This window comes from Budorcas taxicolor, chromosome 13, assembly GCF_023091745.1.
Source record: "Budorcas taxicolor isolate Tak-1 chromosome 13, Takin1.1, whole genome shotgun sequence".
NCBI classification, from domain to species: Eukaryota; Metazoa; Chordata; class Mammalia; order Artiodactyla; family Bovidae; genus Budorcas; species Budorcas taxicolor.
This window is the reverse complement of record NC_068922.1, coordinates 34,744,712-34,816,043: the sequence shown is the minus strand read 5'-3', so window position 1 is coordinate 34,816,043 and position 71,332 is coordinate 34,744,712. Positions and strand designations below refer to the sequence as shown.

The 71,332-nt window shown below is 48.3% G+C and overlaps 1 protein-coding gene across 5 annotated transcripts; it reads left to right on the top strand.

Moving 5' to 3' along the window:
- Positions 1–26,591: 26,591 nt before the first annotated feature.
- JCAD (junctional cadherin 5 associated) lies at positions 26,592–64,781 on the top strand. 5 transcript variants are annotated; one of them, XM_052650774.1, is made up of 4 exons: positions 26,592–26,664; positions 40,995–41,336; positions 53,551–57,146; positions 62,551–64,781. In XM_052650774.1, the coding sequence occupies exons 2-4, from the start codon at positions 41,053–41,055 to the stop codon at positions 62,583–62,585; spliced, it is 3,915 nt and encodes a 1,304-aa protein (XP_052506734.1). In that variant the 5' UTR covers positions 26,592–26,664; positions 40,995–41,052; the 3' UTR covers positions 62,586–64,781. The 5 variants fall into 5 exon arrangements, with proteins under 5 accessions (XP_052506734.1, XP_052506736.1, XP_052506733.1 ...); XM_052650776.1 differs by lacking the exon at positions 62,551–64,781 and adding an exon at positions 61,458–61,493; XM_052650773.1 differs by lacking the exon at positions 62,551–64,781 and adding an exon at positions 57,690–57,863.
- The last annotated feature ends 6,551 nt before the right edge of the window (positions 64,782–71,332 follow it).

Genomic DNA, 71,332 nt, shown 5'->3' with positions numbered 1-71,332 from the left:
AAGCTCTTTTCTGTCCCTGGGGTTCCCCTAGCTTCAGTGCTGCTGATTGGAGTTAAGGCCTCACTATCAGATGCTGCCCTGATAATATAAGAGTCTGGGGTTCAGGACATATTTGCAGCCATTCAGGGACATAAGGCACCGAGCCATGCTATAAGCAGATCCTCGTCATTGGCTCGGTAAATGCTCAGCCTCTTTTTGTTTGTTCTGCAATCTTGGGAGGAGAAGGCAATGGCAACCCACTCCAGTACTCTTGCCTGGAGAATCCATGGACGGAGGAGCCTGGAAGGCTACAGTCCGTGGGGTTGCTAAGAGTCAGACATGGCTGACTCGACTTAGCAGCAGCAGTCTTGGGAGGGGCAGCTTTAGGCCACTCTCTTATCCACTTCTCCAAGGCAGCTTGAATGCACCACCAATTTCACCAGTTCCCAATAATCCAACCTGTGTGGGTGCCCAGATGCAGGAAAACGGTGGACTTGTGACTGTAATACAGACACCAGAAACCGCTCCTAGAAAGAGCATGCCATTGGGATTCACCTGGGAAAACTAGAAAACCGGGTTTTATCAATGTTTAAATCATGCCCAGCTTGAGTGACACCAATATGTGGTTTGGCTGACAGTAGATTCCTTCCATGAGCTTGAGCAAGCTCCCGGAGATGAGGAACAGAGAAGCCTGGCATGCTGCAGTCCATGGGGTCGCAAAGAGTCGAGCATGACTGAGAGACTGAACAACAACATGTTCCTTTGATTACTTGGTTTCAGGATCTGCAGCTCCTTCACATCTCAAAATCAAAAAGTACACTGGAGTCAACATCCAGAGCCCTGGTGAAGCTGCAGATTTTGAAGTCTATCTATGGTATCTCCTTTCTGCTATTTTCTAATTTATCCAAAATGTCTATTCTCTGGCTAAAACCCACAGCTCCCTTGGAGCATTTTGTATCCTTTTCATTTTCAAAATTCGTGTACTTAATGGTCTCTCTTTATGAACACTTTCCCACAACAGAACATTTTCTGTTTCTAGCAACTCACAAGAGGTACTGAGCAGAGAAACAGCAAAACCTGATTGAAATGTGGACGCTAAGCCATAAGCAAAGCTCATTCACCAGCTACATGGCTCGCTCTCACCCCATACTCTGCTCTCCTGCTAATTCCACTCTGGGACGCTGCAGAAACAAGTGATCATATGACAGGCTCTGGAGGCTGTTCACAAATAGACCAGGACGGTCCAAGCTTCAAATACCCGGCAGCCAACGTCCTGGCTCAGGTGCTGCTGCTGACACCGCCAGCAGACGGAAAAATGCTTCCTTCTCGAAGCTTCTAAGCTGTTTCAAGGACCCTGAGCTGCGTGCTCGGCAGGCAAGTTTCTGACTGGGGTGTTGTCCCTGAGATCATCAAGGGGCCCCTTCCCCCTAGCTTGGTGAGCTAGGACCTGCCGGCCTGCTGGCTCCTGTTTAAATGGATAGTGGAGGTGGGTTGGCTGGGATGACTTTTGTTTTTTTTTAATTGGAGGATAATCGCTTTACAATGTTGTGTTAGTTTCTGCTGTACAACAATGTAAATCAACTATAGGAATACATATACCCCCTCCCACCAACCCTTCTCCACATCCCACCCCTCTGTGTCATCACAGAGCACCCAGCTGAGCGCCGTGTGCTATACAGCAACTTCCCACTAGCTATTTATTTTACACATGGTAGTATCTGTCGGAGAAGGCAATGGCATCCCACTCCAGTATTCTTGCCTGGAAAATCCCATGGACGAAGGAGCCTGCTGGGCTGCAGTCCATGGGGTCGCTAAGAGTCGGAAATGACTGAGCGACTTCCCTTTCACTTTTGACTTTCATGCATTGGAGAAGGAAATGGCAACCCACTCCAGTGTTCTTGCCAGCAGAGTCCCAGGGATGGGGGAGCCTGGTGGGCTGCCGCCTATGGGGTCGCACAGAGTTGGCCACAACTGAAGCGACTTAGCAACAGCAGTGTCTGTATGCCAAAGCTACTCTCTCAATTTGGCTGGGATGGTTTTGACAACTGTAAACCCTAGTATTCTGCATGGCCTGTGTCCATATGCCAGGGGCTACCATGCAATACGTGTCTCCCTGCTGCTGCAGTTCTATTTGCATCCCCCCAGACACCACCCCGGGGCTCAATCCTCTGGCCCACCCCATCCCTCATTCCCTACTCTTCTTTCTTTCTCTAGAGGATCCCTGTTATGTCATAGAAAACATATTTTTGGTTTTATGCCTAAAGTAGATTGACATTAAAGAATTTGAATAGAGTTTAAAATATAGTTATTGCCACCCCGAGGAAACTCAAACAGCTGATAAAGTCATCTTCTCCCATCTCCCCCTTTTCTAACTCCCACGTCCCTCCGAGAAAATCTGACGTCAGTCACCATGTGTTCCTGCTGCCAACTTTAACCACCCTCTCCACCCTGCTTCTGACAGGAACTTCTTTTACAGATAAATTTAAACCGAGAGTCCATTATGCCATTAGAATCTCATCCAGAATCACATCTATTTTTGAGGAGTTTTTTCTTAGCTCTGTTTAGCGATTTTTTAATTATGCCAAACGACTTGTCAGAAATCATGTTGCAGACAGAGCTTCTCAGCAACGGACCCGTCAGTTGCCGTTAACTTGTCCTGTTGTTCATCCTCCAGGGTCTGAACGGGTTTATTTAGCCATGAGGACAAGGACAGATGCCTGGGCGCCAGTGGGCGGAGGGTCAGGCCTGGAAGGAGAAGTCAGACCCAGGAGATTCGTGCGTGCGCGGCAGGGAGAAGGGGTGAGGGGGTTGGCTATGAGACCAGTGCTCACCGCTTCCGAGGCTGGGTCTGCATCTGGCTGTCGTTTCTAATCTTGCCATGGGGTCGGTTCCTGTCCGCTCCCTCGACCCGATAAATCAATAGCCTGTGAATTAGAGCAGAAGTCACCAAACAGTGAGCTGACAGGGCCCAGGCCTCCGCCGTGTGAGGACGGCCCTGCCCAGAGGCCGAAATGTTCCACCATTCCTGAGGTGCCTCCACCTTGACTTTCAGTTTCTGGGTTCCTGCTGCTCATGGTTTCCATACTGAGGAGCTTCGGCTGAGTATGGAAAGGGGTTTAGGAATAGGCAATGGAAAGATCTAGAAGGTTCACATTTTCCTCCTCTTAATCACCTCTTTTACTCATCCCCCACCCCAAATCCCCTCCGCTGTGACTACTTATCACCTGTGCAAATTTTTCTCCTAAACAGAGCCTCAAGACATCAGAAGGAAGTAGGTGGTATCTACGGTGAGTCTGGGACCTTGATATACTCAGAGAATCTTTAGTCAAATTAGCTCTGGATACAAAGGACTGTGTAGAACACCATTATCCCATAGCTGGGCTCTGCGGCTTTCTGGGTGATACCCCTGCATCAGGGTTCCCAACTTTTTTGGCACCAGCGACTGGTTTTATGGAAGATAATTTTTCCAGGAGTGGTTTCAGGATGATTCAAGTGCATTATATTTATTGTGCATTTTATGTCTATTATTATTATATCAGCTTGACCTCAGATCACCAGGCACTAGATCCTGGAGTTTGGGGACCCCTGTCCTACATGAAAGATGGTAACAGATCAGCACCATTAGGTTGAGAAGGTGAGAGTAACCAGGTCATCGAAGTTCACTAGTGGGACACACAGACAATTTTGGACTATTTTCACCACCATAATTGGGAACAAAACACATTTTGAACTCATTTTGGCACAATCACATTTTCATGAATTGCAAATAGCTTTTATACTTACGGGCTTCCCTGGTGGCTCAGATGGTAAACAATCTGCCTGCAATGCAGGAGACCTGGGTTGGATTTTTCCTGGATGGGGAAGATCCTCTGGAGAAGGGAATGGCTACACACTCCAGTATTTTTGCCTGGAGAATTCCATGGACAGAGCAGCCTGGCAGGCTACAGCCCATGCGGTGGTAAGAATCGGACGTGACCGAGCGACTAACACTTTATACATACAGCAGAGTTGATGGGCGTGTGTGTGTGTGTGTGTGTGTGTGTGTGTGTGTGTGTACTTTAAAAGCCTCAAAATACAGTAAAGCCTTGCTGTTCGCTAGACAGCTGGCATCAGCTGTTCTCTTCTGAGTGATTAACTCACCTATGTGATTCCTCACCACCCTGGATAAATCAGCATCACTGGCTACAAACATGGCGGTGGCCATCCCATATCCTAGAAAACAACTGTCCACTGAGCACTAGGTCCAAAAGGGTCCCCCAACACTTCTGTCCCTAGAAAGACATTAGCGACAAGTGAAAATCTGGAAGGCGCATCCGCGTTTCACAGCCCACATCCCTGATGTTCCTCAGAGATTCCCCAGATGGAGGCACAGCAGTCGTTTTGCGAGTGACTGCCAAATGGGGCAGGCAGACAGGCAGGGGAGCAAGAGATTCTGGGAGACAGATGCTGGTCTCTGAGCCCTGCTCACTCTCAGGTAGCCATGTTCCCATCGACACCTCTGCAGTTCAGTTCCTCTGCCAGGCAGAGGCAGCTGGAGGCAGAAGTCCCACCCTCACCAGCAATGGCTTCTCAAAATTTACCCCAAAGATGGACAATAAAAATCTCCGTTTGATTCATGAGCATTACTGTTTGTACATCATCATCCTTCTTGGGATCGAGATCAATGGTCCGTGTCATGTCTTTTCTTCCCACATCAAGGCTTGGAAACCAAATGGACTTCGTCCAGCTCCTGCTTTGGGGTCACTGTGTTCCTGACCCTTATTATTTTTAAAAGAAAAAGAAACTGAAATGCAATCAGGCCCTTCATCTTGCTATCTCCTCAACTCTTTGATTTAAAACCTGAACCCTGAGCTGGCAAACATCTCCCTTTGTTCTAAGTCAACACATAAATCTTGGAGTTGGGGCGGGGGACTTCTTTGAGTTCCTCCAGCGTTGGCTGAGACCCCAGACTCAGAAAGGTCGTGTGCTTCTAGAAGTCCTAAGGGTGACCTTTCTCTCCTGAACTTCCCACAAGGAGAAAGACTGCTGTTTGCTCTTAGAATGCTAATGATCTATCTTTGGGAGTTGGAAGTCACATCAACTACTTCCAACTGCCTGTGTATAATCTTCACACTCAACCTGCTTGGTTTTTTTCCTACTAGATCCACTCTCTCTACTTTCATTCATTTTAAGCCAAAACTGACAATTCCAGCAGGGTTGCAGGGTCCATGTTAGGTCTTTTTGACTAGAGATAGAGAAACAATCTCTCCTACTAACCTTCCCCTCCCACACTGGGAACTGGTTAAGCCAGGCAATTGTATTACTGTCAAAATGATGTTGGACAATGTTCCTCCCCAACTTGACAATCAGATACTAAGTTGGCTTCCTGCCTGGGGTAGAGAACGTGCAGTTATGAGAGGCTGATTGGGGGAACAGGTCTGCCTCCACCACACAGCTATTCCTAACTCAGAAGAACCGGGACTCCCACCCTTGGCTCCAACCCCTAATCTGGAGTTCATCCTCTGTGTCTATCCTGCTGTTCTGTTTTTTTTTTTTTTTTTTTTTTTTTTGCTGCCCTTGCTGCGAGCAGGCTTCCTCTAGTTGTGGTGAGCAGGGGCTACTCTCTAGTTACAGTACTCTGGCGTCTCATTGCGGTGAGCAAGGGCTCTAGGGTGAGCAGTCTCAGCAGTTGTGGTGTGCAGGCTTAGTTGCCTCATGGCTTGTGGCATCTTCCCAGACCATGTATCGAACCCTCGTCCTCTCCATTGACAGGTGGATTCTTAACCACTGGTCCACCAGGGAAGTCCTATCCTGCTGCTCTGACAGGTAACATTGGAACTTCTTTAGCAAGAGATAAAAATCTCCCAAAACTAAGACATGCATTTCACACTTTCCAAATATGAGAGACATTTATTTATCAGTGTACCTTTTAGAAATACTATTTCTGACTTATCAGGAAGACCTAGCTTCTTTGTATATAAGAAGTAGGTGAACACATTCAGATCATATGCCTCAGATTGGCAAGAATTCAGATCTGCTGGCTGGAAAAAGCTAGATAGACATGGCCCATCTCTTGATCCAGAGTATAAGCTGAGAGAAGGCCCAGGGTGACAAAAGTGAGGAGACCTTTTGTCTGTTGGAAGAAAGCACTGAATGCCTTTTTCCAATAGTGGAATTGGATTTCCACCCAACCTAGATAGTAATTAATGATCTAGATTTACAACATGGCTCTTAGTGTGAAGAATTCACTGTTGAAAGTTCAGCACTAAGACAGTTGCTAAGGTTGAAATACAGACAGAACGTTCTACCTTGGGCCTACTGACACCATCCTGCAGGCAAATAAAAACAAGTAAGCTCTTCATTGCGTTGTTGAAGGCAGCTCATTTCAAACTGGGTAGCAGACTCTATTTTCTGCCCTGTCAGTAAAAAGCACAACAGACTTGTCTGCCAAAGGGACAAACCAGGCCTTTGTGGAGGGAAAAAGTTTAATATCCAAAGAAAGGCAGACAATAAGTAAGCTTTGTTTTCCTGGGCAGTTAATCTTTACTGTGCTTCGTACATGTTCATTTTTCCATGAGAAAAATCCCTTTTTATAAAATTTCATGTATAGTTTTATTTTTTGGTGACAGTTTAATGCTAAAAATAATTCTAAATTGCCCATTTTTCAAGAGTTAGTAGAGATACAGAGTTTTGTCATTTTTGTCTATAAAATTTGTCATGTAATTTCAATTTTGAACATTTTACTGGAGTTCATTTAAACAAGTAGACTTTCCAGAGGAAGGACTAGATTGATGTTAGAATCTGGTTAAACAAAATTCTCCCTGATGCCATAGATTTCTGCTGTGCTGATGAGAAGGGCAGGCAGGTAGAACCCCATGGATTGGACAACATCACCCTGAGTCCATGGGCACTCTTAAACAGAACAAGTAAACTGAGGCATGGATGACGCTAGACATGAGTTCTCAGCACAGCTGCAAAGCAACCGAAGAGCGTCTTGGGGGTCAGCCCATCATTCCTCACGCACACACACTTTCCAGCACACCCACCCCTGTGGTTCTTGAAACTGCTCTGATCTTTGGCTCATAACTCCTATTGTCCATTACTTGGGAGTCCTTCCTTCTTCCTAGCCTGTAAGTTATCTCATTGCCTTCAAGTACCCTTCTGTGAATGCATAGCTTTGACTGGCCCGTCTTCTCAGATTTTCCACAAAATCTGTGTTCCACATTGTAGTCCAGCACAGCTCTTTCTTTTTTAATCATTAAACTTTTTATCTTGTATTGGAGTACAGCCAACTATCAACGTTGTGATAGTTTCAGGTGGACAGTGAAGGGACTCAGCCGTAAGTATACATGTATGTATTCTCCCCCAAACTCCTTTCCTATGCAGGCTGCCATATAACATTGAGCAGAGTTCCCCGTGCTATATGGTAGGTCCTTATTGGTTATCCATTTTAAATGCAGCAGTATACACATGTCAGTCTCAAACTCCCTAACTATCCCTTCTCATCTTTGGTCTAACTTGACATTAAATTTATTGAAAGCAAAATTATGACTTTGATTCATTACAGAATTCTTGAGCTACAGGGAATCTCACAGACTAAAGGACAAATCTGGAGATATTGAAAGTGAAAGTGAAAGCAAAGTCCGACTCTTTGTGACCCCATGGACTATAGCCTATGAGGTTCCTCCATCCATGGAATTTTCCAGGCAAGAGTACTGGAGTGGGTTGCCATTTCCTTCTCCAGGGGATCTTCCCAACCCAGGGATTGAACCTGGGTCTCCGGCATTGCGAGCAGGCAATTTTACCATCTGAGCCACCAGGGAAGCTCTGGAAAGTAAAGACCAATGCAAGGTCACATAAAAAGAGTGGCAAATGAGCACTATTCACAATAGCCAAGACATGGAAACTACCTAAATGTCCACAACAGATGAATGCATAAAGAATATGTGGTACACGTATACAATGGAGTATTAGTCGGTTATTAGAATGAAATAATGCCATTTGAAGCAACATGGATGGACCTAGAGATCATACAAAGTGAAGTCAGAGAACTCATGCATATTTGAAAACTCTGGAAATGTGCACTTTTAGTCTGGAATCAATGGCATCACTTTGATTTAGGTTTCACATCAGTTGATCAAAGAAACTTTTTTTTTCTTCCAGTTTGTGACCTTCATTAACAGTGAGCTGTCATAGTCTTCCCACGGCAATTTTTTTTACAAAAGAATTCACATCCTAAGGTATTAGAAAAAGTGAAAGCTTTTCTTAGCACTATCTGAGAACTGACTCTATTTTTCTTCCCACGGGAAGCTGAATTTGACAGCTAATGGGTCTGTTTTGTACTAAAACTACTATCTGTTCCAAGGCACTTTAAAAGGTTCCATCATCACCATTATGTGCGAGATATATAAATATATATTCAAAATTATTCATTTATAAGAAAGAGGTAAAAACAGTTACACTTAGGCTTCAGAGTATATAACATTTATACAAATGCCACTAAGTTTACACTCAGCAGCAAATAAAAGAAATTGATATACCTGTAGACCTCCTACTTATATACACATTTGATTGATAGCCCTAAAAACTAACAGAAAATCTTTTTGCACCAGAATTTCAGGCAGTGCTGGAGGTAATAATATTATGGTGGTGGTGGTGGTGGTTTAGTCACTAAGTCTTATCTGACTCTTTTGCAACCCCATGGACTATAGCCTGCCAGGATCCTCTGTCCATGGGATTTCCCAGGCAAGAATACGGTAGTGGGTTGCCGTTTCCTTCTCAGGGGATCTTCCAGATCCAGGGATCAAACCTGCATCTCCTGCTTTGACAGGCAGATTCTTTAGCACTGAGCCACCAGGGAAGCCCGTGTAGAAATTAGAACCATGATTCATTGTTAGTGAGATGTGAAATGGCACAGTTAGTGTAGGAAATTGTTTGAAAGTTCCTAAAAAAGTTAAACACAGAGGTACTGTATGAGCTGTAATTTCACTCCCAGGTACATACTCGAAAGAACTGAAAGCAGAGACTTCAACAGACATTTCTGCACCAAAGTTCCCAAAAGTATTATTCACAATTGCCGAAAGGTATAAACAACACAAGCATCTATTGATTTATAGACGAATGGATAAAAAGACGTGACATATACAAACAATGGGATATTATTCAGCCCTTAAAAGGAAGGACATTCCAACTGATGCTAAAACATGGATAAACCTTGAGGACACAAACCAGACAGAAAATGAGAAAACATAGAATAGGTAAATTTATAGGCAGAAAATAAAATTGAGGTTACTAGGGGCTGAAGGGAGGAAGAATGAGGACTTACTATTTAAGGGGGAGAACTTCTATCATGGATGATGAAAAATTTCTGGAAATGGATATAGTGATGGCGGTTGTATGACATCATTAATGTACTTAGTGTCACTGAACTGTACACTTAGAAATGGTTTAAAAAAAAAAGGTACGGAAAAGTAATTTTTTTTTTTCAATTCCTTGCAATGGTGTAGACACCTCAGTTCCAGGTACCACCTTCTGCCCATACCTGTGTGTCACCTCGCCACAGAGAATGCTGGGAGCTCTCTCTCTGGTGTAGATGGCACTAGACTGTTCCTGGTGCCTTGCAACAACATCGTTAATATTTTCTGTGATTCCAAATGTTTTTCCCATCTTCCCCAGTTCAGTCACCTACATGTCCATTTTTTCTGCCTGCCATTCTGGCCAAGTGAATTCTGCTGGGGAATGTCCCTTCTCCTCTCTCTCAAGCAAATCTTCTCTGAATAAAACATGGACCCAGGCAATTCAGCCTTTGCAGCTGGTTCTTGCAGGCGTATAGTGTGGCCTTCCATCCTCAACAAGTATGATGGCTCATGCTGATTTCGATTTCTGGGAAGTTGAAGCTGGCAGGCGTCTTTCAGTCCCATCACACCAGAGTCCAATTAAATTGCTTATTTTCCAAAAGACTTACGCATTTATTTTTTTTATTTTTGGCTGTGCTGGGTCTTTGTTGCTGCACTCTGGTGTTCTCTGGTTGCAGCGAGTGGGGGCCACTCTTTGTTACGACACGCAAGCTTCTCATCGCAATGGCTTCTCTTGTTGAGGAGCAGAAGCACAGGGGCTTCAGTAGGTGTGCCTTGAGTTGTGGCGGCTCAGTAGTTGTGGTCCATGGGCTTAGCTGCCACACAGCAAGTGGGATCTTCCCGGAGCAGGGATTGAACTTGTATCCCCTGCATTGGCAGGGGGATTCTTAACCACTGGACCACCAGGGAAGCCTGAAAGTCCAATTTAGATGGACTAGCAAGGCCATGCTCCCCAGGACTACACGTGTGGATTACTGTCCTCCCCCCCAGAGATGGCCATTCACAATCCAAGCCCACAACTAGGCATAACCCGGACACTGGGATGTGGCCCCTTGGTGAATGGGGCAGCCCCACCTCTCTATCTGGTGGAGTGAGCCCCACAGTCTTGGAGCATCCCACTTTGAAATCCAGCCCCAGCTGTGGTTCTTGCCTTCCAGGACCACCTGGGCAGTATAACTATTTTGATAAAACACTGGTGTGCAAACTCAAGAAAGGAATCCCTCTGTCAGATTTCTGAGTGGGTACCAAATGCTCAAAAAGTCCCTGCATGAACCATATTTCTAAATGAGAAGTGAAAACACGCCTGCCCCAGGAAACATCATGCTAACTCCATTTGTCATCTCAATGGAGAAGATAGATCAAATGACAGAGCTGGGAAGCGCATGTTATCATGAAATGAGGGTACGGGAGTGGCAGGCTGGGCAAGCAGAGGTGTGACAGCTCTTTGCTTTTTTACTCCAAGTCTTCAAAGACGCTTTTTCCCCCTTTAGCAGATATTACTGAAACAAAGACAAACTGCCCTCATTTCGAGTGCATTCTCCCCTCCCCACTTGCCCTGGGTTTTTCCACCGTGCTGCTCCATAATCTGATGGCATGGTTCTGACAGGCTGGCATCTGCCAGTGTTTGGTGTTTGGCATTTCTGATGTGGCAGTGGCTTCACTGGATGCAAGGCATTTTTCTCTGGAATCAATGTAAGTTTCTAGAATGGGTTAAGGGGAAAGCTTTGTCTCAAAATCCACCCAAGTTGGAACCAACCTTGGGCACCCTTTCTGCTTAGCTCACTTGTTATATAACAATTACCCAGTGTCATTGCTGCTGACAGGAAGATTAGATCAATGATGCCATTCCCTGGAGTTGGGATAAAGCTGTGTGAAAGTCACTAGGCTAATGGGTTTAACGAGGAGAGGACTTTATTCCTAAGGACTCCTACTGAAAGCAGATTGAAAGCGGCATGTCACAGAGTCTGTGTCGTGGGCTTTTTCTTGGACTCAGAGGGAACTGTGATTGTGTTGGACCCTCCATCCTTAAAGCCTGTCCATTCCCTTCAGAGAGGAGGACTACCCTGGCCCACTGCCCTCTGGATTCCAGAGGCTTTTGCCCCAGGGGAAAAGATGTCTATAGAGATCTCCCGCTTGTGTAATCTAGACTGAAATAAAATGATTGAAGCTTCTCAAAACTAGCTGGATGTAGGAAATGAAAAAAAAAAAGGGGGGGGGCGGTTCCTGCCTTCCAGGACTCAGCAGGTATTGAAAGCATCATGTGATGAGATGGGTGGATACAGGACAGGCGCTGGGGGGTGTGACACGGCCGACATCTGCCCCGTCACTTTCCACCACACCCCTGCTCGCTTTGTGGGTTCCTGCTCCCTGTGGCCGTCATGGCAGCTTCAGATCCCTGGAAATCACGGCTGACGTGTGTCCAGATGGATGCAGAGCTGTGGCCGTGAGCCCTACACCTGCCGTGACACACTCACACATGAGGAACTGAGACATGATCCACCTGGGGACATTTAGAAGCCAGGCCAGACAGCCAGGCTGACTCTTCAGAACGTCTAGGTCAGAGAATCTGGCTCAGGACACAAAACAACACTTGAGCTTGAAATCACTCAAACTTTCAGTGATTTTTTTTTTTTTTTGGTGGTGGGCACGCCATGTGGCTTGTGGGATCTTAGTTCCCCAGCTGGGGATTGAACTCGGGTCCTCGGCAGTGAGAGCATGGAGTCCTAACCACTGGACTGCCAGAGAACTTCCTCAGCGGGTTTATAACATGGTCACACTCTGTTCCTTTGGCCAGTTGCCTGTTTGGCGTCCTCCCATTAAATCTGGAAGAAAAGGGTGCAAGTCAGTGCAGTAGTGTCCTGGCGGCAGGTACACTGTGTGTAACATCCAGAGGAAGTCCCTCTGATTTACCCACTCAGGGACGCTTCAGGGCACACCTGAGTTAGGGTCAGGTGGTTACTTGGTCCGCAGTGTTTTTGTCAAGATTCCTAACACATATCTCCATCCTCTCATCATTGGGCTAAAACTACTCTTCTAAATCCTGAAAGCTAGCCCTTTTACTGCCCTCTTGTCACACACACACACACACACACACACACACACACAGACACACACCACATACACACCCCACAGACACACACACACACACACATACACAAAGCCACGCGCTCGGATTAAGCTCTGAGCCGTCACATCTCACATTAACTGAGTCCTCTCATTAAATGTTCTCTTGGGATCTTGTGATACCTGGGATTCCTGGAGGAATGTAGGGAGCTCTTAGCATCCTGTCTTACACGGTCTCTTATCTGAATGCATTATGACGTTTAAGTAGCTTTCAGAAGCTTTGACCCTTTGTTATAACTTGAAAATGCACATGCTCTTTGTGATACCATTCTCTCATCTGCAGAGAAGGAAGGAAGGAAGGAAACCAGCCTTGGTTTTCAATTAAGAGGCTAAGTGGAACAGTCCTTCTTACAATCTGTTAATCACCTAATATCTCTGTAACGTTTTTCCTGCAAAAAGTGAATGAATCCAAGCAGGCCTCACAGATATTATGGGTTCAGCTCCAGACCACCACGATAAAGTGAAGACAGACACAAAGCAAGTCACATAAATGTTTTTGTTTCCTGATGTGTATGAAAGTCATGCCCATACTATGCTGTAGTCTCTGATGTGTGTAATAGCCTTATGTCTAAAAAACATTTTATTGGTAAAAATACTAACCACCACCTGAGGCTTTTTAGTGAGTTGTAGTAACAATGATCAAAGATCACCATAATAAATATAATCATGAAAACATTTGCAATACTGTGAGGATTATCCAAATGTGATACAGAGACACACAGCAAGCAAATATTGTTGGAAAAATGACACCCATAGACCTACTCAGCACAGGGTTGCCATGAACCTTCCATTCATCAAAAACACACTATCTGGGAGGCACATTAAAGCAAAATACACTAAAACAAGGTCTGCCTGGAGAGAAATAATTTTCCCTCTCGGTTCTCAAATGAGGAGATGGCGCTCAGAAGTGACATGTTGTCTCCAGAACATGAAGACACTGGGAGCTCTTACTGGGAGAACATGTGATGGCCAGGAGTTCACATCACTCTCACTCATTCTCATGTGAACCCCTGGAAAGGCACAACCTTTAACATTTGTAACAGCTAACATTTATGGAATGCCAACTCTATTCTGAATGCTTTCATAAAAGGTCTCATTTGATCCTCGTAGCCACAGTGTGGTTTGTTATCCTATAAGGACACTGAGGTTCAGAGAACAAAGTGATTTCCCTAAAGACACACGGTCAATGAATGACACCCTGGACACCCGACCCAGACCTATCTGACTGCAGACTCTCAGTGCTTCTTCAGGTTATGTCACTGCCTGACAAGGAGGGGGATGGGGAGGTAGGCCACTCGTGAATGTTTCATTCCCCACCCTGGGCAGCCGATGGCTTTGTAGTTAACAAGGTCTACAAGGCAAATGAAGAAGCCTCGCAAGGAGGACCCGCCAGTAGCAAGTTAAGACCACGATCTGTCACAAACCATGGCCCTTGAACTTTGCTGCTCATTTGAACCAGGGAACTTGTTTAAAATGCAGATTTGCGAGCCCTGTCTCTGGGTTCCTAGCCACTGACAGCTACCCATATATTTTTTTCTCAAATGGCCCCCAAATTTAATAAAATCAGCTGACATTTCCAGCCTTAATGGTTTCCGTTGTGAATGATAGCTTGTCATTGGGTGTCTTGTCTTTAAGAAGCTTACAATCTGTGAGATGAAAGAGGACTTTGTGCGTGTAGGTCCTGCAGGAAAATACACTCTTATTTTGAAATATTAGTAAAAATAGTGGCTTCCCTGGTGGCTCAGAGAGTAAAGAATCTGCCTGCAATGCAGGAGACCTTGATTCTATCCCTGGATCAGAAAGATACCCTGGAGAAGGGATTGGCTACCCATTCCACTATTCTTACCTAGAGAATTCCATGGACAGAGGAGCCTGGAGGGCCACAGTCCATGGAGTTGCAAAGAGTCGGACACAGCTGAGTGACTGACACTTTCACATAGCGTGGGACATGAGACAGCACATAATCCAGAGAACGGGAGTGTTCAATAAATATACTTTGCTGAGTAGCAATGGCAGTTAACGGCGCTAAAGATGTTTCATGGACTTTAATTTAGATGCCAGGTATGTTTATGTGACACTAACCTCTGGTCACCCTCTTTTATGAAAAAATGGAGAGGATTTTCTTTTCCCAAAGCAATGATGTATTGGCATCTGTAGGGTTCCTTCTTATTGTCCTTATATGAGTATTTCAAACCTGCAGCTAAGAAAACCTACCTATCTTTTAATTTTTAAATATATTCCCTTAAACATCGGAATTAAGCCTCTAAAATCATGAGATGACCATACTAAGTGAAGTAAGTCAGACAAATACCATATGCTGTTACTTATATGTGGATTCTAAAAGCAAACAACACAAACAAACTTATTTACAAAACAGAAATAGACACACAGACATACAAATCAAAATTATAGTTCCCAATGGGGAAGTGGTGAAGGGATAAATTAGGAGTCTGGGGTTAAAATATATACAGCACTATACACGAAATCAACAAACAACAAGGACTTACTGTATAGCACAGGGAACTGTATTCAATATCTTACAATAGCATATAATGGAAAAGAATCTAAAAAAGAATATTTATTTGAATATATATATATACAGCCAACGCAGGAGACGCAGGAGACGCGGGTTTGATCCCTGGGTCAGGAAGATCCCCCGGAGTGGGAAATAGCAACCCAGTATTCTTGCCTGGAAAAGTCCATGGACAGAGGAGCCTTGCGGTCTACAACTCATGGGGTTGCAAAGAGTAGAACATGACTGAGCAACTGAACACACACATACATATATATATATCTGAATCACTGCTGTACATCTGAAAGTAACACAACATTGTAAATCAATTATACTTCGATAAAAAAGACCTTGTCATTTTATATCAGACGACTGAAAGTCAGTTTTACCATCCTGCAATTGCTTCAATATAAGAATATTTTATCCTCATATCCTCCATCTCTGCTCCCATATGGTGTCCTGTTCACACTGCAGTTCATTAGCAAAGGTGGGGAAAGTAAAAATAAAAAATAAATAATAACAATGAAACAATTTGTTATGAGTTAGCAGCAGAGAATTAGTAACTAGGAAATTTTAAGTTACCCCTTCAACATATAAAATCTATCATAACCTCATATACAGAGTTGCTTACTGATAAGCAGGTGGGCCCTGACCACAAATCAGGCCATGTTCTCTGGAAAAGATATTAGTTTTGTTTATGAATAGCATCTGTTCAAGGATGTATGATATTATGGCTCCAGTGTATACCATGTAGAGAGGGAAAAAAATAGGGATGAACTTAATACGACATCTGTGACTAGTTAGTTATGGTAACCTCCAGGTATTTGGTGGTTTCAGCAGAAGTTCTAATATACATTCCAGGCATGAAGAACTACAGGGAAGGCTGTACAAATACGGAGACAAAGATGAATACATTCACTAGTTTGAGAACACTAGGAAATACACACGGCTGCCTGCTGACTTGAGAGCTGCACTCAGTTTCTCCTCTCCCATGGGAGGTGTGTGCAGGTTCCCACATGGGGACAGAGGCTCTGGCCACCCCAGATGTGAGATGGGGAGTCACTGGACCTTATTAGTGGTGACCCCCCCCCCCCAAATAGACTAAGTTTCCACGTATCCAGGGGACAGTGGCTGACAAAAGGAACATGGCAGGAGTCAAGGAGTTGCCCAGGCGCTCCCTAACCAAGTGTTCCAGCCAAGTGAGACACTGGGATTGGACTTGCACTGTTATTTTGTAGCCACTGCTGATGAAAAGCTGACGTTCCCTAATGATTTCTTTTCTTTTCTCAGACTTACATTTCATGTCTGTTAGTTAGCTTCTGACAAACCGTTAATTCTTCTCCTTGGCTCTCTTGCTTGCGTGTTTCATATTATTTGCTTTTAGAAAATGTAATTTTGTTGGATTTAACCAAAAGGCAAGCAATCTGACACATAGGTATATATCAGATTGACCATATATATCTATATCTATATCTATATCTAGATATATATGGGGCTTCCCTCATAGCTCAGTTGGTAAAGTATCTGCCTGCAGTGAAGGAGACCCGGGTTCAATTCTTGGGTCGGGAAGGTCCCCTGGAGAAGGAAATGGCAACCTGCTCCAGTATTCCCACCTGGAGAATCCCATGGGTGTGGGATGTCTGTGGGGTCACAAGAGTCAGACACGACACCACCATATATATATATATATATTCCATATATATATGGTCAACCAATCACCAGGAACTTAAGAGACTAATAAAGTTTGAGAATACTAAGCTGGGTTTATGATAGAATACAGAAAAAGCAGAAGTAAACCTCAAAACAAATAGACCAAAAATTCAAGAAAACTCAGGCATTTTCTAAACTTGTTGGTCATTTTTCCTTTGGTGACCCTCAGCCCTCTGCTTACTGTTTTTACTGTGTGCATATTGTGAGGATTTATAACTCAGGATTTGCACAATGTCAGTTTAGATGGCCATTTTTCACTTCAGATACATTCAATAATTCAGTGGAACAAGCAGTTGCTTCATCTACCTGTTGAGAGGTGTGGTTTGAGGTTGCAGTGAACAGAGGGGTTGATTTGGGTCTTAATTTATAGAGGTGGGTGACAATTGGGCTTCCCAGGTGGTGCTAGTGGTAAAGAACCTGCCTGCCAATGCAGGAGACATGAGATGTGGATTCAATGCCTGAGTCGGGAAGATCCCCTGGAGAAGGAAATGGCAACCCACTCCAGTATTCTTGCCTGGAGAACCCCATAATCAGAGGAGCCTGGCGGGCTGCAGTCCATAGGGTCGCAAAGAGCTGGACATGACTGCATCGACTAAGCACACGTGCACGAGTGACAATTCAGAGAGGCCAGTGGTTTTGATGGAAAGGTTTAGTGTGGCTCCCAATTCCCCTAGAAAGGAGAGGCACGCAGGGCCGCGGGGGGAGCACCAGTGTCCACCAGGGGCCAGAGAAGAACAAGTGGTCTGCACAGGCCGCAGCCTCTACTGTGGTGCCTGTGGAAAAGGGCAAGGCAGGGCTAGGGAACCAGCTTGGAACTGGCTGGTTGGAGTGGCTCTGGGGAGTTTCCAACTCCTTCGGAAGAAATACGAATATGTAGGGAGCAACTTCTTAAAAGAGAAGAAGAAATTGCAGAGCTGAAAGCAGAAAGAAACAACACCAGGATGCTGCTGGAGCCCCTGGAGTGCCTGGTTTCCCGGTACGTGCCGTCCCTCCGGATGACGGTGGGCAAGCGGCAGGCACAGTCCCCAGCCGGCATGACCAGCGAGGTGGAGGTGCTCAGGGCGCTGAAATTGCTGTTTGAGCACCACAAGGCCCTGGACGAGAAGGTGCAGACCCTGAAGGAGCAGGACTGGGAGCACGAGCAGCAAGCCAGCGTGCTGGCCAACGTGGCCCAAGCGTTCAAGAATGACGAGGGTGTGTCTCACGGCGAGGGCGACAGGGTCACCCTCTTCAGCTCGGCCACTCAGCTGTCACCCAGCGGGCAGGGCAATGCCGAGACTCTGACTGTGATGCTGCAGGAGCAGCTGGACGCCATCAACGAAAGATCCGGTTGATCAAAGAAGAGAAGGAGAACACGGAGCAGCGGGCCGAGGAGACTGAGAGCAGGGAGGGCAGGGGGAGCTTAGGCAGCCTCTGTCGTTTTAAATCAGTGAGCTCCCTCAACCTGCATCCCGCTTCCTCAGGTGCCGGCTCCTGCCCACCCCTGCCCAAGCCCAGAAGGAGGCAGCACCGCCCGGCACGGGAGGGAGACTGGCTGGGCATCATGACTCTGTTACAGGAGAAGGCAATGGCAACCCACTCCAGTAATTTTGCCTGGAAAATCCCATGGATGGAGGAACCTGGGTGGCTGTAGTCCATGGGGTCGCACAGAGTCAGACATGACTGAAGTGACTTAGCAGTAGCAGGGGGGCTCTGGGGCATCAGGGCTTTCCCTGGTTGCCTGGGGGCGGGGTGGGGGGTTTAGGGAAGGGACAATACAGGCTTGGGGTGTGAGGGTTAGATAAGGAGGTAGTTTCCAGCCTGGGCCCCCGATCACAGAAGACTTGTAAACAACCAGGCCACTGCTCTGGCTTTGTGATTAGTGGACGCCAAAGAGATAAACATGGAGCCTAAGAAAACACAGGACAGAGACGAACAATCCAGAACTCAAAATCCAGCAGCTTAACTAAACACGCAGGCTGATAACAGCAAATCCAAGATATATCATGATAAACTCAATCCTAGCAGCTTAAACCAATTGCTGTGGGTGTTTTATGAATGCAAACAATCAGAGATGTAGAAAACTCTCTTTATATGGGGGATTCATAGCCTCTCCAGCACTCAACTCAAATCATCCAGCCTTGGGCTTCCCTGGTGGTTCAGACAGTAAAGAATCTGTTTGCAGTGCTGGAGACCCGGGTTCGATCCCTGGGTTGGGAAGATCCCCTGGAGAAGGGTATGGCAACCCACTCCAGTATTCCTGTTGGGAAGATCCCCTGGAGAAGGGTATGGCAACCCACTCCAGTATTCCTGCCTGGAGAATCCCATGGACAGAGGAGCCTGGTGCGCTGCGACTGAATGAGTAACCCTGGTAACAAAACTGTGGGAAAATTTAAGTCAAGGCCTAGCCATATGCCTGGAACACAGCAAACATGAAAGGAAGTTCTTGCCTCTCCCCCTGGCCTTGGTGTCATCTTTGTATCACTTGCTATCACAGACCCAGTAAAAGCCTGATAATGTTATTCTCTCCCCCAGTGGAAGGTTTCCCTCGTGGCTCAGATGGTAAAGAATGCACCTCCAATACAGGAGACCAGGCTCATTTTTTTTTTTTTTCCAATTAATGTTGATAACCAACTTGTTTCATAGTTGTTCACATATCTCCCATTAAAAAAAAAAGTCACACAGGGGTAAAGAAAATACTCAATGTTTAGGACTTCACTGGTAGTCCAGTGTTTCAGGTTACATACTCCTAACGCAGGGGGCCCAAGTTCAATCCTTGGCAAGGGAACTAGATCCCACATGCCACAACTAAGACCCGGCCCAGCCAATAAATATTTTTTTAAAAAATGAAAGAAAAAAGAAAATACTCAGCTTAATTCTGATGGATTCTCAATCAGCTGATGTGAGATGGCAGGAGAGGAGGCCGAAAGTGCCTGTGTGTGGACACGCCAGCGCTGGTCCACTGTCCTCCGGAAGCCACATCTGTATCTCCTTTGTCCCAGGCAATTCTAGCCAGCCACTGTCATTCCCAGGAAAAGAGGAGAATTGGGTTTTCCTTATGAATCTGGCAAAGCACCACAGTCTGCAGGCAGGGGGATGCTTGGAATGAACCATAATTCTGCTCCAGTGGGTGGTGATGGTGCTCGGTGGTGGTGGCGGGAGGAGGCCTTGAAGGTGTAGCCTGATGGAGGAGAAAGTGGAGAAAGAGACAGCAAACGATGAAAAATGATTTTTCTCATGCAATAACCATGCAGATCCGTCTCGTTAGAGTGAAAGTATAGTCCTGAAATGAATTTGTCATCCTTTTTCTTAATCCCCATGGTTGTAAATTTTCTGTTTGGGTTGGTGCCAAATCTCTAAGGCAACAGTTAACACACCCCTAACGCACTTTATTTCCCAGGGGCATCTTCCAGCCTCACGGAGTGACGTTGATGGCTACTGTTCTGGGAATGTTTATAATGTGCCAATCATTCTTTTAGGCCCTCCACACACGAGTTCTTCCTCTTGTACTCTTTCTCTGCTTCTCAAACTTGCCCGTGTGTACGAATTGTCTGGGCATGTACTTAAAATAGAGATTTCAGGCTCTTGACTGTAGGAATTAGAAATTCTGATGGTGTCCAATGAGGTCCAGGAATCTGGCTTTTAGTCAGACCCCCCCGAGTTGATCCTGAAGCGAGTGATCCATGGAGCACACTTGGGAAAACATGCCTAGTTCCTAGTTCATGGTCAAAAGTGATTATGCAGCATAGCCTCTGAATTAATAGAAATATCGATATCTAAAAACAGGTTTTCTTAGCACCTATGAACATAAAACCCTTTCTAGTTTTTGTATAAGTACTATTGTCTGACTTTCCAGAACAAGCCAACAAGAGGGACTTTGAGATCTTATCAAGAACATTAATCTTTTCAGAGAATAAGAACTGGTAGTGTTTTTACAGACTGAGAAAAACATCAAAGAATATTGCAGTTAAAGGAAACCTTGTGGTAGGTCATCCCTGAGGCCCTAAAGCAAGGAGAGGGTTGTTTTTTTTCCACTGGGTCCTTGGAAAAAAGGCAGCAAATCAAAGAAACAAGGGTTTGGTCGTTTTTATTTTTATTTTTATTTTTTTTTTCCTGAAGAAGACCGTTAAGCATTCTTGCTCTGGTCATCGCACATCTGTCCTGATGACTCAGTAATCCAGTTCCTTCCTGAGTCTGTGAAATCCCTTCTCCAGAACCCGCAGGGAGGCGGGGTCGTGCAGGCAGCCAGGAAGGCATCCTGACTCAGGGTCCCGGGCAGCATCATGCTCAGAGTTGCTTTAAACCACATTTTCTGTTTCCTCACAATTACATAAGCAGGCGATAGATATTTTTCCTGTGTTGAAGTCTCCCAAAATCAAGTAGGTGAGAGAGAGAGGGGTGAAGTTACCTTATAACTGGGAGATTTGGAGGCGAAGTGGTGAAGGAGTGGGATTCCTCTTATGGGCAAAATAAAACCTATGCAGGTGCTTTCTGAGTTACAGAGACCTGCCTGATGAAGAAATGCCCTTTTTTCCTAAAAATATAATAACAAAGGTATGTATACATGTGTGCTCAGTTGTGTAAAACTTTTTGCAAGCCCAAGGACTATAGCCCACCAGGCTCCTCTGTCTGTGGAGTTTTCCAGGCAGGAATACTGGAGTGGGTTGCTATTTCCTCCTCCAGGGGATTTTCCTTATACAAGGATCAAACCTGTGTCTCTTGTGTCTCCTGCATTGGCAGGTGGGTTCTTTACCACTGAGCCATCTTGGAAGCCCCATATACCCATGTTTGTATGTGTACAAAAGGCAGAAGACCACAGGCATATACATGTATACACAGTTGGTTCTCATCTCTCATGCCCACCACCCCAGGTCCAAGTACTGTAAACCAGTGTGCAATGGGTTTTTTCCTCCTCAGCTTCCACCTTCATTTGGGGAAACACCACACCCCCTCTTTGGGCTCTTTAGACAGTCACCCTCTCATACTCATTGCGTTTTTTCTCTTGCCCTTCTTCTTCTTCTTCACAATTGTAGCCCCAAATCTGCAGAAAAGGCTCCCATCTTTTTCCTTGCTTCCCACCCCCTGCCCCCACTCTGCCCCATCCTCATATTTTTCATTCTCCTGTTCATCTGAAATGATCTGAGTCATGGCTGGAAGGCATGAGAGCTGGGCCAGGGATATATCTGTGCTGGAGAAAGCAGAAAGGTAAACATTTTGGAATGAGGTTATCATGTTAGAGAGCTGGTGTCAGGAAACCACAACAATCTAGGAAATCATGAAGTCATCTTCTCCAGAATCTGTGATAGTGCAATCTTGTCACCTTCCTCTAAAGAAAGCTGCCTTCACCCACCTTTCTGCCCCAACAGTTTCTTATTACAGAGGCTTTATGTGGGTTGGTTTAGCTTCTTTCTCCCTCTGCTTCAGCGTTGTCTTCTGCTGCAAATACACAGCAGTTCAGCTGCATTAGGAAACTTCTGCAGGGTTGACCCAGAAACCCAACAATATAACTTTGTTCTGTGGGAAACCGTGTCCTGATCTCAACGTGCTGGTTGATAAATGATCTCGTGGGAACATTTGTCTCCATGTGTGTGCATACTGCTGGGCACATAGATGCTCCACAGCAAAAAAAAAAAAAAAAAATTATTTCATTGAGTTGACAAATTGAGTACAGATGGGAATGGTGTGTCACTGAAGCAGTCTATCCCTGAGACATGCTTTCATAACAAGAAGTCATGTCACTGCTGTATATAACTGTGATTTCCCAGGAAAACTTCTGCATATCATTTTCTTTGCTTTTTTCTTATCTTATTTTTCCAGGCTTCCTTTGCTTAAGTGCAGCCTACCAGGCCTTTGAGGCATTTCCCATGAAGCCTTCCTACCAACAGAGCACCATTAGAACAGGTGTTAGTGGTAGGAGCTGATATTTCTGCCTTCTTACCTTGTGCCAGCACTATGCTTGTTGCTAAAGAGGCCTCATCTCACTTAATGCTCAGGGCTTCCATACAAGGTGAGCACTATTGTTGTCCTTATCATATTAGGCAAGAAACTGAGGCTCACAGAAGTCACACATCTAGAAAGTAGCATGTGCTCAGTTGTATCTGACTCTTTGTGATCCCATGGACTGTAGCCCACCAGGCTTCTCTGTCCATGGAATTATCCAGGCAAGAATACTGGAGTGGGTGGCCATTTCCTCCTCCAAGGTATTTTCCAGACCCAGGGATCAAACCTGCATCTCTTGCATCTTCTGCACTAGCAGGTGGATTCTTTACTACTGCGACATCTGGGAAGCCCCTAGAAAGTGGCAGGAATACCCAAGATCAAGTACACAAGCCATCTGCCCCTTGAGCTTCAGAGCAAGCTGTCTGCTCCCATCTTCCCCGCCTGGTTTCCTGGGATACAAGAAAGATGATTTCACCACATGACCCTTGACCATATCACCTTTCTTTCCCAGCACAAGTGTGTTTGGCTTTATATGCTCTCTTAGACTGCACACGCCTTGTGGTTAGGGTTCAGAATGAGAGTCTTGGGCCAGATTCTGCAATTGCCTACCTGCAGGGCCTCTCAGAGCCCCAGTTCCCAGTGGCACCATCTCATAGGACAATGGTGAGGACTGAAAATAATGCACTTGAAGGGCTCATCCTGGGACTCCCTGCAGTGACAGTGCAATGACTTCAGAGATTATCAGTGTGATGGCAAAGAGCACAGCCAGAAATCAGTAATGTGACTGAACAGTTTTCTTTCTTCTTCTTTTTTAAAATATTTATTTGGCTGCATCAGGTCTTAGCTATGGCTCCCCAGATCTTCGCTGCAGCACATGGACTCTCTAGTTGGGGCATGCAGGCTCCGTACTGATAGCTTACAGTGAATGATGTCAGATTTGTGATCTCCAAAGAAGATTTTGCTTCAGGACCAGAGACTGGGCTTCAGATACTCAGAATTTCATGTGGCAGAAGTTCTATTACAGCGAAAAAGGACAGAGAAAGCTTCTGACATAGACATCAGAAGGGGGACAGAGACTGCCCCACTCACTAGTCTAATCAAGGCCTTATATACTTTACCAGATCCACTGCCAGAACATACATCTTAAATTAACAAGATTAGAACTAGCAATAGAAAGGTCTTACCAGACCCACTCCCAAAACATAGGTCTTAATATAACAAGATTAGTCAGAAGTTTCTTGTTAAGAAAGAGAAACATGTCCTCGAGCAAGATACATTGTTGTTATATAATCACTCAGTTCAGTTCAGTTCATTCCCTCTTTGCCACTTCATGGACTGCAGCAGGCCAGGCTTCCCTGTCTATTACCAACTCCCAGAGCTTGCTCAAACTCATGTCCATCGAGTCAGCGATGCCATACAACCATCTCATCCTCTGTCGTTCCCTTCTCCTCCTGCCTTCAATCTTTCCCAGTTCTTCATATCAGGTAGCCAAAGTATTGGAGTTTCAGCTTCAGCATCAATCCTTCCAGTGAATATTCAGGGCTGATTCCCGTTAGGACTGACTGGTTGGACCTCCTTGCAGTCCAAGGGACTCTCAAGAGTCTTCTCCAGCACCACAGTTCAAAAGCATCAATTCTTCGGCACTCAGCTTTCTTCACAGTCCAACTCTCACATTCACACATGACTACTGGGAAAACAATAGCTTTGACTAGATGGACCTTTTTTGGCAAAGTAATGTCTCTGCTTTTTAATATGCTGTCTAGGTTAGTCGTAGCTTTTCTTCTAAGGAGCAAGCATCTTTTAATTTCATAGCTGCAGTCACCATCTACAGTGATTTTGGGGCCCCCCAAAATAAAGTGTCACTGTTTCCATTGTTTCCCCATCTATTTGCCATGAAGTGATGGGACCAGATGCCATGATCTTCGTTTTCTGAATGCTGAGCTTTAAGCCAACTTTTTCACTCTCCTCTTTCACTTTCATCAAGAGGCTTTTTAGTTCTTCTTCACTTTCTGCCATAAGGGTGGTGTCATCTGCATATCTGAGGTTATTGATATTTCTCCCGGCAATCTTGATTCCAGCTTGTGTTCATCCAGCCCAGCATTTTGCATGGTGGACTCTGCATATAAGTTAAATAAGCAGGGTGACAATATACAGCCTTGACGCACTCCTTTCCCAATTTGGAACCAGTCCATTGTTCCATGTCCAGTTCTAACTGTTGCTTCTTGACCTGCATACAGATTTCTCAGGAGGCAGGTAAGTGGTCTGGTATTCCCATCTCTTGAATTTTCCACAGTTTGTTGTGATCCACACAAAGGCTTTGGCGTAGTCAGTCAAGCAGAAGTAGATGTTTTTCTGGAACTCTCTTTGCTTTTTCTATGATCCAACAGATGTTGGCAATTTGATCTCTGGTTCCCTGGCCTTTTCTAAATCCAGCTTGAACATCTGAAAGTTCTTTGTTCATGTACTATTATAGCCTGGCTTGGAGAATTTTGAGCATTACTTTGCTAGTGTGTGAGATGAGTACAATTATGTGGTAGTTTAAACATTCTTTGGCATTGCCTTTCTTTGGATTGGAATGAAAACTGACCTTTTCCAGTCCTGTGGCCACTGCTGAGTTTTCCAAATTTGCTGGTCTATTGAGTGCAGCACTTTAACAGCATCATCTTTTAGGATTTGAATTAGCTCAACTGGAATTCCATCACTTCCAGTAGCTTTGTTCATAGTGATGGGCCAAGGTCCTAAGGCCCACTTTACTTCACATTCTGGGATGTCTGGCTCTAGGTGAGAGATCACACCATCGTGGTTATCTGGATATATAATCATTAGTATAGAGCTTAAGGAAAAACATACCCTTGACCAAGATGAGTTGTTTTGTTGTGTAATCATTAGCTCTGGGCTTAAAGAAAGTTATTCTTTAAAATTGTTGTCACAATAACTCAGAGTTTAAGAAAAAACGTCTTATGTGACTAAGACAAAGTGATGCAGAAAAAAACGTTTGTCCCTTTCTCCCCCTCGAGAGCCCCAGACCCCTTTCTCCTCCTTGGGAACTCCAGGTGTCTTATCAACCTACCTGAGAATTCACTCCCTCAGTAGCTCCGAGGCATGTAGGGTCTTAGTTCCCCAAGGAGAGCTCAAACCCAAATCCTCTGCCTTGCAAGGCAGATTTTTAATCGCTGGGCCGCCAGGGAAGTCCAGTTGAAAGGTTATCCTTCTGCACCGGGGGCTGCTCCATACCATCGCCCCCTCCATGACTCACCAGCAGTTGAACGTTTTGTCTTTTCTCTGCCCTCCAAAGTACAAGGACTTTTGCCTGTGAGCAGACCTGGCAGCAGTCTGATTGTGGCTATGAGGGAGGTGGAGAGGCGGGAGCAGTATGTGTTCACTCTGCCTGACCTCTACTATCTCCTGGCTTCCCATTTCCTCATCCACCAAAAGACAGGACTGAGCAACTGACCTGTAAAGGTTCCCCAAGCCTCTAGCTAAGATACTCAGCCGTCTGCTTTAGGAGATTCCAAGCACTAAGCTGTTGTCACTGTCTTCTGCTCTTCACATCTTCCCTGCGTGTATGTTTTTGTGAAAGTGTGTGTCTGTGTGTCTGTGTGTGTGTGTGGCTGTGTGCATCTCTGTGTGGCAGTGTACGTATGCCTACGTGTGTAGGGACATTCATACAGCGTTGAAGCTGCCCAAACCCAAGTGACCGGAAAGAGGGAAAGGTGACCAATTCACCTGTGCCGTAGGCGGGGCCGGAGCAGGCCTGTGCCTTTGGCTACCCGTCCGCCCCTGCCCGGGTGCTGCCCTCCCGCCAGAGAGCAGAGCCTGGAGACCGCACGTCGGACAGGGCCGGGCGGAGCGCGCGGGGTGGAGCGATGGGCGGGGCGGGGATCGCGAGGCCGCGGGGGCGGGGCTATGGGCGGGGTGCTGGGTCGCGGAGGGCGGGGTGATGGGCGGGGCCGCGGAGAGCGGGGCGGCGGCGGCGGCGGCTCCGGGCATGCTCGGCCGCAGAGGCTGCGAGCGGGGCGGGTCGCGCTGTTCCCCGGCCGGCCGGAGCGGCGGCGACAGCGCAGGGCAGCATGAGGGAGCCGCTCGGTAAGTCCCGGCGTCTGTCGCCCCTCCTGACTCCCTTCGTCCATCTAGTCCGCTCCCTCGGCACCCCATGGGCCTCGCCCCCGCCTCCCGCGCTCGCCCCCCAACTTCTCCAGCCCGGACGTGGGTCGGGTAGGCGCCCTCCCCAGAGCGGGGCGGGGGGGGGATGTCCGCCCCCAGTCCGGAGCCCCCGGCGTGGCGCCCAGCCCTGCAGCCTCGGGCGGGGGGCGCCCCTCTGCTGGGTCGCGGGGGACGCCCCTCTGCTGGGTCGCGGGGGACGAGTCCCCGCCCTCAGGTGCCCGGCCCCGGGCTCGCGCTAACCTGTAGGCGCCGAGGGCCGCGGCGGGCGTTGGCGCTCCCCTCGCCCCTCCATGCTGGGTCGGGGCGGCGGGGGGTCGGGAGGCGGGGGTCGCTGCCCAGCTCCCGGCGTCCGGGCCACCGCCCGGGTCCAGCCCACCCGCTTCTCCGCCTGCGCCCTCCGACTTCCCGGGCATCTCCACCGCGGGGAACTGACAGCCGCTGCGTGGGGTCCCCGGGGCCCCCAGTTCCCACTGGCGCCCCCACCCGCGGCTGCTGGGACCTGCCCGCGGGACGTAGGGAGCCGGCGGCCGCGCCCCCGCCCCGCCCCGTCTCCGCCCGGCCCGCGCGCCCACCGCCGGGGGGTCAGGGCCGGGATTAGGGTGCTAATCGCCGCTGCCTCTCAGCCGTGCGCGCGGCGGCCCGGCCCTCCCCCAGGCGGCTGGCGCTGAAGCCAAAGAGAGAAAAAGGAAAACAGGGTGGGAGAAAGGAAAGAGCCCCGCCTAAGAGCGCTGTAAATCCGTTAAGCCCACTTCTGCGATCCGGAGCCCGCCCGCCGGTCCTGGGTCTCCGTGCGCACCCTGCGTGTCCACACCCCCAGTCTCCATCAGTTCACCCCGAAAACCGGGGATTTCCTAGAAGACCCGACCGCAATGACCTCAGCACTTACAGCTGAGAGCGCCGCTTTGGCCCCCTGTCACTGGCGCCCCGGATTCTTCTAGGGGTTTGAAAAAGAAGCTGTGATTCCACTACTGAAGAAAAAAAAAAAACAAAAACCCGGGAACTTTCTGCCAGCGCCACCTGGTTACACCCTAGCCCTTGCCCATCCGCACTCTCTAGGAGCGAGGACTTTGGGGAATTAGCTTAGGCAGGTCCCCACCCCCAGCCGCCCACACCCACACCCTGCCACCCAGTCTCCCATCCCCTGCGTCCCCGTCCCACCCCCATCAGCATCTCCCTCCCCAGATCTGGTCGCCTGGCCTGTCTTGGGGAGAGGGTGGAGCGGTGAGGACCACACAACTAGGAGGTTTTCTCCCTTCCCTGGCTTTTTTGTCTTTTCAGATTTGCAAATAGAGACAGGGGTGGGGGGGGTGGGAAGGGTGGGGATTTGAGTGGAGGGTTTAAAGATGGGAGGGGGAGTGGAACGGGATTCAGGCAGCCAGAAATGCGTGGACAAAAATTGCAGACTCAGTAGTTTGAGTGGGCAAAACTTCAGGAAGTGTCGTCCTAGGTCAGGTAGTTTTAGAATTTAAGATAACTGGACTAAGACCGTCCAGCAAGGCAGAGGCAAGTGAAAAGTTTTTTTGGAAGTTTCACGCAGACTCTATTTCCAGGAACTTGTGTTGGCTTTGATGTGACCTGGGAAGTGTGGTAAATTCGTTTGGTTTTCCATAATGTTCTGTGGGTTTGGACTTTATGTTTACCTTGATATTAGGTGTCTAATTCTAGGCCACCAGCTGAACAAGCCTCCTGAAGGGCTCCAAGTGTTACTCAAGGCAGGCAGCTTATAGAAAATGGTTTCCCTCCCACTGGAGGGGTGAGCAAATATTTGTTGAACAGAGGGCCTTCATCTACTGGGCCTTCCTCCCGCCAAACTTCACCCTCTGCTGCAGAGATCGGAAGGTCAGGCCCTTGGCAGGCCCAAGAGATTTAGGGGGATTGGGTGGGTGGAGGAAGCCTGTGCCAGAAAGAAAAAAAATTCTGTCTTCCTACCTCCTTAGAACATAACTTAAGATGCCGGGGTGTCCACATGCTCTGGAGGTCTTGACAGCTAATCACCGTTATCTAATAAGGGATCTGAGTAAGTCACAGATTCCAGAAACATTTGGCTGTAAAATTTTAGCTATAAAAGGTAACTGGAGATTGGAGGTACACAGGAGAATAAATAAGGACCAGTTTTTCAATAAAAAAAAAATCTTTGAAAAGATGCTTGGAGTCTAATTTTTTTTTAATGCAGTTTAAAAAAAAATCCTAGAAATGGCTATCAGCAAAGGAAACCCAAGGAGTCTGCGCCCCCATCAAGTCATCATTGTCCTTGCTGCAGAGCCCTCTAGTTTGGAGGACAGTTTAGCACCATGGGGCTGTAGGAGCCCAGAGTTTCTCTAATAATGAGCTTGGCAGGACTTCATGCTAATTGATCTAAAGAGAGTTTAGAACTCAGAGAGCGTGGGATTGAGACAATTGTTCTGTTGTGTTTTTTCTTTCCAGAGGCAAAGACCATGTCTCTGAAATCCTCCAGGCCGATTGCTGAACCCGTCACTGCAGTTCATTTGGTTTTTCAGCAGATGTTGTTTTTCACCTTTTGGATGGCAAGGGTTATCTCATTCACTGAAACTTTGCTATTGGTCTTTGTTATGAGGGCTGGCCAACTTCAGGAATGATGAGGGGCACTCAGTTGCTAAAGCCAGCAGGCTGAGAACAGTCTCCAGTGCTTTGATACAGCCCTTAAACCTTTCATGTCATTGAATATGGGAACCACCCAGATGCTAAAACCTCAATTACCTTGATTTGAATTTGTGGTATTTTGTTTAAAATTTGACTTTCTACCTTAACTTTCTTTGACCAAATATATTTCCTAGAAACTGTCTATAGATAATATAGTTGAGAACAGCCTGGCCGAAATGACAAAACCTTGTATCAGACCACTAAATAGCCTCGTGGTTTGTTGCTTTCTGGTTCTCTCTCTGGAGTTGCCTATTCAGCTTGCTTTTTTTCTGTATGGAAATATAAGAATTTAGATACTATTATGAAGACACCAAGATAAATATTTCAAAGAGGAAAGGGGGGGAAAAGGGAGTGATCGAAAGCAACTATACATAGGAAGACTAGTTGGAGAAATAGAAACCAGATGGTTATCTCTTGACACAGTGGAGTTTGAGGCAACTTTTACTTTCTAGTTAAACACTGAATTTTTCAGTGTTTACTTCTAGAATAATATTATATGACTTTCATAATTAGAAAATGAATAATGTAAGAATTACACAAGTTCATTTAAACTTTGACATTTTTATAAAACCTTGGCTGTTTCATTCTAAAGATATTTAAAAGCAAAACTAGTGTGTTGTAAGTTTAAGAGATTATTTTAGAAATCTTTATGTGTGGAATTTTGACATCTGTGATGATAGTGGAATTTAATTTTAACCTATTATAAGTTTTACAGTTGTTTTTGCAGATAGTCAACAATTCCAGAAGATTTAGAAAATGTTATCCAATTGCAGTCCTCTTTTCTTAATGACTGCTAATCTTTCAGAAACGTTAATGAGATACTTAGTCTCTTAAAAGTGGTTGAGGTCTCCAAAGCAGTAATTGTGTGATAGAATTTAGAGGTGAAAGAAGATAGCAGAAAAAAAAAAGAAATAAATTTAAAAAAAAGAAGACAGCAGAGCGTGAGTGTGTGTGAATGTGTATGTGTGAAATGTGTATGTGTGTGTGTTCATACAGGTGGTAGGGGAAGAGACAAAGTTTAAAAAGGTAATATTTACCAAAAAAAAAAAAAAGAACTCCATAATGTTTGGCACTGTACTTTCTTCTCTTTTTGAATCAGTGCCTTAATACCAACCCAGCCCAGCAAGGTTAGCTTCCAGGAAACTCTTGATCTTAGATCCAAGATTTCCATCTCTTTTTTTGTTTTGTTTGTTTGTTTTGTTTTTGCCACCTTAAAGAAACTTAACTCCGAGATGGCTGCCCCACTAAAACCACAACTTCACAGTCAATATGCTTTTTATATCTTAGGAGATTGTGACCACTTGAGGGCCCTGGCAGAGGTGGTCATCCCTCTGTGGTGTGGTGACGACAGTGTCTTTATTTAATTATTAAGACTGGAAAGGGAAATGGCAATCCTATTGCTCATAATAAAATCCATGACTCTGCCATCCAAGAAAAGAAAAAAAGCTGTAGAGAGTATTAAAAATCTGTGCATCAATTAGCAGCCTGCCTCAGTCTGGTTTGTTTTGTATCTTGGCTATTTACCTCTTGTTTAAAGAAAGTACTTTGTTGTATGTTAATCACAACATTAGACCGAAAAATTGTCGGTTGAAGAAATATTTATAGTCAACTGCCAACAATTTGAAGGACTAATTACATCTTAAGGGTGGAATGTCAATGAATACAAGAGAGAAGCCTTAGGTTTTGTAGTACCAACGTCTCATTAGGACCTTTAGAATGCTACTTGGGATCTTGTATTCAATTTTATCAGCAGATTGGGATTTTAAGCCTGCTAGATTCAGGTTAAGTATCTCTTGGTAGCAGATAAGACATAAATACCATATTCTAAACTCTTCAAACCTTATGTAATTTACTTTTCATTTATTCTTCTCTTCTGTGTCTCTCTTATTCTCATTGAGTCTTGAAATATGCAGTATGTTTTTGAAGATATTTTCTCTTTATCTTTCCTATATGTAGCTTTTTGTTAAGTTCTTTTTTCCCCGATGATGAAATAGTAAGTATAAGAAAATGCCGCTATTTGACCATTTTTTACCTGTAAAATGGCAGCTTCATGTGGTTCGATCTAATATATTTCATGACTGAATATCATAAACACAGGAAAGTATAAATAAGGGCATTTTTAAAAAACTTAGACTCCAGTACCACTGTTGCTGTTTTGGTGTGTTTCCTCTCGGTGTTTCTCCCCAGGCTGTATTTGTATATATTTAGATGGAATTGGTATTATATACACTGAATCTAGGCTTTTGTGTCCTGTCTTTATTATTTAACATGGTGCCATGAGCATTTTCTCCCTGTACCATTCAATATCTAAAAACATCATTTTATACATATGTGTGCATATTATAATCTTCCACATGGAGGTACCAGAATTTTTTAGCTGTCCCTTAAATGACTGTTTAATCTAGCTTTTTAAAAAATTATCATAATTAAAACTTGGGTAAGTATCCTTATATAAAACTTTGTATGTATCTCTGATTATTTCATTAGGATGGATCCCAAGAAGTGAGATTATTAGTCTATAGGGTTTCAGATTTTTAAAGATTTTATAGCATTAATCATTTTTAAGAAAGGAAATAGCCGTTTCCATACAGACCTATCCCCCACACACACACCCCCACCAACCCCACTCATACACTCACAAATGGGAGAACCCTGACAGCTCATTCACCATGCCCTTAACAAAAGCTATTGCTTTCTAGAAACTTCAGTAATGTGAGAAGGGAATAGTGGCTTTTGGGTTTAATTTGCATATCTTTTATCTCAGGTGAGGGTGAACATTTGTTTGATATTTTTAATTGAGTATTTGTCTCTTTCTTAGTTTGCAGTTCTAGGCAGATGTTTAAAAGGAAGAAAGGTGCTGGTTGATTTCGTGAGTTTACTAATATTCTGTTTCATTTCACTGTTTTGAGCCTGAGAACTGCCAATATGAGGAGAACACATATTTTTACAGATGGGACGGGGGTGGGCAGTGGAGCCTGTGTAGATGACATTCATTTTCGAGACTCGACCTCTAGTGACGAGGGCGCCTGTGACTTCAGTAATGCTTCCCAGCTTAGAAGCTTCACAGCGGAGGGTGTTGATGGGGGCTTCTTCTGTATCTCCATGTCTTCAGAGCCCAGGGCCTGCACACTTGGTGCAAAGCAAGTTGCAGTCAGTGGGCGTGGCTGCGCTCCAGGTCTCTTGGGGTGGGCGATCCTGGGTGGTGGACTCCCCTAGCCCTCCCCACTACCCTCTTCTCTCACTGTGTGGCCGCTTAGCTCTGCTCTCTGGGCTGGCCTCTGTATGGGTGCTGCTAACCAGGCCAAGGTCAGAGGGTCTATCTTCCTGTGACCCAGTTAGCTTTGTTCTGTATCATGGTCACAAGCTGTATTCTCTCCACCGAGCTAACTGACTGAAAAATGCATGCTGCTCATCACAGGGAAGAGGCCAGAGAGGGGGGCCATCTCTAGAGCTGGAAGGACCCAGAAGATCCTCTAGCTCAGCCTTCCTAACGCACTTTTTGGGAAGAAGACTGAAACCCATAGGTTCTCCTAGGCACTGTTTTAGGCTCAGTTCCCACAGCAGTTGTGTATTAAGCCACCGAGGGAAATTCATCCCTCCAGTGAGGGGGTGGACAATTCCAGTCCATGCCCAAATGCTATGAGCTGTTATCAGCATCCCTTCAGCCTGAATAGAAAGGATACGGCTGATAAGGACAGAACTTAGAAGCCCACCACACAGGAAGATGGCTTACTGTGGTCTCATTCGGGTTCTCTGTAAAGGACAAGAATTCTGATGAAAAGCCACTGAAGAATGATCTGGGCACAAGAAAATTTTGCAGGAATAAGTTGGTTAAATCAAAATCAAATGACCCGTCATCATCTGCAGCTGAACGTTGTTTCCGATTTCTGTGTTTCTCATAACAAGAGGACGATTACTTTAGTCACCAAGACCAAAATTCACTGTACTTCTTCCCTGGGAAGTTACACTCATTACTTTCCTTTTTTCTTATCTCCCGCCCTCCCATCCACCCATGCACATTACAGTAGAAGGGACTTGTGACTATGTGTCCACACATCTGTCCTGTTCTGCCCACGTTATTCCTTCGCTCTCCTGCCAGAGTCACTGTCAAGCGCCTTTCCTTTATCTGCCCAGACCCTGCGGTGGTTTCCCACAGTCCACTCATTCAAGTCCGGATTGTATTAACACTGCAGAGAACAGTGGATATTACTATGTAGATATTTTTTTTCTCTTAGAACTTCGTTTTTCACAAAAGTTACAAGCTCCCCTCCCATTTCTCATAGATGTAGTTTGTCTGCTTTTCAGCTTCACACAGCAGGTTTCATGAGAACTCCAGGTCCCTGGTGGAGAGCCTAGAACCCCAAATAATTGAAGAGGTCTGCTGAAGGTCACAGAACATCATGTGGTGTATTTGTGAATGAATCATGTTATTTGCATGTTTAGAAGTCAGTGTTAGTATTGCCATCAAGACATTGTAATGAAGTGAAGCGTCAAGCTTGTGTGTGTGCATGTACGTGTGTGTGCGCTTGGTGTGTACAAGGCAAGGGTCACCTCAAACAGCCATCCTAGCCCAAGAGAATAAAGGAGTTTTCTCGTTTTTATTATTGTATTTCATCTTTATTCCACCATGCCTTCTATCCTTTCTTATTTATATTTTATGCATTATTTGGTAAACTGGGAAACTTCTGTTGCTATTAAGGAAGGAAATTTAGAGCCTAAAATAGTAGCATGAGCTTTGAAGCTAGACAGACCTTGGTTTGACCCTTGGATCTGCGCCTGCAAACTGTAACCTTGGACTCTCAGCCTCGGTTTTCTTGTCTGTAAAATGGAGACGTTCATATCTACAGCAGGACGGTTCCTGGGAGTGGAAAATAAAGAGTGCGAGGCAGCCAGCAGAGTGGCTGGCACATCACAGATGCTCGGGGGATGGGTGATGTTGTTATCTCTCGTGTGCTGCTATTCTGAGCTTAGAGAACAGGCTCTTCCTTCTCTGTTTAATGAGGGTAGTGGCCGGGTGGGGGGGTATAAATTAACCACAAATTGGAAGATGTTCCTTACGCATCTCCTGGAGGGCATTTGAGCATCTTACCACTTATCCCAAGCGTCCTCAAGGGGGAAAAAAATGATCGACTATAAATCTAGTGATGTAATGAATCAATAGAAAAAAACCCAGCCTGGGAAGCTCGGCTGTTCAGCATTCGTGATTCCTCTCCCTGGGTTCCCCTTTAAACCACCTAACTTAGAGTCTGCATGCCATAAGCATTTCTCTTTGGGTCTCCTCTCGTGACTTTAATTTAAACCACTCCTGTCGAGGTGAACAAGAGAACTGTAGGCTGAACGCAGACTTCTCACCCAGCTCCATGTTCCTCGTGCTTTGTTTCCTTCACCGTTTCTCCCATTGTGTTAGTTTTGACGCTTGTAAGTATGCATTTTCATAACAGAACAGAGGGGGAAAAGCTGAAGTTTGCCTTTCGCCTAACTGGTTTTTGGAGTGTTGTTATACACTGAGCACAAAAGTTTTCTCCTATAGAAAGAGACTTGTTGTAAATCCAGTTTGCCTTCTTTCTGTACACTGTCTACAGAGTTTGCTTCCATCGAATGACTGTGTCGCTCAACTTAAGTTGTATAAGCAGGGGAGACGTTCTCTGAGCCGGGGGTCCGGATCTGTTGTTGTGTTTAGTCACTAAGTTGTGTCCAACTCTTTGCGACCCCATGGACTGTATCCCACCAGACTCCTCTGTCCAAGGGATTTCCCAGGCAAGAATACTGGAGTGGGTTGCCACTTCCTTCTCTGGGATCTTCCCAACCCAGAGCTTGAACCCACGTCTCTTGTGTCTCCTGCATTGGCAGGCAGGTTCTTTATCACTGAGCCACCTGGGAAGCCCTGCTGCTGGGTCGAGCCAGGTTTCTCTTTGGCATCATCGAACAGTGCCACCAAGTCCAGTAGGAATTACCAGCCTGACATCCTTATAGCTACTAGATACCACGTACTTGTCTTTGGAGTAAGTGACGATCCATTTAGAAAACTGAGGCTTGGAAGTTAAGTCCTATGGTAACAGCCATCTACCAAGCAGAAGCTTGATAGAAGGAAGCCTTTCTATCGAGAAAGCACACTGATCTGCTCCGTTTTCACTCAGATCAGGTGGGAGGAAGTCTGCAGGCAGGTTCCACCTAAGATGAGAAGAAACAGCTGAACACACGCCACCCCGGGAAGGAGACCCACCAGGACACATGTCCCTTCTGCCAGACTGTCAGGTTTCTTATTAGGGTGGTAGGGTTTTTAAACTGCTTTCTCCGTTTTGTCTTTGAAATGATGGGCTTACTCCAGGAATATATGGGGCAGAAAATAGTATAGGAAAAGATGAAAAGAGCCGTAGTGGACTCAAAAGAGACAAAAGTCTGCTTCCTGGCTCTTTCAAACCAGAAAGAGAATAAAAGCGGCAGCACTGTAGGTGCAGTTCACCCTGAGGGTTCCTTGGCACCTTCCATGATGCTGGCTTTATCCGTCAACCAGTGATGCTGTGTTCCGAGGCCTCGGGTCTCAAGCCCCAGGTGGATCACAGGTAGAAGAAGGAAGCAGGAGCCAGGACTTTCCCTTCAGAAGATTTCTTTCTTTTCATCTTACGCTCTTAAGAGTGGGAAAGCAGTTTCACTTAGTTGCTGTGACTTTTCTTGGAAAGGAAATTTTTGATCAGATAGAACAGCTGTATTTTGCTGTTGAGAACAAAGCAAGGAACTTGTGAAGGAATTTCTCATCGATTGATGGGATCGTTGAACTGGACAGAATTTCAGGGGTCATCTAGTCCAGCGTCCTGACCAGCACAGGATTGATTTCTCCATTAGTGCTTTCCAAATGCTGGGTTCTGATCAATTACTGTGACATCAAATTTAGTGTGTAGTGACCAGCATTTTTCAAAAGTGAAATAGAATAGAAAATATTACAGTGCCCCTCAGAATGTGAGGGTAAATATGTGTGCACACCTTTAGTGGGTGGCTGTAAAAACAATAGAATTTGCAAATTCATTGCCTTGACCTCCACTTAAGACCCTCCCAGCCAGGAACTCCTCACTACAGGCCTTGATGGACTGTTCTGTTAACATGAGTATTTTTTTTAAATAATTTTATTTATTTTTGGCTGTGCTGGTCTTCATTGCCCTGGGGGCCTTTCTGCAGTTACGGCAAGCAAGGCTACTCTTGGTTGTGGTGTGCAGGCTTCTCCCAGCGGTGGCTTCTCTCGTTGCAGAGCACAGGCCCCAGGGTGTGCGGGCTTCAGCGGTCACGGCTCCCAACCTCTAGAGCACAGGCTCAGCAGATGTGGCGCACGGGCTTGGTTGTTCCAAGGCACCTGGGATCTTCCTGGACCAGGGATCGAACACGTGTCTCCTGCGTTGGCAGGCAGATTCTTTACCGCCAAGCCACCAGGAAAGCCCAACATGTGTACCCTTATCTTAATTGTCTGCCCTGCATTTAGTCACAGAATGAATGAGTTACTGGAAGTGGGCTCCTTAGTCTCTGGTCGTTGTGTTCTCAGGAGTCTGTCCCTGAGAACTTATCTGGGCACCAGCACTGCCTGGGCCGCTCTTCTTAGATGTTCCACTCTGAGTATTTGATGCAAGGTGACAAAGTAGCAAAGGAAGACATTTCTTATGTGAACTGGCTGGAGAAGCATCCTTTCAGGGTGACCTCGCAGCACAGCTTCTCCCTGAAGGGTTTGTTTGGCTTTGACACGCTCTTCCAGAGGCCGTCCTGACTCCCTGAGACTGGGTGAGGGTCCCGTGTTCTCCTCCTGTCCTTGTCCCCATCGCAGTGCTGACACTGTGGGGAGCAGGCAAGCTCCTGTCACTAACCCACGCGTGTGCCATGTTTCCTTGGCCTGTTCTCCTGCTGTCGCTGCAGTAAACTTCTCAAGAGCAAAGAATGGGTCTTGTTCATCATTACAGTGTAAGTGCCCGGCGTATCCCAAGCCCTCGGAATGTGCGTATGCAGGTTCTGGACTCTGTGAAATAACATTTGCTGTCCTGGGTGACTCGGATGGTGACAGAAGTACCCCTTCCTAGAAGACAGATGTCTGGGAGATAGAAAGTGGGCTTGACTTTGGGAATCAAGTCACAGTCCAAGTGATACACGAGGAATCAGGGAATGGTCCAGTGGTCACAGCGAATAACTATGGTGAAAGCTTTCCATGAGGACAGGTAGCCGTTCAGAGATGGACGTGCCATTGCTACATGATAAATGCTATCTCAGATTGTGTGTGATTTACACTTTTACATGTACTTACATAGCCCTTGGGAAGCCTGGCGTGCTTCAGTTCCTGGGGTGCAAAGAGTCGGACACCACTTGGCAACTGAACAACAACGTGTGGCCCTTGAAACAGTCTGGGAAGACAGATGTGAGTGGCCCTGCCATTTTGCAGATTGGAAAACTGAGGTTTTGTGCAGCTAATGACTTGCTTCTGGGACCACAGCCGGGGCTGGTGTAGCACCACTTGGGGATGAAAGGGCTAATTCCAAGCCCGTGCTGTTTTAACTCGAGTGGCCCTTGAACAACTCGGGTTTGACCTGCGTGGGGCCAGATTCTTTTCAGTAAGCGCCTGCTTACAGGGTATAAGCCGGCCTGGCCGAGGCTTGGTTGAACCTGTGGCCGAGGAACCTCAGATACGCATACGGAGGGACTCCATATACAGAGGCCTGACTGAAAAGTTTACCCTCAGATTTATGATGACCTGGGTGTTGGTGCCACGAGGGCCCATCATACACACACATCTTTCCAAGTTGTGAAATACCATGTTCTAATAATTTACACTTAGGTCCAATTTTGTTGTGTGCTTCTCTGAACAGCAGCCCTTTGGGTAGTGGGTTGGGGGTGGCCTCGAATACCTTTGATTTGGAAGGCTGCTGCCTCAGGGTTGGGCGGGGACTTTGAAAGGACTCCTCTCCTCCTCAGCTCCTTGGTATCCCCTCCTGGTGGCCATGGGACTGATGTGTTAGAGATGCGCTGGTCCATCCATGGTAGGGAAGGATATTACAGGAAGGATGCTGAATACAAAAAGGACTGGATGGGCCATGAGGCTGTTGAGAAGTCTTGTCTGCTGGGAGCGACGATGTTTGACATGGGGCTGGAAATGAGGTAGAAGCCAGGCTCTGAGATAGGGTCCAAGAGGTGGTGGGTGTCAGCCAAAGGAAGGAGTCCTCTGGGGATTGGGGGCACCCCTCATCTGGGCCATGGGGCCTGTGCTGTAGGTCATCCCCTCTCGTGAGGCCTGCACCCCGAGTGCTGAAGCTGGTGTGCTTCATCCTCCTGCCCCCCACAGGCTGCTGGCCTCTGTGACACCAAGTTAAGAGTCCCCCTACATCAATGCACGTTTGACCTCAGACCTGTAAGGTCAAGGACAGTTCTTACAAGTTTGTAGGAAAGATATTCATGGTTGGGCCTGATCTGCTGTACCGTTTAAGGGTTTGCAAAGTGTACTTACCTTGCAGACAGAGGCAGCATGGACCAGCTAACCTACCCCCAGGAGGACAGTGACCCTCAGGTGTTTTTCTGGAAGGTCATTGCTTCTTACCACCCTCATAGTGGATTCTGTCACTGATGCTGGCCTGCTCCTCTGTGTAATGGGTGGCCAGCCAGGGTACTGTGAACTTTGCTTTGCTTTTAAAGAGCCTGATGTGGTAACAGGAAGAAGCTGAGTGTCCTCAGACCTGAACTCTGACCATGGTGCCAACTGTATGTGTGACACTGAGTCTGGGAACCCACAGTCTCACCTGCAGGATTCTGTTGCCGTGTCATTCTTTCCCCCTGGGATGACTGTACCCTGAATCTATTTTAAATGTTAATTCCCCATGTCATACACATGTGCACGTGCAGTTTATTCAGTGAGCTCCTAATCATTCTTCAAAACCTAGCTCAAACATCCCTTTCTCCCACTGTGCCGTCATTCGACAGTGATTTATTGAGCACATACTATATGCCGGATGCTGGGGTCCTAGCATTGAACGAAGCAGACCTTGCCTTGATGTTCCCGCAGCCCTGGGTTTGTGATGGGATCCCTGTCCTCTGCAGGCCCAGCCTGGGGATCAGAACAGTGAACTCAGAGAACAAATGCTCGCCTCTCTGGTCCTGCCATTTCTCTGTCCGTCTTGTGCCAGCCCCTAGAAGACGTGGAGCTTGAGCGCAGCACTGAGACTAGCCGAGTTGCTGTGGAGATGCTTCTCCTACTACAGTCCCTGCAGGAGCGTGTGGATTTTCCATAACGTGCGGACTTGATAGAGAACCACAGGCTTCCAGAGCCTGATCTTTCCTGCCCTCTCCGTGCCGGCTGCAATTTGGCTGCTGCTGGAGCCCAGTGTGTGCCGAGGGCCGGCACAGTCAGCAGGATCCTGTGATGAGCTCCGGCCAGAGGCCCCACCGGCAGGAAGCACAGGGGCCCCCTTTCACCTGCACTCGGGGGCAGGCATTTCCTGGCCATTGTTTGCAGGGGCTGCCGCTGCTGATAGTTGCTATTTCCGTCCAGCAGCCAAGAGGGGCTGGAGCAGCCGTGTTCTTCCAGGCCCGCCTCTCCTGTGCAGCTCACCCAGGCCTGCCTCGAGGACCCTGGGGAGGCAGCGGCAGGACTGACCAAACTGCCTCCCACCCCGTTAGCAACAGGAGGTCTTGGGAGAAGAGATGCTCCCTTGTGAAAATAAATGGAACAGCCCCACCTCTGCACACACAGGCGCTTTCATGTAGGTTCCCTGTTCACTTTCATTCTTCTTGGCTGGTGCCATTGTCTTAGGGCTGTGTGTTTTTGAATCATTGCTGCTGTTGAATTCATGCACCCTGGCAGAACTCGAACGTGGACACCCCTGGGTTCAGAGATGCGGACTGTCTCCCCAAGATAAACTGGAGAGAAATCTGATTCTTCAAAGTTCGGTGTGGGAAGAAGTTTGGAATTGTGTAGTGCACGGGCTGTGTAGGCTTAGTTAGCGTTTCTCATTATGAGCTGAAAGACTTAAGATCTATTTTTGGTGGCTCATTACCCACCCAGATTGCTTCCGCCAAAGTGCATCATAGCCCTGGGTTGATTAAAGATCTTGCCTTGCCCTTTTGGACCAAAAGGTGTGTCTGCGAGATGAAAGCGGGGAAGATAATAAGATGGAGCTGGCCCCTGGGGGTTTCTCTTTTTAGCAGTGTGGAGTAGTAATTGCGGCTTCCGAGTCTCTTTATTTTGACCTCTCCTGTGTGTGTTGTCTTTAGAGGTCTGGGGCAGGGGACACTGGTCATCATTCCGTGGCTTAAATGCCGTTCTGGACTTTCCTGCAAGTGGTGGCCGTCTGGGGAGGGGTCCCCAGAGTCAGTCCCCCATCCTGGCTCTGTGGAATCCAAGATCAAATGCTCCCTCTCTGGTCCAGAAGGGACCATCTCACCCAACCCCGGGAGGGCAGCCCTCCTGCCTCCACCCTCTGTCTGAGTGAGATGGAGAAGCCCCCTCCTCTTCCCTTTCACTGCAGGCACCGTGACCAGGGTGCCGTGTGGTCAGGGTCCTGGAGGGAGGAGGTACAGGAGCGCTGGGGGCATCGTCCACAGCTTACAAGACACTCTCCTTGTCCCCACAGCGTGGGCCCTGCCACCCCGACGGTCACCACGGTGGCGCTTTGATGCGGCCAGAGCACTATGTACAGTGTCGAAGACCTGCTGATCTCCCACGGCTACAAGCTGTCGAGGAAGCTGCCAGCCCCGCGCGAGGATGATGGTGAGGGGCGCCAGCCCGCGAGGACCGCGGCACCTGCAGGTCCCAGCCTGCTAAACGGCTGCGAGGATGGCCCCACCGCCCACCCCCAGGGCAAGGCCTCTCCAGGGACTGGCCTCCTGAGCGACCCCAAGAGCCGCCGCCTCGGGCCGAGGGGCCACGGGGAGCGCCCCAGTGCTGCTGCCGCTGCCAGGATCTCCGAGGCTGGGTAAGCTCCACCAGGACTCTCCAGCTCCCTTGGCCCCGGGGGCCTGGTAGCAGATGTACACGTGCATCCTGGCCACCATTTCTGTGTGGCCGGGGCCTGGGAGGGAGGGGAACTGAGTGGCAGGGCTGCATCTTCCCTGGAGCATCTGGGATGCTCGGTGGCACCCAGTGCAGGGTCAGATGTGTGAAGCCTTCAGCACAGTGACGTGTGAGTGGATTCTCTTCTGCCAGTGCGGCATTTTCATCCTCAGCCTCCTTGTTCCCTCATAGTTTCTTCATGTTTCCCCAGCCAGGAATCATTTAAAAACTCTAGAAAGGCCAGTTTATGTCAGGCACACTCCAAGCACATCCAGCCTCCTTGTTGACACGTTCCAGTACCTTACAGAGTTGAAGCACCTGTACGTACCTGAAATACAGATGCGTTCCAATACCTCGTACGTTACAGCATTGCGAGACGCCTGTGCTCCCCTCCACTTGGGCAAAAGCAAATCCTCTCTTCTCTCATATTCATGTCATTCCACTGGCCTCCAACCCATCTTTTCCCAACGCTCAGGCCCTGAGGTGGGCATCTTGTCTCAATACAGCTGCATCTGTGGGTGTTTTCTTACAACTGAAAAAGAGGGTGGACTGGCCAGGGGATGGGGAGGGAGGTAAATAGGAGGGAATTTGGGCAGCTCGCCACAAACCCTGCAACCCACAGCCAGCAGTTTTAACCTGGAGGAACCTTTGTCATTGCTTCCTAAAGCTGTGTTTGTCTTTAATGCTACATGGGGACTAGGCTTAGGCTGGTGGGGGGCCTCTGTTTACAAGTGGAAGCAGAGGCCTGTGTTTAAGGCAACAAACCAACACGCAAACAGGACAGTGAGTCAAGTCCAAAGGGGATGAATGGCCTCCTATGGTTTCAAGTTACCTGTCTGTCCACAGGGAGAATCTTTCTTGTTGATCGACAGCCTTCAGGCAAAAAGGGGAGGGGTCTTGCTTTTCCAAGTCAGAGTGGTCAACCCCTTGGTCATGGAGTACTCCCCAAGGGGAGGGCGCCTCTTCACGCCCTGTGGAGCTGACACAGGTTTGCGTTACTACCCAGACCCACCTCTTCAGGGAGGGCTAGTGTTGTCGCCGATGGGGCAGGTTCAGGAGGGATGGAGAAGGAACTGAAGCTGCTTCTGTTTAACTGTGTCCTTCAGAACTTGCCCTTGTGTCTACTGCTGCCTTGGGCCCCGATCTTGGCAGCCTCAGTCCCTGAAAAGCCTGCCTGCCATGGACTTTGGAAGAGGGCGCTTGTGGGTGCCTTGGCCGAGGGTCAGGACAGCCTTCGCTTCTACCACACAAACGCTGGGTGTTACTCTGCCTCCTGGGCTTCCGGTTCTCTGCAGAGTGTACCTGTACCTCCTACCCTGGATTTCGGGGTGCCGAGGTTGCCCGCTACCCCCCTGCCCCATGTGTCCCACAGAGCTCACTCCAGTGCTGCACACACAGGGTGCTCAGGATAAGCCCCGAGGTTCAGTTCATCCTTCCAGCCTCGTGACAACCATCGAGGAGCCGAAGGCTCAGTTTCTAAGGAGGTGAAAAGATGGTGGCCGTAGAATCCGTATGAACGTGCCACGTGTGGGGTCCTCTCAGTCCTGAAGGCTGAATCAGAGATCAGGGTTGGGTCCTGGGTGGTGGGGGCAACAGAATCCCTTTAGGACTCTCTGAGGACAGTGAGGCCCCCGCCCCGTCCACAGCTTGCCCAGGACTCCCCAGCCCCCTATAGTCAGGGGGCCTGAGGACTACAAGGCCCTGCAGCCCAGCCTCTGTCTGACCCTCGGGTGCCTTTCCTCCTGTCTCGAATGAGGGCCTCAGCTGGTTTGAGAGCATCGCCGGCATGGCTTTGTCCCTCCACGGAGTTCTGACAGATCCGGCCATTCCCTCCCAATTCTGAGGTCAGCTGGTCAACTTGGGAGGTGTTGAGCTTTGGGGTTGAAGGTTGTCTTGTAGGGTAGAGAGAGACAGTGCACACATGTTGGCAAAGACCCATGCCAGTGCCCAGCACCTCGGAGACCTGCTGCTGGGCTTCCCAGGCTGAAATGAAGAGACATTTTCTTTTTCAGTGGCCATTAGAGAGCTGGAAACAAGAGGCAAACGGAAAGGTAGGCGGGAGGAGAATTATTTTTCCCTTTCAGGAGAAACATGCTCTGAGGGGAAATAAATAAATAGGAAATAAATAGTTAAGGCTTCAACCTGTGAAGCCAAATTCTCTGGCTTCTGGGAATTCTGAATCTGCATGAATCAGCAGTGCTTGGCCTCATCCCAGCCTTCAGTCACTGGTCCCCACAGTGACCCCACTGGCCTAGCGTCCAGGTCTGGTCGGGGAGGGATCGGGCGATAGGGCCCAGGAGGTGCCACCCAGCTTCTGGGCATCAGGGTGACCTGAAGGCATCATGAGGACCCCTCACCTGCAGTTTCTCATGAGGTCCTGCACTGTGTCCCTCAGCACCCTGTGGACCTCCTGGGGACGGCTTGGAAGGCCGCAGGGGCTGGAAGGGGACTGGGCTGTTTTATTTTATTCTGGCAGGCATGTTAGCAATGTCATTATAGCCAAGAGCGCAGAGCCCAGGGAATGTCAGTGACTCTGCAGGGGCTACTCGCTCAGTGCTTCCGTGGAGGGAAGCCAGGCTCTGGCTCCAGAGACACTGGACCTGGCCACACCCTCGCTGGCGGGGCCGTCCCCGGGCTGGACCATCCTCACTTCCTCGTCCCCTCCCACTGCTCGCAGGTGGGGGATCAGCTCCCCAGCACGGCCTCGCCCCTTCCTGTCTAGGGAGCTGCACAAGGACCACATCTGTGCTCCCAGGCCAGAGCCAGGCAGTGATGCCAGGCCACACGGGTGGGGGCACCATTGCTGTCTTCTGGGGCGTGGCTGGAACTTCAGGACTCCTGAGGGAGGAGGATGATAAGACTGATAAATACCATCGCCTTAGAGTTTCTCACGTATAAGCTGGTTGTATCCAGGAAAACGCTTAAGGAAAATAAAACCGGGGACACAGAACAGCTTGCTCCCATGAAACTTGTAAAGCACTGTTATCAGGCATTCTCTGTTTCCTTACTGTGTTCCCTTTCAAATGTTATAATTGGAGGAAGCTGTAAAATAACGTAACATAGCAGAGGTTTGAATCTGAAAGTTGTACCATAATAAACTCTTCTCTGCTTACCCCAGAAATCCTGGCTGAAGTTTGTGCTAGTTAACCATGAGACTAGCTTGTAATTATCTGCTCTCATCAGCAGTCATGACTGATTAGAGACTCCGCAGTCTGGGAGGGTCTCTGATGTGGGGTCTGGGGAGGCTTCCATCTGCTCAGTGAACATCGTTTTAGGTGGTGCTACTGGATTCAGTAAACAGTTCCTTTTTGGAGGCTTTTTAAGCTTCTCTCAAATCCCATCTTGCTTATAATGGCTTTCCTAAAAAGGGATGTCTCGAGTTTAACATCTGGTTCCATGTATCTCTTTCTCTGTACAGAATGACACTTCCACAAACATCACTGGTCTTGTTTCATCTCCTTGCTTCATTTCCTAAGTGTTAGGATCGCAAAGCAATGGACACGACTGAACGACTGAACTGAACTGAACTGAAGCCTTGTTAATTTGACCTCTTCACCGAGCAAAGTATGAGTTGTGTGAGCTGGTGTCTCAGCCACACACGTGAGGATTCAGACCTTCTGTTTCCCCACTGTCTTGTTGTAAACTCTTCTCCTGGGGTACTTTGTTCTTGTTCGTCAGCAGTGTAAGCTTCCAGAAGCTTGGACGCTGGTCCTCTCTCTGCACACATTCCCTTGTTGCTCTTCTGTCACCGTATTTTCCCAAGAAGAATCAGGTTGGACTGTTTGAACATGAGATTTCAGGAAGAACAGCGTGAACAGGTGCTTCAGAATTACCAGGAAGACTTCAGAGAAAACAGTGTTGGGAGGGTGGCACTTCCAGAATTAGTGGGAAGACAGCAAAGTGAAGCCTGGGGCTCCATTTGCCTAAGAGCCACATCACCACCAAGAGGAGACTTGTTGGTGATGAGTTTCTTCTTTAACTAGAGAACTAGGTTAGTTAACAAGCTAAGAAACCCCCGTATATATCCATAAGTGTGTTAGTCGCTCAGCTGTGTCCAACTCTTTGCGACCGCATGGACTGTAGCTTGCCAGGATCATCTGTCCATGGAATTCTCTAGGAAGGAATACTGGAGTGGGTAGCCATTCCCTTCTCCAGGGGATCTTCCCAACCCATGAATCAAAACCAGGTCTCCTGCATTGCAGGCAGATTCTTTTCCCATATGGATATGGGAAGCCTGTATTCATAAGGATATATGCTTATTACAGAGAAAATAGGAAACTTCTGGAGTAATCTGCCTTACTTATTGGTTTACTGGGTCCCAGCTTGCTCTTCCTGCTTTGTTTGAATAAACTAAACACTGGATGACTGGACATCATCATTATGGATCCTCCCTTAGAGACCGGCCGGAGGGGCAGGGTCTTGTTATGACAGTCAGGACATCGTGGCTTCCTGCTATTGTGAAGGCCCATTGATCGCAGCTGAGGAGGGAACAATCCCAGTCTAAAATAAGCCTGCAGAAAGACAAACACTCTCTCTTTCTCTCTTTCCTGCGTGGCCCTCACCCTCTTCCTTGGATGATGTGAGGCAAGAGAAATGGATCCTACTCTACTGAGAATTGATATTAATTGGGTTCAGATAGTACTGATAGCTGAAAACAAGGGATTAGTGTATTAGACCCTCTGCCAATCAGGTGACAGGTATTACCTCATGAATCCCTCTCAACACACTTGAGAAGGAAGACGTTAGGACCACCCCCTCGATAGCGATGAGGAGTCTGAGGCCAGAGGGGGTGAAGCGTGTTGCTGAGGATACTGATGACAAAGCCAGGTCCCCTCGTCAAGATGCACACACAGTCCTGGCAGGTTGGCCACCCTGCTCTCTGGTGGCATTACCGTGGCTGGTCCCCTCGGCCCTGGGCAGCTGCCCCGTGGTTCACAGCCCTGTTGCCAGTGGGCAGCCCTCTCTGGGGACTGGCTGCAAGTTTCCCAGTAGCCTGACCACAGGCACCATCTTCTCATCCCACTCTTCTCTGTTTTGAGCCCTTTCTCCCTGAAGCCTGGAAACCCGTCAGAAGGTGCCAGATCACCTGCAGTAAGTGCAGGGGCAGCTGCCCAGTCACTGGGGATGGGGGGGTGGGCTCCACATCTGGGAGAGGAGGGGGGCTCTCATGGATCCCAGAACTACAGCGCTGGGCAGTGATTTATAAAAAGCAAGTAATGACCCCAAACACCCCTCCCTCCTGGGGCAGGGCCTCTGACTTAGGTCTTTGCTGCTGCTGCTGCTGCTGCTACTGCTGCTAAGTCGCTTCAGTCGTGTCCGACTCTGTGCAACCCCATGGACAACAGCCCACCAGGCTCCCCTGTTGCTGGGATTCTCCAGGCAAGAGCACTGGAGTGGGTTGCCAGACCTCAAAGCATCAAAAGGCTTTTGAAGTCCTACCCCAGCAATGATGTGGAAAGCTGCCGGCCCCCACAGGAGGAATCTGTGTCCACTTCCAGCATCATCTGATTTCACGGTTGTGCAGCAGAGCAGGCTGGGCCCCTGGCACCATCGCCTCCCCAGGAGGCTGCCCATTCTGAACCCATCTCTGTAGAACTGGACTCAGGCTCCGTTATGCAGACTCCCACATGGGGGACCCAGACTCAGAGCCTTCTGTCTCCAGTGTCAGCAGGCAGGTTTCCCAGGTGGATCTGCTTGGTCACCTGTGTGCAGTGAGTGCTCTAGACTGTCTTCCTACCCTACCCCCACCCCCCATATGCTAAAGTTAGGATCATTCATCAGTCCAGTCATTCATTATGCTTCCTATTCCCATTGTTCAGTGTGTGTATTTAAAAAAAGATAATCAAACAGGAACCTCCTGAAATAGTCTCCCTGCTCCTTGATCTCAGCTGGAATCATTTGCACTCACTTAGCATGACATAGCGGCTTCCCTCCTGGCTCAGATGGTAAGAATCCGCCTGCAATGCAGGAGACCTGGGTTTGATCCCTGGGTTAGGAAGATCCCCTGGAGAAGGGAACGGCTACCCACCCCAGTATTCTGGCCTGGAGAATTCCATGGACAGAGGAGCCTGGTGGGCTACAGTCCATGGAGTGGCAAAGAGTCAGACAGGACTGAGCAACTTTCACTATTTTCACTTCATCAGGACATTGTGAAAAGCAGGCCTAACGGTTTGCTAGTCATGTGACCCAGCAGTTGTGTGTCTCCTAGTTATATCTATGCCAGTGCAACTAGCAATTCTTGTTCAAATTGAACTTGGCTGCATAGTGATCTTCGTGCAATATGTTCCCAGACCAGCTTTATCCTTTCTGATGGATTTTAATTTGTGCTATCCTCTTAACCTCTGTCATGATCTCCTCTTGACCTTATAGCTCCCTTTTCCAAAATTAGTCTATTACTCTGAGTCAGAGGGCCATTCACCCAGTTGTAGTATGTTGCTGCTGCTGCTAAGTCACTTCAGTTGTGTCCGACTCTGTGCGACCCCATAGACGGCAGCCCACCAGGCTCCCCTGTCCCTAGGATTCTCTAGGCAAGAATACTGGAGCGGGTTGCCAGTTCCTTCTCCAGTGCATGAAAGAGAAAAGTGAAAGTGAAGTCACTCAGTCGTGCCCAACTCTTAGCGACCCCATGGACTGCAGCCCACCAGGCTCCTCCGTCCATGGGATTTTCCAGGCAAGAGTACTGGAGTGGGGTGCCATTGCCTTCTCCGTGTAGTATGTTGAGTATACCACAATTAGCTGAAAAGTAAAATTGCAGGCTTCCAGGCCAGAGAGCGTTGAGAGCAAGTTCTGTAGCATGAGATGGCTGACCCCACCCCAGAAACACCTAACACTGGACTGATAACTCTGAGTCACTCTAAAGAGATGCCCTAGTGCCCCTGCAGGAGGAGAGAGCTTCTCCTTTAAGGGGTAGGAGGTTCTTTAAGTGACACATTCCACGTTTCTGCTCAGACTGTGGTCCTGGGTAAGACTGACTGGCCACCTGGAGGAGGGTATGGTTTCTGAAGGACGTGGCCCCAGGGTTTCAAGGTTATGATGGGTGGTGCTGGCAGCTGCTAGATTGGCGGCCCTGCTGATGGGAAGAAGTCACTGGATTGGGGAGCCTTCTCCCTCCACCCTGATCTTTACAGGGAAAACCAGACTCCAGAGGCCCCCTGGGGACCCGCTTCAGGATTTTGTTGGTGGAGGAAGGAGGGCATCTCCCCTGAGCCATGGGGCAGTGGGCACCCAGCTGGGCTGTGTTGTGCCCGGGTGACACAGCCTGTGCTGTGTCGATTCCATGGTCTAGGGATCCTGGAAGGGATAGTCCTGCCACAGGTGGAACCGTGGTTAAAAGTCACGGCGTCGCTGCCCTTCTAAGTCGGCTTTTCCTTTCTAAAAGGATGGTGGGATTTTCTGTTGCCATGGAAAATGTCATGTGAACAGACAGGTCCCATGTTTTTCATCATCAGCTTTTATACCTTCAGCAACTAGATTCGCCTTTTTTCCAGTAGACATGTTGTTTGCCGCATGTTCATGTTTCAAAGGTTTTCTAAACACCCTGGATCGGTGATTTTGTCATTGCCGTGTCACTGCTGATAGATCAGGGAGCTGCTCGCAAGTGTAGCTTCTGTCTTCTCTCTGACCTCTTCTCCCAGGAATTCTGCACAAAGACCCTGCTCGTCTCCCTGACCTTGCTGACACTATTTATTTGGGCTCACAAACTCCACTTGGCTTCCTTATCTTTTTCCCACCCTGTCTGAATGCGTTCAGCATGTTTTTGTGGAATGTCCCATTGTTAACATTTTGTGAATGTAAATGTGGGGTTTCCCTGGTGGCTCAGACTGTAAAGAATCTGCCTGCAATGCGGGAGACCCAGGTTCAGTCCTTGGGTGGGGAAGATCCCTTGGAGGAGGGCATAGCAACCAGCTCCAGTATTCTTGCGTGGAGAATCCCATGGACAGAGGAACCTGGCAGGCTGCAGTTCACAGGGTCGAAAAAGAGTCGGACATGACCGAATGACTGACAAACTAGGCGCACACTAGATGTTGGTGAACTAATCGCTTTATAGTTTTCTATGTCGTGTATACTTGTTAAAATAGATTATTTAAAGTTCTCCAAGTGGCTCTGTGTTTTCCTTAAACTGGGATTTTGGTGTATGGTGCAAATGGAAAACCAAGTTTAGCCCAGAATGCTTGGCCATCTTGATTAATTACACGTGGCAGCTTGGATGAAGTTAAGGTGGTGTCACAATTTTCAGCGGGAAGGAAACTGACCCCCTTCCTGGTGTAGGTAGCTGCAGCCTGTTTATGTGCGTGTCCTGTTTCTGTCATCCTTTGTTAGTCTCCAGTGGTGCTCGTGGCCCAAACGTGGGAAGATCGCACCTTGGGATTTCAGCCCCTCTTGGTATTTAACAGATCACACATTTACCAGGAAACTGGAATGTCTATTGAGCAAGTGAGCAAAAGCCAGACAGCATGGTCTCTTCTGTGAAGCCAAGTGCCGCAGACATTCAGGGGTCTGAAAGAAGCCAGTCAGTGGGTGTGGAGGGTGAAGCCCGCTCACCGTCAGCTATAGAACAGGCAAGAAAGGAGATTCCCATGCTGGGCACCGACCACACACTCTGGAAGGTTTGTTTTACTCTTTTAATTAGGTTTGCAATGATTGTATCGTCTTATTAAGCTGCACTTTTGAGTCTTACCCTTGGACTTGGCACAGAGTCTAAGACGCTGAAGCCAGTAGGTGCAGCATGGTTCATGGTCAGTATCAGACTCGGGACAGGCAGCCAGAGGGTGTCCCTATGGACAGGAACGTTAGCTTCTGAGCTCTGGATGCCCTGTGCTGGCTCGGCTGAGGGTGAGGGTGGGGGCGACGCATGAGGAGGCCAGTGAGGTGGCTTCCACAGGGACCAGTCCTCATAGAACCCGACCCGAGAAAGGCTCTGTCAGTCTTCAAAACCTAAATGCCCCCAAACACTCTGTGATGACGACAAAGGCAACAAAGAACTTGACCTTCAGCTGTGGGCAGGGTTAAGACAGCTTGCACTGTGTGTGTGCAGTAAATGCAGAAGCAGTTAGGCAGTTCTGGCAAACGCTTTACCTCCAATCCATTTCAGACATTTTCTGCTTTTTCAATCCATGCCTCAGCTTTACTAAGTGGCTGCTGAAGTTATTGGGGGGCAGGGGGCGGGATGCAGGATGTGAGAAGCTGCCTTCACTTTTTAAGGCAAAGAAGTGAATTCCAAAATAATAATGACAGTAATAGCTTTTCACCATTTATTTACCATCTAGCTCCTGTAGAACAGCCCTTCTTTCTGCCTGTGTGTTGCGGGGGTGGGGGGAGTCCCACCTTCAGCCCATCCCCCACAGTGCCTTGTCCCCAGGCCATCACCTGCTGTGGCGCAGGGGGTGGGCATCCTCCCTGCTTTCTATACCATCCTGTCAACTGGAAAGTGGACTGTGGCATAGAAATCATTCCAAACCACAAAATGTGGTTTAAGGGCACCTAAGCACATAAAACAGTAATCCTCGCTAGTAATCACAGAAATGCAAATGGAGACCAATGAGAGATTACTTTCATTTCTCTAGAGCAGAAACAAATGAGCCCTGATGGTCAGATGTGGGCACAGAGCAGCAGGACCAGCTCTCCTCCAAGCTGCGGGCAGATCGCGCAGCAGGGAGGACCTGACCCCCTGACCTGCTGATGCCTTCTCTCAGCATTGGTTCTCCAGAGCCTGAGACACGATCAGTGATGGCAAATAGCACTTCTCCGAAGTGCTTTAGGACTAAGCGACACAGATATCCAAGTCTTCCTGGTGGCTTAGTGGTAAAAAAAATCCACCTGCCAATGCAGGAGGCGTGGGTTTGATCTCTGGTCCAGGAAGATTCCCAGGAGAGGGAAACGGCAACCCACACTAGTATTCCTGCTTGGGAAGTCCCATGGACAGAGGAGCCTGGTGGGCTACAGTCCTTAGGGTCGCAAAAGAGTCGAACACGACTTAGCAATTGAACAACAAGAGCAAGGATGTCCAACAGCAGGGAGATGGTTAAATAAAGCATGACTCATGAGAGACTATTCTCCCACTGAAACTGTGCACCTGAGGAACCTGTCATTATGCTGGAAGAAGTAGAACGTGGTGGCTGACGGGCTTTATGGTCACCTTCATTGGGTTTGAACTCTTGTCCTACCACTTACAAGCTGTGTGACTTGAGAGAGTCGTTGAACCTCTCTGCGCCTATTTCCTCCTACCTTAGAGGGGTGCTGGTGGAGCTTAGTGAGGATCTGGAGGGCTGGCACCGCTGTGTGAGCGTCAGCTGTTGTTTGTGACACGGTTGTTGGGAAACATTCATGTAAAGCCAGATTCTAGTAGAATGACACTAAGGCTGTTTGAAAAGCCCACGTCGTCACACAAACATTAGAAGCTGTAAATCACAGTGACTACCTCTGGGTAGAAGGACTGCTAGTGACGTTTGATTTCTATTCTTTCCTGTATTTTTCCAATTTTCAGCAATAAATTACATATTACTTTTCTTTTTATTTATTTACTTATTTTTAGTGGAAGGATAATTGCTTTATGTGTTGATAGGTGGCAGAAAACGACAGAATGCGTAGTTCTTCTATAATGTGAAAAGCAAGCAGCACTGTTAGCTGCTTGAAACCTTTTCCAGTTTCAAGAAAAGTTGAACCCTTTCTGGATTAGCCCTTGGCCAGTCGAGCTCATGGAGCACCCTAGGCTTCTCTCTGCCCAGTGGGTTTTCTGGGTTACAGCCCTAGTCTCTGCTCCTGTGGTCAGTAGCTTAACATTTCTGCAGAGTATGCCAGGGTCCTTCAGGCTGTTTCTTTGGCTCCATTAGAAGGGTGATTTTCAACTCAGGGTGTGTGTTAGAGTCATTCAAGGAGGTACCAGGCTCCTGGCTAGACAGATTAAATCCTCCATCTGGGGTGGGAGGGACCTGGGCTCACAAGGAAATCTCGATGCACAGCCAGGCGGCGTGTGGCAGCCTGGGGTCAGCTATCCTCGGGCACTGCTGGTGCTGCCCTTCCTCGCCTGGCAGAGAGCTCTGCCCACGAGCAAGACCCCGCTTCCTCTGTCAGTCTCAAAAGTCAGTCTGAACGGTGTTTCCCCCATCGCCCTGAAGAAAAGATGCTCCTGATAGCTTGCTTAAAATAGACGTGTTAGTCCCTCAGTCGTGTCCAACTCTTTGCAACCCCATAAACTATAACCCCCCAGGCTCTACTGTCCTGGCAAGAATGCTGGAGTGGGTTGCCATTTCCTCCTCTTGGGGACCTTCCCGACCCAGGGATCAAAACCAGGTCTCCCGCGTGGCAGGCGGATTCTTTACCATCTGAGCCACCAGGGAAACACCCAGACCCTAACCCAGACCTATAGACTTGGAACTTTGGGGGCAGGGACTTGGTAATGTGTATAGTTAATGAGCCCCCTGGGTGGCTCCCACCATCACAGAGGCGTGGGAACTCTGCTCTGCTAGAGCCGAGGGGCCATCCCAGTCACACGCTGGGAAGAGCTGGGGGCCCACCGAGCACTCCACCTGCCCCTGAGACTCTGACAGGTCGGAGCTGGGATACTGCCTGGGCGTCGGGAGTGGCGGGGTCCCCGGATTGCTGTGTAGTCATGGTTGATGCCTCCCGGCCTTGATGGTCCTCAGGGGTCGCCGGGATCAGCAGTAGCCACAGCACCCGGGACCTGTTAGAAGTGCCCTTTACAGAGTCCCCCCAGGCCTCAGAGTCAGAATCGGGTGGGATTCCTGCACCTGCTGGAAGCAGGTGCCTGGACTTGCTCCCAGAAAGCAAGGTCTTCTGGTCTGAGCTGGGAGTGGACCCCAGAGGCCCAGGATCACACTTGCGAAACCCATGTCTCTTGGGCATTTCAGGCGCCACTCAGGTCCAAGTCTAGGCCTAATGCTCTTGTGGGCAGCATGTCGCTGCCACTCTTAAGTCTGCGATGGCAAAACATGTGGCTGCCTTCCAGCTGTAATTTCTGGGCCACGGTTTCTTTCAAGTGAATGAGTCCTGTGGTTGGAACTGTATCTTTCAAAGGTTCTGACCTGAGTTTGACTTGGCACACGGTCCCATAGGCAGAGAGGTGCGCGCTGCTCCTGTGGGCTTCCTCCAGGTGTAACCTGTGGCCCTCTATCTCGCAGGTTCTACCATCAGCCGGTGCTCGCGTGGTCCTCGCAGCCCCTGACCGGCCGCAGCCACGCCTACTGGAGGAGAAGAGAGCAGGAGGCCCGGGAGGACCCAGGGGGCCGAGGCCCGGTCCCCAGCCTGCCCGCGCACCCGAGGGAGGGTCCCTGGGAAGTTGGAGGAAGGTCTGAGCACGTGATCAAGAAGACTGTTTGGGAAGACGAGCTGGGAATGGCGGGTCCCGCCAGATGGCAGGACGTCAGCGTTGGAAGCTGGAACCAGCCCCCGAGACTAGGAAGGCAGATGTCGGACGGTGTTGGTGAGAAGTTGTTTCAGGACCTGTACCCGTTCATGCTTGGGGAGCACGGGCTGACCTCCCAGAGCAAAGGGAAGTCCCAATCACTGCCTCGAGTCCTTTCCCCCGAGAGCCTGAGTTGCGTGGAGGTCCCCATCCCTTTGAGCGATGGCCATTTACCAGGTGTCCCTAAAGTGCCACTTCAGCCTCCAAATTGTGCTTCCAATTTGGAACCCACCAGGAACCCCAAGAAGGCTGGCACCTCGGCCCCCTTGCCCCAGCCCAGGTTTGGGAGACCCCTCAAGCCCCCATCCTACGGCTCTCAGCCACACTCCAGGGCCGGAGCAGAAAATGGCAGCTACACAGACAGCAGGCAGCCGGACCCAGCTGCCCACTCAGCCAGGACGAACAGTGCCAGGCAGGACCTCTACGGGCCTGACCCCGGCCTGGAGCCCCCAGTGTACGTGCCCCCACCCTCGTACAAGTCGCCACCGCAGCCAGCCGCACACCCCTGCCCCGAGGAGGCGGTGCCCAGGCATGAGGGCGGAGGCCGCCGTGTACCGCAGCATCCGATGGAGAAGCCCGCTGCTGGCGGACAGCTTCTTTCTGGCTCCCGGGGAGCTGGGAGTGAGTGGGGGGCCAGCCCATGCTCTTCTGTGGGCGTCCCCCCACAGCCCCACCCCACCACGGCTTACGACAGCTCCATCCTGATAATTCCCTTCGATGACCCACGGATACGACACATTAAACTACCCCGACCCCATGGATTCTGGGAAGATGTGAAACTGGATGGTGCGGTCCCTGCCCCTGACCCAAGAGGCCTGCAGCAGGAGGGGGCCGTGTGGCGCCCATCAGGGAAGGAGAGGGGTCCCGCCCCTGCTGACCCCAGCCCCCCGTGGCTGTGGGGCCAGCCCCCCAGGAATGGAAAAGACGGCAGCTCTCCTGACCAAAGAGACCCCTGCATTGTCACACAGAGGAAGCAGCCTGACGTGAGCGGCAGCCCACGCGAATATCCAGAAAGCCTGGTGTCCTCCCCGAGCCCCCAGGGCGAGAGTTCCTGCGAGACGCAGACCCAGCTCAGAAAGTTCGAGACAGGGCTGCAGCCCAAGAGAAGCTCAAAGAAAAAAACGAGCGAGACGATCTTTTGTTTGGTTTCCATCCCGGTGAAATCGGAGTGCCAGCTGCCAGGTACGGACACAAACAACAATGACCTGAAGCAGAGTGCGGTGTTGCAAGAACAGAGTGTGCTCAGCTTGTCCTCCACCGACCTGGAGCTCCAGGCACTCACAGGCAGCATGGCCACGAGGACAGAGCTGCCAAGACCAGACCCGGGGGGCCCGGGACGGGGCCGGCAAGCAGACGACCTCAGATTCCCCAACCCCACAAAGCACCGTGCGCTCGCGTGGCCCGGCCCGTGGCCTGGGCACCACTTCCGAGACCAGCAAACACAAACCAGCTTCGCTCATGAACCACAAAACCTGCAGCCCCTCCCAGGGGAGAGGCCAGGGGGCTCCCCCAACCCCGTGCTGCCTACAAGGTGTTTGGACCCTGCACCCTTCGAGGTTCAGATGCACATGGCGTTGGCGTCCAGTGACCCGAACCAGAGGCCCGGGGCTCATTCCCCGAAAAGTCAAGGGTCCCTCAGCCCATCCAGCAACAGCGCCTTCTCTGGGTCTTCCTGGCCCCAGAACCAGGGCCCCACGCCGAGGGCCAGCCTGGGTCAGCAGGGCTCTGATGGCCCTGGGCGCCGAGCCAGCCCCGTGTCCAGGGCTGAGGTGATCAAGGGGGAGACCACCGGCCCCTGCAACAGTAGACAGCTGTTCGGGCAGTTCCTCCTGAAGCCCGTGAGCCGCCGCCCCTGGGACTTGATCAGCCAGTTAGAAAGTTTCAACAAGGAGCTTCAGGAGGAGGAAGGAAGCAGTGGCAGCAGCAGTGGTGGTAGTGGCAGCGAGGACAGTGATACAGAGCTGCCCTGGGGGAGCTGTGCCGGCCCAGCACCCCAGCGGCCAGGCCTCCTGAAGGACATAGCACCTGAGGACCCCAGGACCAGGCCAGGCAGAGTTAAGAGCAAGTCCGAGAGCTGGAGCGAGGAGGGCAGGCCTCAGTCCCCCAGACCCTGGCAGGCAGAAGGCAGAGGTTCTGTGTGGTTGTCGCCCCCCGGGAGCTGGATTGCCGAAGACGGGGACCGAGAGGTTGAGGACAGGGTGGCCCAGCTGGCAGTCAGCCCAAGGCCTGTGAAACGAGCAATATCTTCTGGGTTGAATGATGCAAAACCCGAGCCCCCATCCGATCCAGCAACACGGAAGGAGCCCCCGCCCAGCCAGGAGCTCCCTGGCAGTCTCGGAGCTGTGGAGCTGAGTGCAGCCGGCCCTCCAAAGGCGGGCGGTGGGGAGCAAGGGAGCACAAGGGCACCCCTCTCTCTTGCCGGCAAATCCCGAGGCCTGTCTGCACCAGACTTGAGGTCTGTGGGGCTGACGCTGGTGCAGGAGCACAGTACCAGCCAGCTAGCGGGGTCTCCGGGTGATGCCAATGCAATAGAAATCCCCCCAAATGAGTCCCTCGAAGCCAGGGCCGCCAGGATCCTGGGCATCGAGGTGGCTGTGGAGTCCCTGCTGCCAGGCACCCAGAGGGCAGGGCAGAGCCGGCACCCCGAGCCAGATGGAAGTGCCCTCAGGCCTGAGTCCCCCAGACAGGAAGCAGTGGCCAGCTTGGCCCAGCCCAATGAGTCCACCACACCTGCCGACGCCTTCTATGGCAGGAGGAAGTGCGGCTGGACCAAGAGCCCTCTGTTCGTAGGCGAGAGGGACAGCACCCAGCAGGCTCCCCGGGCCTCTGAGCCCATGGGTGTGGATGGGGCCGTCCCCAGCAAGGCCCCCGAACCTCCGCCCAGCCCCCCGGAGTCTCAGCCTTTCCTTCCCAAGGACGTGGAGACAAAGCCACCCTTCAGGTCCACCTTGTTCCACTTTATAGAAAGGACCCCAAACTTGGCATTCTCAGAAAGGAAGCTCCGAAGCACTTCCAGAGTGATCGAAAGTTTACAGGAGAAGCTGGTTTCCCCGCCCAGGAAGGCGGACCCCGACCGCCTGATGAGGATGAAGGAGGTGAGCTCTGTGTCTCGGATGAGGCTCCTGACGTCCCGGGGTGCGGACTCCGAGGAGGAGCCCAAGGCCGAGAGGGGCCCCGGGGCGTGGCCGGGAGGCCTGGTGGCTCCCAGCACCGGGCATGAGCTCTCCGACCCCGAAGGTGCTCTGTTGCTGGAAGTAGACGGGCATCCAGCAGCACGAAGGGAGAACGGCGGCCGGGACTTCTGGTGCCCAGGTGAGGAGTCAGGCAGAGGGCCGGGTGTTCAGGTTGCGTTTGACGTCCTGAGAGCATCAAAATGCCCAGTGGGTAGATGATGAAACCTGCAGATTCACAAAAGATCAGATCGACTCTGAATTATGGTGCCCAAAGAGTCGTCATTCTACCCAAGAATTATCCAGAAGCTTCTCTTAATAGTAAGACCTTGCAGTGTATTTTAAATGATCCAGTCTTCATAGATATTTTCTATGTAAGTGACTAGATAAAGTTGCCTATATAAACACCCGTGGGGCCCCTAACTCTGAAGAGGTACGTCAGTAAGCTATGCCAGCCAGGGTGTAGGCACCTTGATTGGTCTCCTAGGAGACTAGGGCGTTTGTATTCTGTTCTCTCCCCAGATAATAGACATTCCCCCAGATAACCCTCGGACTTCCCAGGTGGCTCTAGTGGTAAAGAACCCGCCTGCAAATGCAGGAGACATGAGAGGTGTGAGTTTGATCCTTGAGTCGGGAAGATCCTCTGGAGGAGGACATGATAACCCACACCAGTATTCTTGCCTAGAGAATCCCATGGACGGAGGAGCTTGGAGGTTACAGTCCATGGGGTTGCAAAGAGTCAGACACGACTGAAGCGAATGAAGCAAGAAGCGAATAACCTGCATTGCTTGGTTAGCCTAATGAGAAAAGAAGCACCCAAGTGATTCAATAAACTTCCTGCCCTGGGATTCTTACCGAATCCTTTGTCCTCGGTTGTTATCTCTTTTCGCCACCACACCATTCATGAAAGACTTCAGAGGTTTAGACAGAATTAGCAGTTTGCACTTTCTCAGCACCAGCCCACGCGCCCCTCGAAGCTCACGGGCCCACCCTGTTTCTTCCAGCCCCTCAGCTCTGATCACTTAGCCCAGGGGAGCCGGTTCTGGCAACAGCCTCCTGCAGACCTGAAGCCCCGTGTATTCTCATCTTCACGGGTCTCTCCAGTCTTCACTGTATAGACCACGGGGCAGGTTCTCACAGCAAGGACATGGTGCCCCCACACACCAGTTCACTCTCCCAGCTCTGACAAGAGCAGGCAAGAGAGCCTTGGGAATTTCTGGTCCAGGCCTGGGGGTTATCAATGATATTACCAGTTATATTCCCTAGACATGGTTCAAGGAGGGGAGGCATCCATCTTGAACTACCGACTGGAAGGGGCCTTTTTGCCGGGAGGGGCAAGGGTGCCCTGTCCTCAGTGGTCTGGCTCTGCCTCCACCCCAGCCCATCCTGGCAGCCAGGCCCTTCCATCTGCCTAGCTGCCCTGACCGGGTGGTCCTCCCCACCCCTGCTGCTCTGCTTCCTGTTTTGAAATCGGGTTTAAAAGGAGATGGAAAGATCACTTGTTTCAGCTGGAAGAATCCCGAAATTTTTGTTCAATTAAAAAAATCTCCTTTGCATTTTTTCAGTTTTCTCCCAAATGCAGAGAGATCCTTAATGCTCCCACCCTCTCACAGAATCCAGGATTGACAGAAGCCGTCTGTCAGGGCCCTCCTGGGTCATCTGAGTGACCACGTTGGTCTTTCCTGCGGGAAAGAACAGCGGGGGTGTGGGGCCTCGGCCACTACGTGGAAAGAGCTCCGTGGCCCATCTGTGAGCCGTCGTGAGGCTGCAGCAGGAGACGTCCCCCGACCCCCACCAAATGGGGTTCGAAAGCCATCATAGGCTTTTTCTTTTAATCGAAGGATAATTAGTTTACAGAATTGTGTTGTTTTCTGTCAGACTATCAACGTGAATCAGCCGTAGATGTACGAATGTCCCCTATGCCGTAGGCTTTTAAAGTGAGTTTCTTATCTGTAAAGTAAATCAGGCTGAAAGTGTTAGTCATCCTGAGAATTACAAGAATTTTAAAGGGAGATGCATCCTGTTAAAAGAAAAACATCAGTTTGTAAAGATTTCCATGCCTCCATTCATGGCCACGTATTTTGGGGAATGTGTTATAAAATTTCTAGTTCCATTCAGCTCTCCCTCAATTCTCAGCCTGAGCATCCGGCATGTGAACGGGATCATATGGGTAGCTGAAATCCCCCAGATAATGTCAGTTTCCATTTTAACCAGCCATTCAGACACCCTCACCTGTGACTTTATTATCTATTTTGTTGCTGTAGTTTCCAACCATTAGAAATTTTTAATTACTTTTTTGCCACTCCGTTTGGTGCATTTGCTATTTAATACACAATAAGATGACCAAAAATCTCAAGGCAGAGAGCTCCTTGAGGTGATGGCTTCCTGAAGTGGCCACATAGTGAGACCCATGAGGGTAATTCCTCACGTGTGCAGCTACTCAGGTACTCCCTTCAGCCTTCCACATGCTGGCCACCAGGTCTCACTGCAAAGCCAGTCCTTCTGAGAGGCCTTAATCGAGGTAGGAAAGCCTTGTTGCTCATGAGCTTTTGCACTCTTTCCTTTTGATGTATTTTTATCATTTTAAACGCAAAAGTCATCATCTCCATCCTCGCCCGACCCCTGCCTTTCCTCTGTCACCTCAGGGTATGGGACCCGCATCACTGCCCCAGACTCACCGCCCACTTAGATTCCAATTTTGTTCTGGAATTTTCAAGCACTATCGTACCTCATACATCTGTAAACCACCGCCCCCGCGCCCCCCCACACATCCTTCTAGAACTTTATTACCTGTGTTATATACCCATCATATCATAAAGACTTGCCTTCAGCTTAAAGACAGTCGTTTCAGCTAACATTGTTTTAGTGTTTTTCGGTCCAGGGGAGCTCTAGCTAAGAAATCAGCAGCTCAAAACTAATTCAGGTCACAGCATTCCCATCTCTGCTGGATGGATTATGTCAGAAGCCTAATCCGGGTGCATCGGTGTCCGAGCCTGCTGGTCTGGTTCCGTCCACCTCTGCTGGCCACTCTCCTGGTACACATTCAGGAGGAGTGGGGGCAACCTGTCCTCTTCGGGCCTGGGGTGGGGATAACTGGGGCAAGCTTGAGAGGAGCCACGTAGTGCCATTAGATGGCTGGGCGTCAGCACATCCTCACAGGCGGTAGCCTTCGAGGGTGTTCATACGTGAAATACCCACCAGGGTGGGCCTTAGTGATCTGTCTTCCCCCGACACAATGCCCACAGGAACCAGGAGGGGCATGACTACCCTGTTCTCCGGCACCTCTGCCGGCAGTATGATGGCCCCTGGTCACATGTGGCTCCTGAGTGCTTGAAACATGGCTCGTCCCAATTGAGATGGGCTGTAAATGTGTGATACGCATGCCAGAGTTCAAAGACATCACCAAAAAAAAAAAAAAATCTAAAATGTCCCAATAATTTTTATTGATTACCTGTTGAAATGATAACATTTTGGATATATTTGGTGACATAAAATGCACCATTGAAACTATTTTCACCTGCTTCCTTTTGTTTGCCCTAACATGGCTACTAAAAACTTTAACATACTGTGGCTCACGTTGTATTTTTATTGAACCTCGACCCTCCATGGTCTAAAGAAGGAGTCCTTGATCGTACTGATTTCTCTCTGTGGTTCTGTCTCTGGGCCCTCAGCTTCAGCAGTGGGGGTCGGGCTCCACGTACCTGCCCTCAGGTGGGCTGCTGAGGGCCGGGCTCTGTGTCCCTGGAGGCTCAGCCTCTCGAGGCCTCTCCCCGCCGCCAGCGCGCCCTTTCATCCATTCGTGACCACCCGCTTCCATCTCATCTTCGCTCATGGGGGTCCCCCAGAATCAGCACTGAATGAGGCCAACTGAGCACAGAGAGGGGCTCAGCCGCTAAGACCCGTGTTGTCACCATGGGTGTTAAGTGTAGACCTGCAGAAGGCAGCTTGTTCATGGGATCTGCCTGCTTCCAACGAGACAAACACTTGGTGCTGTAAGCGTTTGAGGAGCAGCAGACCCCTTCACTTTTCCCTTTCATGCATTGGAGAAGGAAGTGGCAACCCAATCCAGTGTTCTTGCCTGGAGAATCCCAGGGACGGGGGAGCCTGGTGGGCTGCCGTCTATGGGGCCGCACAGAGTCGGACACGACTGAAGCGACTTAGCAGCAGCAGCAGCAGACCCCTTCCTAAAAGCAGAGCCTGCCCCAAGTGCAGCAAACACTGTCTTAGTTGTCGCAGTTGTGGCGTCTCATCATAAGTACATCCCAAGGAGTCAAGAAGGTGTGTGGTGTGTCAGTCGTTCAGTCGTATCCGACTCTGCGACCCCATGGACTGTAGCCCACCAGGCTCCTCTGTCCAGGGGATTCTCAGGCCAGAATACTGGAGTGGGTTGCCATGCCCTCCTCCAGGGGATCTTCCCAACCCAGGAATCTAAGCCAGGTCTTCTGCATTGCAGGCGGATTCTTTACCAGCTGAGCTACCAGGGAAGCCCAAAGTCGCTCAGTCGTGTCCGACTCTTTGTGACCCCATGGATGGTAACCCTCCAGGCTCCTCTGTCCAGGGGATTCTCCAGGCAAGAATACTGGAGTGGGTTGCCATTTCCTCCTCCATTGTCAAGGTGTGCAGAGGACACAGCAAGATATCTTGCTGCCAGAGAAGTGGGACTCTGCGTGGCCTTCAGAATGCACTGTTGTCCAGATGGGTTGAGGAAGAGATGGCTCTGATAGTTTTAATACCTGTTGAATTGTACCATCCTGCTAGACTTCTTATGTATTTGCTCTTAAGAACTTAGGAGCCCTTTGAGCTGCCATGGGAGGAGATTCTGACCGTGGGAGGTACACATGTGAGCCTCAGGTTTGTGTGGACCCCAGAGATCTGTGATGCCCGAGGGGCCCAGCCACAGCCCAAGTGAGAATCTAGGACCATTGTTCTGTTGTATGGTGTCCCTTTTTGGAAACCAGGGCCGCTTGGGCCCCGTGTGTGTAGCTGTAGAGTGGATCAGCATGGCAAATCAGATTCACACGCACTGCTGTGTGGAAGGCTGGCGGGCGAGCCTGCAGCCTGGGGCCTGCGTGCTGGCTGTGGGGTCAGAGACAGGAGGCCTGCCATCACCAGGCCCAGTTCTCAGGGTTTCAGGCCCCCCTGGGACATCACTGGTCCCACGGCATGCTTTCCTTAGAGTTGCAACGTACATGCACACAATATCCTGCTTAGCATCAGCTGAAAGCATCACTACTGCTTTACAAGAGTTGCAGTTAAAGTGAATTATGTTCCCTGTGAACAACAGGAAGGGACGGTCAAAATACTAAGCTGCCCCCATTTCCCATCTGTGATTAGGCATGGGTCATACCCGTTCCTTCAAAACAGCCTTTAGATGATGATAGCCGTTTACTCCTTGGTGAAAAATAAGGTCGGTGAGATGTCTGAAAATTAACATCTCAACACCTGTAGGCCCGGCTCCCTACACATTTATTTCTGGCCTGAGGATTAAATAGAAAGCAGACCAGTGGAATATGCTACTCATTTTCTTTTGTTTCCTTTTTCTGCAGATTCCTATGACCCAAGCAGGGTGGAGAGGGTGTGATGGCGCGCCGCTGGAGTGTGGGGCCGCGTCTTTTGCTGATGGGTGACCCCCGAAGCTGGCCTCAGCCCCGCCACCTGGGAGGAACCTCACTGGGCCATCCTTCCCCATGGCCAGGACACACATCGACTCCACAGAGTCACTCTGTGGAAATAAAGCAGTAGTCTGTTGAAAGCATCTGTTTTTATAGCACGAAGGGTTAATACCTATATTTAGAAAAGAGTCACAGGGACCCTCCTTAATGATGGATTTAGCCCAGCTGATAGAGCGTTTGGTGTTAATCTGGCTATATGTGAAAACTCAAATGTGGGTGGTTTAATGAATGATTTTGAAAGGACCAAGAATGTCATAAATCCCCCTTCGCATCCCTGTGGCCTGCTGCCCACGCTCACTTTCGGGAGTTTGGGGGACGTAGGCCATTGCTAGTGTTTCAGCACTTTGAGTTTCCGGGAAATGTGAACACCTATGTATGATCCATTTCTCATCAATTTGGCCCTCTGCTGCTGAAGTCACTTTACCTATTAAGTAACTTGCCATCAGCAAATGAAAGCGGTAGCTTGTAAGTTTCCAAAAGATGAAACCTTGTACCATGATGGACAAGAGTAGTATTTATCGGCAATGAGACGCTCTGATCTTTTGCAAACATGCCATTGTCTGCTTTGCACTCAGTATTATCTATTTTTATTTCCTGTATGGATGTCTAGAAGTTCTTTATATGAGAAATAATTGCTGGTAAAATAGACCATTTTAACAAAGTAACTATATTTCTTTTTACCAAAAAAATGCTATTTTTCTATGATGTAAACAGTTGTTAGGTGGCAGATTTTTAAGGAAGTTTATTGTATTTAAGAGTCTGTATCCCTTTGTGTGAGAGGAAGCCAGAGAGGGTTCGCATTTGCTTTAAAGCATAAACCCCTCACCCATTCACAGCTCTTGCTGCTCTTAGTTTATCTTAGAAAGATGTCAACAGAGACATTTTTCAGGGTTGATAAAATTAACTTTTCACAAAGATTTTTTTTTTTTGTACAAATGCAGTTATAAGGTTATATTTGAAAATAACCCTCTTAAAACCAGCCAACAACATCCTTACAACAAATTTTTGCTGCCATATTCACTAGAATTACCAAAAAAACCCCGTAGTTTCATCTTTGTTCATCTGCGGGGATGTGCCCTGAGACCAGATCCCCCTCCCCTCACCCCCATTGTCCCTTTAAAGAAATGTGTATTTTTATCTAGAATGATCTTTAATTAGCGTCTGCCTATTTTCCAAAAGTGCTAGAGACATTATATGTACGCCATTACAGAAGTATTATGAGGCCTATGTATTCTGCTGTTTATTGCATTAATCTGCACAAAGTTTATGCATTTTTAAAAAAATGTGTTTGTCACTTCTTTCTAAGTCAGGCTTTCTCATGAGCTAACACTTCCTCAGTGGTTTCTGTCTCCTCCCTCCCTCCCTCCTTTTCATCTTTTCTTCCTTCTCTTTCTCTTTCTTTTTCAGAAACCACCTTATCAATTTCTAAGCATTTTGAATTCCTAAGATGTGAACTGCTGAGTGGTCTGCCATTTGGCCCTAAAACACTCTGGGCTCTCATGGCCTGCTTTTATCTGTCCCATATGATTGTATTTCATCAGAACTCCATGCATTTGGACAGTAATAAACAACACGGAGTCTAAGCAGTTCTGAGAAGTCTTTTCAAACCCACCTCGCAGCCTTGCTTCTTCCCTGTTTCTCATGGTCACTCCTTTCCAGATTTTGGTTCGTGTGAAATTAGAGGCTTTGCTTCTCACAGCCCATGGGGATGATGGGCTGGACCTATGCTGGGAAAATCACTGGAGTCGTCTGGTACCGCTGGGAGCAGCCACCTGGGGGGTCCTTGTGAGGGGGTGTACATCCCTCTTAGGTGCAGATGAGAGAGGGTATATGTATATACACACACGCATGCATCATGTGTGTACATAAACATGCATATAGACACACACGTGTCATGTATGTACACTTACAGACATATATACTTGTGTGTGTCGTGTATGTATATACATATTACCGGGTCTGACTTTCCCGTTACAGTCTTTAATTCCATCTAAAACATCTTTTAATCAAAAGAGTTCAATCAGAGCTTATTCCTCAAGAGAAAGAGAAGAATCCTAAAGGGAAGAAATCACAAACCAGAATATGACACTCTGTTTTCTTCTAAATCCTTGTATCATATCCCTCTGAAACTATTCTAAAAATTTAGGGGAAATTATCAGTATTTATCCCTTTAACCTTAATTTCTAGATTCTAGCATGTACAGAAGTTTTTGGGAGGAGAGGTAACTGAAAATGTGACTTTTAAACTTGCATTTTCTAAGGTAAATAACGGTTTCTAATCCTATAAAATAGCTTGTCCAGAGGTTTTGAACTTTTGCTAATTATTCTTTTATTATTTCTATTTCTCATACATGCACAGCTCTCTCTGATCATTTGTGGCTGGAAAGGAAGTATTCATATTTTGTATTTGTCATTATTTTTCTCATTCATATGATTTACTGTTGGTGTTTAATAATTGGGGGCTTATAAGATTAAAAGTTCTAATTTTGACTATTTGGACTTTAAAAATGTGAGGAATCACAATTGAAATGTATTTGTATCTCTTGATTTGCAAAAGAAGGGGTAAAATATTGGTAATATAGCTCTAATTACCTTTCTTTGAAGAAAATTCCTGGACCATTGAAAACCAAACATCTTTATTATTGTTTTGAACCTTCAGTTCCTGCAAACTACAGAAAACTCCCTCTGAAGGGTGCACCGTCCCTGACTGCGTCTTTAGAATCCTTTTCCGTGTTTGTACATAACTATTTGGGTCCCTTTTTTTAACATCCCTTAAAAATGTATGCACCGTGAGATCCTGATTTCCTCCGGAGAGTTGTAGGTTGAGGTTTGATTCCTGTGGAAATTCTAAGTAGACCCTTGTCTGTTTCACATGATGGTTTGTGAAGGGCTGTCTGCTGTTCACAGAAGTCCAAGTGTCTAAACCCAAATGACCCTGTTGAGCTTAAACTCAAATGACTGCTTTTTGCAACAGCAAAATGACTTTCTCTGATAGCACCTTGGTTGTGGGTTTCTGGGGAAAAGATAAATTTGATTCTCAGTTGACACAACTACTTCCCAGCTCTGAGCAGAAAGGGCTGATGAAAGATAAGGTGAACCCGGCATCTCATCTGTAACCTTCCAAGATTACACTTGTGCGTCTTTTGTCTTGTTTAAAATGACTAAATGGTACACAGTTAAATGTCAGGTTAGCGTCCCCCGTAAACGGGCCAGCACTGCAGAATGCCTTTAAATATCTGGGCTCAGAGACCTGGATGCAGTACCATCACTCTTTAGGTGGTCACTATTCCGCCAGATCCACCTGGCAGAGATGGAGTGACGGGTGCAAGTGCATTTCTTAAGCCAAAGCTGTTACAGGCCTGGGGGACTTCTGCATTTTCTTTCTGTTTTGTTTTGAACTCCTGATTCTGCACATCTGTTTGTGGGAGGAGGGTTGCTACTCAGGACAGGATTTAAGAGACTGATTCCAAGTGACCTTTAAGAGTCTGCCTGGTGGGAGGTCCTTTTCCAGGAGTGTGGGTTTGTCCTCTCAGGGACCCCCTCAAGCCAAGAAGGAGGAGATGATAAAATAACATGAAAGATAGAATGGTCCCCAGCCTGCACGTCTTTGGTTTTTGTTTTTTTAAAAAAGGTGGGGAGGAGTGGTAAAGACTGCAATTCAGCCTCTGGGAAACGTTGATGGGGTCTAACTCACAGCCCCCCAGAACAGTCTCAGGTTCATGGGCAGCAGTGGGAGGGACAGGGTGCCTGTGGAGTTGTGTGTTAGTTGCTCAGTCGTGTCCAACTCTGTGACCCCAGGGACTGTAGCCTGCCAGGCTCCTCTGTCCGTGGGATTTACCAGGCAAGAGTACTGGCGTGGGCTGCCGTTTCCATCTCCAGGGGATCCTCCTGACCCGGGGACTGAGCTCATGTCTCTCGTGTCTCCTGCTCGGCAGGCAATTTATTTACCACCACGCTACCTGGTGGTTTCCAAGTTGTATTAAAAAAAAGGTCCTTTTTACCTCTTTCCTATCAGCTTTTGCAGACTTGCCCTCATCCTCTCCTGGCTCCATGTGTGTGGAGCCCAAAGCTCAAGAGTTCCAGGGCCCTCTCCCTAGTCTGAAATTTCAGATCATGTCAAGATGCAGGCCTTAAAATGAAGAGCTATTCCCTGCCAGTTGGTAATTCAATGCACATATTAGAATATAACTGGAAAAGAAGTCCCTTGACCAAATTAATGCTGTAGGATGAAGTGCTTGGGCCAGGAATTGGCTTTAAGCTCTGCCTAAACTCTCTGTGACTGTGGCCACCTCTGGTACCCACTTGGAAACATTTCATAAGTGGGGGAAGGGATTGAACTAAATTAGCTGGTTTCTTCCAACTCTAAGATGAAATAACTGTTGTTTGGTGAAATTGAAAGTCCATAGGGTCTTTCGCCCTGACAGAACAGTCCAAGAGTAAAATAATTTGAAAACTGCGGCTGTACATGATGGAAGACCGGGTCATTCCCGGGGTAGGGAATCTTGCCATGACTTAATCTTTCACCGGGGTGGTCCATGTCCCCCTTCCCCCTTCCAATAACTTATCATGCTTTTGTTTCCCACCCCCACCCCCCACCATAGTACAGACCAGCCAAGAGACTGACAACATTGAATTCTCCCAAACATTTTTCTTAGGTTAGAACAGGGTACCGGGGTGTTTATGAGCCTGGCAGTCAGTCCAAGGCATTAATCTACAGTGTCCGTATAGACTGTTTTTCTCACAATTTAAATGCACTCAGGTTCAGAGAGTTTGTCTCTTCCCAGCTAAGTCGGCCTTTCTGCTTCTACCCCGAGCATAAATCTCCCCCAAGATAGTCAGCTTGTACTTCACAGCCTGGAAACGCTGTCGATCACCCCATTGCTCAGCACTGGGGACAACAGCCCCGTGGGAAGCATCGTTCCTCCAGGCCCAGTCGGTGTCTGGTCTGGACTCAGTGGGAGAACCCAGCTCTTGAGGTAGAGGTTTGTGCCTGATCACATCGAGGCTCTATTTGCTGTCTCGTCTCATGGCTACTTCTGTCCTGTGCTCCCTGCTTTACTACCTATGGCTGTTTTTATCTTGCCTAACCCCACTGGCATTTCAGAGGTCATCATGGCAGAGCCAACCTGTATAGACGCAAACCTAGATGTGCGTTTCCCTGAAATTTCCTCTGAGTATGTAAAATCAGGGAACTTTTCTACACTGTTGGTGGGAATGTAAATTGGTACAGCCACCATGGAGAATAGTACGGAGGTTCCTTAAAAAACAGAGCTACCATCTGATCCTACAGTCCCACTCTTGGGCATATACCCAGAGAAACACATAGTCTGAAAGGATACATGTACCCCAGTGTTCATTGCAGCACTGTTCACAATAGCCAAGACGTGGAAACAACCTAAATGTCCATCAACAGAGGAATGGATAAAGAAGATTGGTACATATATGCAATGGAATATAACACAGTCATTAAAAAGAATGAAATAATGCCATTAGTAGCAACATGCATGGACCTAGAGATTGTCATTCTGAGTGAAATCAGAGAAGGAGAAATACTGTATGACATCCCTTATATATGGAATATAAAAAGAAATGGATACAAATGAACTTTCTTACAAAGCAGACTCACAGACTTAGAGGATGAACTTATGGTTGCTGGGGAGAGGGAAAGAAGAGATAGTTAGGAAGTTTGGTATCACAGCATTGTTAATCAGCTATGTGTGTGTGTTACTAGCTTGGTCGTGTCCAACTCTTTGCAAGTCCGTGGAAGAAAACAAGGAAACCAACATTGTTGGGTTCCTACTGTGCACCAGGTATGTTATAACATAAATTCAATGTACAACACTTTACAAAAGACACATGGGTATAGAGAAGATAAATAATTGCTTACAGATGCAGCTCACAGCTGGTGAAAGGGCAGGGGTTCAAACCTATTTCTATACCCCAAAGTCATGCTGTTCATTTTAGCTTGCTGCATCCCGGAGGACAAAAGAATGATCCTCCAGTTAGTCAAGAAATTCAAAGGTAACATCTTACAACACTATATGCATCTGTTAGAATAAGATTCAACTGCTTATCCGAAAATCGGAAAAACCAGTAGCTTAAGTGAAATGCAAGCTTATGTCTCTCACACTTCCAAGGAACTCAGAGGCAGGCAGTCCGGGGCTAGCATGTCTGCTCCACGGTACCTGGGGAGCCTGGGCTCCTTGTATCTTTCTGTTCTAGCATCCTCTCATGGTGGCCTCCATCCTCAAGGTAACCTCATGGCCCAAGACGGCTGCCAAAGTGCCAGTCATCTTGGACACTTTCTAGGTAGCTGACAGGAGGAAGAATTCTCCTCCCAGGTGAGTTAGCTTACTTTAAAGAGATGTCCAGGAAGTCCTAAACTCTTCTGCTTATATTCCATTTGCTGAAACTTAGTCAAACTAGCTACAAGGGAAGTTGGGAAATGTAGTCCTTTAAATTACAGACCTGAATAAAATCATAATTCTGTTATCAGTGAAAGCAAAAGGGAAACTTGTGATGGCTAGTGGGGAAGGAATAAGAAATGTGAGATGGGGCCTGAGAGGATTCATTTTGAGAGCTTTGTAATTTTACCATAGGATCCGCCTTTTTTCGCATACAAGCTGTCAGGAGAGTTATTTTTGCCTTTGGGAAGCACTGAATGCATGAACTTGGACAGAAGTCTGTGTTTGAGTCACACCAATATTATGCCACACAGTTTATACCAATATTTTTTAAATGACTGTCTTTATTATAAATGTCTGTTACTCTTGGAGGATTCCCTATCAGAGATACAATCATGCCCATATTATATCTGGTTCAGATACAATTCATGTACATAAGATTGTACCATGAAGAAAAAGAAGCTAAAGTTTGCAGACTTTATTTCATTCACAGTAGATTTTCTTTTTTCAGTTTGAGCACCTCCCATGGATAGTGTCTATGAAGGGGTTTGTTTCTTTCTTTATTCAGAGAAGTTTCAAGTCACAGGGGCTTCCCTGATAGCTCAGTTGGTAAAGAATCCGCCTGCAGTGGAGGAGACTTCGGTTCGATTCCTGGGTCAGGAAGATCCCCTGGAGAAGGGAAAGGCTACCCACACCAGTATTCTGAGCTGGAGAATTCCATGGACAACCATGGGATCGAAAAGGATCAGACACAACTGAGCGACTTTCACTTTTAATTTTTCAAGTCACAGAAGCATTGCCTAGATCCTGCCATCACACACAATAGAAAACCTCTTCTTATGAAAATAAAAGGTGGTTTCTTGAATAAGACTTGCTCATGGTGTAGCAAAGAATCTCTGCAGGACAACCCAGAGTGAGCTTCAAGTGAGCTCTGGGATCACAATCTGGGTTCCCACCGAATGGTCATCTCCACGGGAAACCCCATGATGACACAAATGGTGGAGACCGGGTGGAAACTCTCACTCCCGCTGCTCAGTCTTTGCCAGGTTGGCTGCACAGTTTTGTTCGTTCTTGAGCGATGTTTAGGAAACATGGCAATTGGTCATTGTTCTGAGGCTGCACATAAATCCTCCAGTTTGAAGCTGGTGAGTCTTAGGACATCACTGGCCAGGGAACCAGCCCAGCATGTGCCTCTGTGAGTTCCACCCACTGATTAGTTCAGAGGTACATTGGGGTCCACAGGGTATGATGTTTGGATTACTCCCATTGCCTTGAAAATATGCTCCAGCAGCCCCTCATTCTGGAAAAATGAATGACACACTTATCCCAGTCAATCCGAAGACCTGTAGGCTGAAGAAGAGTCACCCTAGCTGACCACGAATGTGTGAGAAACCAGTGCTTACTGCGTATGTTCTTGAAATGTTTGAGGTTGCTTGTTACACAGCATTATACAGTAACAAACCTGCTGACTGAGATATGGGCTAATTCCATTGTTCATTATATGCTGTTGTGTTTATGGGGAGATTTGCGTGCTCTCCAGGCATCCATGAATTTTTTTGAAAGCCTTTGTTGAATCTGTTACAATATTGCTTCTGTTTATGTTCTGGTTTTTTGCCCATGAAGCATGTGGGATCCTAGCTCTCCAGCCAGGAATTGAACCAGCATCCCCTGCATTGGAAGGTGAAGTCCCAACTACTGGATAGCCAGGGAGGACTCCATGAATTTTTATAATTTGCAAATGCCTGAGGTCAGGGCCTTTGGGGATATCAAGAATCACCCAGAGGGAGGTGTGTGCTCAAGAGATTAGCTCTCTGCCCTTTGACCCCATGCCTACCTCCGCTAACATGGCTAGATTGACCTGGGCTGGTTGCCTTGGGAAATCTCACCTCTCACCCACCAGGTTTATACCCGAGGGCCAAAGTTGACCTCAGACCCTTCCTCTGATGCCTCTTCAAAGGCTAAAAATCATTAGAGGCATCTCTGCTTTTTGGACATTCAAACACTTCTCCAAAATCCTCACAGGAGGAGATGCTGTGTTTCTCAGTGCTCAGATTCGTGTCTTTGGAAATATCCTTGGCTTCCCTGGTAGCTCAAATGGTTTTTTTAAAAAAAGGTCTGCCTGCAATGCAGGAGACCCAGGTTTGATCCCTGGATCAGGAAGATCCATGGAGAAAGGAATGGCAACCCACTCCAGTATTCTTGCCTGAAGAATCCCATCGACAGAGGAGCCTGGTGGGCTACAGTCTATGGGGT

Bases quoted from the DNA above. Each gene is read 5' to 3' on its own strand.
- JCAD (XM_052650772.1), top strand. From the start codon at position 41,053: ATGTACAGTGTCGAAGACCTGCTGATCTCCCACGGCTACAAGCTGTCG. The intron at 41,337-53,550 runs GTAAGCTCCACC...TCTATCTCGCAG, and splicing joins GCCAGGATCTCCGAGGCTGG to GTTCTACCATCAGCCGGTGC.